The sequence below is a fragment of the Sipha flava genome, unplaced genomic scaffold (assembly GCF_003268045.1).
Source record: "Sipha flava isolate LNK unplaced genomic scaffold, YSA_version1 207_pilon_pilon, whole genome shotgun sequence".
NCBI classification, from domain to species: Eukaryota; Metazoa; Arthropoda; class Insecta; order Hemiptera; family Aphididae; genus Sipha; species Sipha flava.
In genome coordinates this window covers 934188-1006276 of record NW_020272813.1, presented here as the reverse complement: position 1 = coordinate 1006276, position 72089 = coordinate 934188, and the positions used below count along the sequence as shown (strand labels likewise).

The window sequence follows — 72089 nt, the reverse complement described above, 5'->3', positions numbered from 1 at the left end:
ATGTGCAAAATAAAAAGAAACAACTTCGACCTTGCGAACATATGGCTGCTGCTTATCAGATATCGCATACATATTACCATGGAATAAAACAGTTTTTTACTACTCTACAGCATGTTTATTAACACTGATACTCGATAAAACTTCATTCTTGAGACTAAACCATAGACATAATATAATGTAATATAATATTATGTCTATGGACTACACCGACTCAACTTCACAATCTACAGCCTTCGCATTATATAGGTGCACAATTCCGTTCATAGACCTACAAAAAATGTTATAGTTATTTGATTTCATTCAATTACTGTCGTGATACGTACACAACGATAAAGATAACCATAATGCCAACTGCAGTTTTCAATGTTTACTGTTTTTTGGTCATCATTTATTCATGTTGTGTGTAATCTGAAATTCCAGAGTTAAACAGTTTATTGTTTTTAATATTTTTATCTATCAATTTTTAGTCATCTTAAATGAATAATTTCGTTAAACATATTTCAGTTGAACACATTTGAAAAAATTGTTTGATAAATATTAAACGCATAATTCTTATGAACTATTATTTGTATGCTATATAAAATGTTATTATCAATGTGAATTACAAATAGGTACCAAAAATACTTATGTTTCTATGATAATTTGATGATGTCATCGTTCTAAAATAATAATATACATCGTAAAAATGTACAAAAATTCAATTTTACTATATATATATATATATTAAGTATGTGAGTGACTAAGTAATGATGTCATAGTAAAATTGATTACATTTTAAAATACAAATATTAAGTAAATTCTTGAAATCGCTTTTGGTTTTGACAAATAATAATGCATTAAGAACTATAAATATTAAAATATTTTTTGATGAACACAATCCAATGTAATACCTCAATAATGAGGAATTATACTTAAATTTAAATAGTATCAGTGTACCTACAAATGTATCTAATTATATAGGTACCTAATAGTAATACCTTATAATAAATATTTTAAACTCACGTTTCGTTATAATAAAAAAACGCATGTGCATATTCTAATTAATTCAGTTTTCAAAATATGAACTCGTTATGTTTAATTAACATTGTTAATATTATAAATATTAATACATTTATGAAATATAATAATTATTAACATTTATATATATATATATATATATATATATATATATATATATATATTTATTAACTACTACATACATTTTTACTTTAAAGCCAAGATACAATTTTAATTTTTTTTTTTCGTAGAATAAAATAATTAAAAAGAACTCAATTGATGCTTGAAAAATAGGGTTCTTAATTAAAATAAATGAGTATTATTATTTTTAATTGCCTGCAGTCAATATTCTATTAACCTTATGAATGTATTCAGTTATAGAGTTAAAGAATATTTAGTTATGTATAACATATGTATATCGTTTTTATTTTTTACTTATCAATAGGTAATCTAGGTACATGATATATAAAACAGTCTATAATTAAATATATGTATTTTTTATTTTTATTTTTTTATAAATATATGTATTATAAAAAATTTTAATTCTTGTTTGTATAGTTCTTCATTGTATTGGTACAGTGCCGGTGAGAACCTTTGAGGGTCCCAGGGCTTATCGGTTTCGGCCCCCTTTACTTAGGTGCACTTGTTTGACCAAGACAGATATAGGTATCTACTACTTGTACATACTGTAGTGAAATAAAAATATTGAAATATGCACCTTATGCTATGGCAAATGAGATTAGGTACCAAATAATTTTGTTTAAATTTGTATAAAAGGCTGAGACGACGGGCCCTCTGGTATGTACGGTCCCCGGGGCTCTAGATCCTCTTTGCCCCATTCTCTCGTCGGCTCTAATTGTATACCATTTAAGGTAATTTAATATTAATTCAAACTGTTGTAAAAATATAAACTATTAACAGAACAAAATATTGAATTAATAATACAAAATAATTAGTTATTTTTCAATGTATCAATTTGATGAATTAAAATAAACTAAAAACTCAAACATTTCCAGACAAATTGTATATTTGTTTATTTCAACTACTTATATATTGTTTGGAAACTATAAATGATGTATAGACAAGTCCCGATTAATATTTTGGCAAAAAATTGTCTACCCCTTTTTCTTCAATATTAAAATAAAATTGTATTATTAAAAACATAATTATTTAATATACATACCTACAAAAACACTATACTTTTTCAGTAAGTTTAATGATATTGATAGTTCAGTATAGATACAAATTAAAAAGTAGGCATTTTTTAAAAAAACTAATTGTATTTTTGAAATTTATAATAATTATTTAAAACTAAACGTTTTCAATTCAAATTTAATTCAAATATTTTATCGTTTTTTGCTCTGAAAATTTCAATAGTAATATTAAATAAAAATAAAAATAATAATAATCAATAATCAATGCTCGACTTGAGGGGGGACGCAAGGGGACGGAGTACCCCAACTAATTTTCAGAAATTTTAGCATCCCCCTACTATTATTATGTTATAATTATAACGGTTAACAAGTTTTGGGGACGCTCTTTTTTTTTAAAGTAAATAGAATCCCCCTTTAATTTTCCAAGTCGAGCATTGTCAATAATATTGTCAAACTCAGGTGAGATGTGTATCGCTTTGATAAATAATATCTCCGGATAGTTTATTTTAATTAGTTATATTGTTAGCCAGATGTAGAACGTACTCTATTTTATATTATTTTCAATGATAAAAATGATTTTTCACTTGATCAGTTTGTAATAGGCTTTGCACGAAATGTGTAGACACGTTTCCACTTTTTTTAATGCATGTGATATTCGTATATTATTATTGGATTTATGTTAGCGAAATTTGTTGATATATGATGAAAAGATCTTAAACTATGAAATTGAAATTATTCGTTTGGCAAATTATCGGGATCCATAACTAGATACATGACTAGCAAGTTTTTTTGCAAATATCTATAGTAAATTTTTAATTAGGTTAAACATATTATTTTTCTTTAAACAAAAATCCAAATTTTTTTCTTGCTTCAATTTATCTATTAGTATGTCAATTTTGTTTATTTAGGTAATTTAGGCGTAAATCTATCACACATTACACAATTAATATCACTTAAAAACATTGCTTCTGTCTTTTTAAATTAAATGAGCATTTCCCAATTAAGCATTATAGCTGTATTGAACCATCCAAGTATCTACTTTTTCGATTAACTCAGTCATATGTATTTGCTTTTTTAAAATCATTAAAATATTATCAAACATGAAGCATTAAATTTATTAAAGAGTTATAAAATTGTACAAGAGCACTATTGAAAATAAGTTTTTTTGTTAAACTCAGAAGATTTTTAGAAGTATTAGTTATTTGTTGTAATGCAACATCCCATATAATAGTTAGAATAAAAGAAAATAAATTTCCTTTTTATTACGAGATATTAAAGAAAAGTATATAAAATACAAGTATAATTTTGTCGTAATGTTTTAATTTCATTAACATTTGATAATCACCATGTAAAAATAATTTATTTATTGTACTTTTGCTATATTTAGTTTTACTAATACTTACTTTTATATATTATTTATTTTTTTTTTTGTTATTATTTTATAACACTTTAGATACAAATATAAGAATGTAAAATATTAAAAACTACATTAACATAACAATACTCTAAAAATATAAGTTCTACATTTACTTAATTTGTAAAATATTTATATACTATTTTTTTTTTAGTTTTCATGCTGTGGATTATATGGAAGAGATAGTTATAGAGCAAAAAAATTGCCATTACCAGAATTATGCAGTCTAAATCAATATAATAATGATGAAGATTATAATTGGGAAACGCATTTTTATGGGGGTTGTTTTAATGTAGTTAAAAAATTAGAGGAACAATTTTTAAATCCAGTCATCACTCTTACATTGATTTGTTCATATTTACAAGTATTTATAGAAATAAATATATTAATGTACTAATTATTTGTCTTTTTATCATAATAAATATATTTTAATATAGATGTCAAATGCGATTTTGATTTTGAATTTGTTAAGACCTAAACCAAAACCAAGAAGATATCACATTGCACATATAAAAATATAATTTGGAAAATATTGAAAAATTAAACTAGGATATTGTTTACCAGAAATGAATAAATAAAAATGTGTTTGGTATATAATTAAATAAAAAAAAAATATTAACATTAGTCTCCTCCAATTCATAAATCAATAAAATTAATAAACTACAAAAATCAATATATTATAGTTTTATTAAGTAATTTTATTAACTTTTAATTTTTGTATGTTTATTTTAGATGTATCTATCTGACAATTAAATATATTAATAAAATAGTGCAAAAGTAAGTAACTAAAAAATAAAATAAAGTAATAAAAACTGTTTGATAGCTATTAATAGTCTCAATTAAAATATTAATAGCTTTATCAGATAAAAAATGAGTTTAATCAAGTTGTTTTTTTTAGACATGTAATCTTTTGAGTAACCTAATAACAAACAAGTTTAAAAAAACAAAATACATTAAGTATTTAATGAATAGCAAAGTCAATGAGGAATCAATAGCTAATATAATATGTCATAGATATTAAAAAGTTAAAATAGATTTTACACAATCTAAATTTCTTAAATATTTTATTAAGTAAAAATTATAATACTAAAAACATATTTTCAATTGATATCAACTAAATGTTTATAGCAACATAAAATTGAAAATCGATCAAATAAATTTTATATATAAAACATTAGAATTCAGCCTTTTGATTTTAATCCTTAATTTGAATTCTCACTCCTTACAATATCTATACACCGTCTAGCAAATTCTTCAAACATAGGTTCAATCATAGCTTTTTCTAATTCTTCATTAGGATTAGTACTGTTGTCTATTTTTTCCATTATTTTTTGTAAATAAGAATTAGAAACTAATTCTTTTAAATGTGTGTCATAACCTAAAAAAAAAAAAGTGATAAATTTAATTTAAAATTTTTGGGAAGTATTTTTTTGAAAAGTAATTTGGTTTAGCCTAATATAACAATGAATTAACAATTTGCATGATAAATTATAAAATATTGATATTTTTAAAAAAACAATCTACTTCAAATTATGAAATTGAAAATATTTTGTAATTTAAAATTAAAATGAATAAATAAATTTAAAAATTATTGTTTAATATTAACTTCAAGGTATAAAGTAAATTATAAATATTTTAACACTTTTTTCAGGTAATAATTTTAGTAATTTATTTTAGTATATCTCTAGATTTCTTAACATTTTAAACAACAACCAAAAATTCAGTTGCTAATAAAAATAACTGAAAATGGATTTTTAGTTCAGTTATTGTTAATTTGGAATATTGCCTAATAAATACCAACAAACATCATTCAATACATTTTTACAAATTTAATAAACTAACAAATAATGATTTATAATTGTTTTAAAATTTATAATAATAATATAAAATGTATTAGTACTACAATTATCAATGTAGTATACATCATATTTTTATTGTTTGATTAAACTTCAATAGCAATAATTTTAATCTTATACATAGAGTAAGTCAATATTTGAATATACATTAGCCAGTATTGACATAATTATCATCGATAAAAACTGTTCAAGTGGAAGAGATTGAATTTTAGTAGTATAAGGTGAAACCAATTCATTATTAGTTCTACTTAAAATTAAATAAGAATAACCTTGAAATAACTTTTACGTATAAATTTAGACTATGGTGTAATTCTTAAGTAGTCATGTTACCAGTAAAAAACCAATGAAATTATAAGTTTATCAATAACCTGAAAAACTAGATTTAGTACATCACATGTAATAACAAGGTATATACATACAAAGTAAATTCAATTTTTCTGGAGGGATAGTATCTTCAGTTGGATACAACTGTGTATTCTGTACCATTTCAACTGATGCATTTTGGCTGTCTGATGTACAATTATCTAATGAATGATTTTTGTAACACGCAACTGAACAACTGAAAAAAATAGGTAATTTTAAGATTGATTTTAATTTTTTTTATATAATGCTTACTATTTTATACTTCTGCATTTAGGACATTTATATTTGGTTTCGTTAGTTTTACAAATATCACACTTCATTACAATTTTTTCCTATAAAATACTTATTGTAGTTATTGAAAATTTTAAATTTAATTAGTACAAAAAATGTGTAGTAAGTACTTAAATATTAATGAACAAATTACCGTTGATGATTATTATTATTTACATCAAATTGTTGATAAATGTGTATAATCAATATTTTCGTTTAGATAAGTAGATAACACACGTTATAGGATAATTATATGTTTCATCTTTGATAATACCAATTATTATCGAAATTTGAAAACATGATGTCATAACATAAACACAGTGCAGTACCTATCCTATGTGGCTATGTTAAATATGGGTCTAAAATCGACGAGTACCTTTTTTTGATTTTATCGTTTTATATAGTTTGAAAAACTTAATATAATTTTGATTAGCCAAGAAAATATTTGATGAAACATACTGAATATGTTAAATATTTCCATGAATTAAGATAACTATCTTAAGCCCACTGTACACGACGCTTTTTTTTGCTGCTGGCTCCCGTATGGGGAGTTGTGATGGCAACATTGTTGGTTTTGGTGTTTGAAAATTCATTAATTCCTTGATGTTATACATACATCATGTTATAACGGATACCTATTATAATTACTTTATTCAATAATCATATTACTTGTGAGTTTTTTGATTATTATAAAACTTTACATATTTTGTAAGTATTCTAAATTAATAGGGCAATTGTAATGAAGTATTTATCGTTTGAAATCAGTTGAGTGGCAACTAGCAAGTGGGTTTGTAACTATTACGCATTCGGAAATTTTAACTATGGGTTGAAAAAAAGAAATGTGGGAAGTTCTACCAAAATGAGAATTATTAATCAAATTGGATTTGTGAAACTACATACATTTCTTAAAACTATTTGACCAAATTTATCTATTTTTATATGTATAGTGACCACGGGGGTGGCTTGACTTAACAGGCAACCAGAGGCCTGTTCCACCAATACACTTTGCAACTTTTCACTTTGCTTTTTTCAATTTCTGAAAAATGCAAAATGCAAAGTCTTTTCATTCCACATACGAGAATTGTATACTTTTCAAATGTGGTAACGTTTTGAAAATTACGTTACCACTTTTCAATTTCTTATCATATTATTTAACAGCTGTTATCGTTTTTTATCATTATGTTGTGTTTTATATTTTTATTATATTTTCATCATCGTTCGATATTCCGATTTTAATTTTTAAACTTGCTCGTCAATCGTCAAGCATTATTATACCTACTCAGCTTTAAATTTTATGTGTTGCTAAAATGACAAAATAACTAAAAAATCAGAATAAATTGTCATTATTAAATGCAATCCGAAAAAAAGAAAGACGTGTTCGGCAGTTTCAACTCAACAAACAATGGTTTAAACATGGAAATCTTTCTTTAAGAATTCCATAACTATATTCTATTAATCGACGTGTAAATTTGTATTTGCGGTTGAATCGTCGTTCGGTTTTATCATTCGAGTTTTGATGACGTGGCGAAATAAGCCATTCTTTCATTGGATATGTATTATCTCCTAATAGGACTGCCTCAGGAAATGGTCACCAACCACTCTCCAAAGCATCAAATATATTCGTGTTTCTTAATACTCTGGCATCATGTACGCTTCCAGGCCAGTTTGCATCTACTGCATAAAATACATGGTTTGGACCACAAACCATTGTCACATTGATTGAATGGTTGCCATGTTTATCTATAACTTGTTCTTCGTTTATACTTGGTGCATTAATATTTATTAACGTGCCATCAATTCAGCTAGCTATACACGAAAAACCATATTTGTCAAGGAACATCGTAGGTATATTAACGGGATTATTAGGCCACTTAATAATATTTGAAAACATTTCGGTAAAAACTGCATTAACAACCCTTTGAACACATCTACTGACAGATGAAGTTGGTATTCCATGTATATCTCCTATACCATGTTGTTGTGTTTCCAAGCCAGTCAATATCGTTAATAGTTGATGTTCTGCGGTGATTTCTTTATTTCGTTTTTCTCGTATGAGTTAGAATAGGTCCAATCTTACTCAAAATAAACGCTATTTGATTTTTTTGTTGGTCTGAAACATTGACGGTACTGACGGTCACATAATTCGAAGTATACTCGATCTCTATATACACGCTAAGATCGCCTTTCATCATAAATATCATCATCTAAGAGCCATTCTAATTGTAACATAATTGACAATACTACTTAATCTTAGTTAAGATTAAGTACTACAAAAGACTCAAGTGAATCTTGATAAATTTAATTATTAAAAAAAAAAAAAATTATAACTTTGCAAATTTTTATAGAGTAAAATTTCTGTCTGTATTTTTTATCAATGTTTAATGAAAAGTCTTAAAGCTTTTCATCAAAAAATATAATTGTGGAATGAAAACATAGAAAACATAATGAAAAGTGGTAAAAATTTCATTTTTCAGTTTGCATTTTTCATTTTTCATTTTCATATTTTGGTGAAACAAAAATACAAATGAAAAGTGCAAAGTGTTAAGTGAAAAGTTGCAAAGTGTATTGGTGGAACAGGCCCCATGACAAAGGACAATGCCTGGTGGCCTGGCTTGTTTATATAGGAAGTGGCTTGTAGTGTGTTAAAAATAATTAATATTTTATTATTTTTAATTGAACATAATTTGTGATATTATTGTGCATATATGGCAAGTCCAATCCACACTAAAAATTTACTTTTAATATCTAATATTTTAACATACCTATTTATTCTATACAAAAAAATAGAAATCTAAGCGTTAGTTTTGAATAAAATTGTTTATATTAGGTATTAATATTTTATTCGTTTTTATCTTTATGTTTTGAATTACTTATTAATAACTATTGAAAATATAGTAATCATGCCTATCAGTTTTTTAAAATGTCTAATATTTGCTGCCAAATATTTTCTCCTAAGAATTTGGGTTTTATAATAGGTAGTTATCGAACAAAAAATTAATGATTTAGATCCTGACAGAGGCGCAATTGCTAGTTTTCACTAGTTGGATTTATAATTGGGTAATATAAAAGTATTCAATATCCATTTATGAAAAAAAAAAATTGGTCGCTGCACTCCCACAATAAAAATTATTTAAAATATGTGTACTGATGTATAGTCATTGCTCGAAATGGACCGGATCACAGTTTTGGTTCATGACAACATTTATTTTAGCGTTCCGGTTCGTAAAAAAAATATGTTTACCGTTCCGGATCAAACAAATGTTTACTGTATCTACTATATTTTGGTAAAATTTAAGCATTTTGCAGAATTGTTCATTGTAAAATATTTAATAAACGTTAAACGACCGCGATGCTTAAGTATATCTATTGCTTATCTACACGATAATCGCCTTCCGCCAATAGTGTAATTTAGCTTTATTTACACAATAGGTATGTGCATTTTAAAAGTTAAAAATAAAGCATTAGGTTGTTTGATTTGTGAAAATATAAAAAATTTAGGATTATCTGTTGTTGACATAAATCTTCGCTTTTCTAAACCTTGTTCTATAATTTTGAATCGAAAGTCAAAAGAAACCTAAATGTCTATCTAGTTTGAGAAAAAGAAATATTTGAATACAAAAAATCTGACGCTCATCTTAAAGCATTAAAATTACATAAACAATTGAAAGAAAAACAAATAGAAAAAAGTTTTGAAATCAAATTATTGAAAGTATTGAAATCAAAGTTCACTACTACTGAAAAAGTTTTAAGAATTATTTATAAAATTGTAAAAACTCAAAGGTCTATTGTTGATTTACCAAATGAAATAGATACCTAATAGACTAACAAATTTTCTAATGGTATGAATAAGAGAAACATTTTACACTCTGATAAAACGTCTGTGGATATAGCACTCCACATAGCATCAAAGATGAAAAAAAATGATTTGCCAAAATATAATTTTAACTAAAACAAAATAAAATAATAGTTACAACTTATGTATTAAAATAGGTAGAACTTCAGGAAAGAGAAATTATAAATTTGGTGAGTTATAGCCCCAAATCTTGTGGTATATACTAAAAAAAAAAAAACAGTTCCGGTTCAGAAAATTTTCCATTTCGAGCATTGTGTATAGTTATTGTCTGATAATTGATCATTGATCTCATCCACCTACCAAATTATGAACTAGTAGTCAGTTATATTAGATATTCAACACTAAATATATAACTAATTTACTAATTTATACTAATATCTACAATTTATTACACTTTACAAATCAATAATAACTAAAATAAACAAAATATTTTTGTAAATATAAAATATTTGTCTACAAATAGGTATTTAACAATATCGGAGATATTATTTCGATTTTCAAGAATTAATATGAACATAATTCAAATTTCGTCAAAACCAGATTATTTATAAATATTCTTCAACACACTATAAATTTACCAATTTTCTAATAAAATAAAAACTGTTTGTACAATAATTGTATGAAAAAATACTCGAACAGTAAAAAAAAAAAGAAAAATCTAAAAAAAAAATTAAGTTGCATTGCCCATGTGAGTAAAAAAATTGAAATATGCCTGGAATTGTATATTTTGGCATACTCTTTCATTCCCTGAAACCCTTATTTCATTATAATACCATCCAACTGAAATAATTAGTGGTACCTCTAACATGAACTGTACATTGATATACTATATATTTATATAATTATAAAATAATACTAATGTTCAATTATGTACTCAGAGGGAATTTTTTGGTTCAAATACTTGATATAATGTTTAATCATCTTTATTGTTGACACTATTTTACAAAAGAAGTTTGGAAGAATATAAAATGTGTATGAAAATAAATTGGTAATATAGCTTGGTAAAATAGCTTTTACCAATAAGTAAGTACAACAAATTATTTTATGCTTCTCTAAACAGAAAAATGGTTAGCACAGAATATGTAATATATATATTATCAACTAATAAGACAATAAATAGTAGAAATTAAATTTGGAAAAGTGACCTGTTTGCTTGGTAAGAATTTTTGAACCACTCCGCCCCTGAGTGACTAAAACACTTTTGATTAACAAAATATTATAGTATGCATTTGGTTATACTGAACTAATAAATAGTACACAATTTTTGAATTCTTTAAACTCAGGTTTATAAAATCAGCAACTAATAAAATAATAAATAACATATTTTATAAGTAATTTTTTTATTTTTAATACCTAAAATACATAATTTATTATACTAGGATACAAGAAAGTAAAATACCTTTTATAAATATTTAAAAAATATAAACAAACTAATACTTAAACATTGAAAGAATATATAACATAAAAGAGAAAGTTTATTGCTTTGAGAATCACATAAAATAACTTTTAAACTAAGAACATGGATTATATGAAATATATATTTTCATATAATCTGTGCTAAGAATACATAAAAATTCTACATACAATTCAAATGATATAATTGAATATTCAATTTAATAACTAAATTATGAATATAAATACAATTTTTTTTAATCAGCATTATCTAATAAGAATAATTAGGTTCTTATTTTTTTAATACATTTAAAATTATATTAAAAAAGGAACAATAAAATATACAATAAAAAGTAATGAAAATATAAAAAAATTATGAGACTCACAATGTAATTATTTAGTATTAAAATTAAATCAAAATATGGTATACCTAATTCAGTTTGATTTAAATTTAATGATTTAAAAGGCACAATAATTTGTCTACTCATATTAAAGTATAAGATAACCAAAATTCACTATTTCTGTATTAGTTGCTACAATACTAAATTAAACACTCATAATATTAAACTTAAGAAATATCTGAATTATAATAGTAAACTAGTATCACAATGATTTTTATGACTAATATTTAAAGATCTAACAGTTTTTGTGAGAAAAATTAAAGAAATTATACTTAATATATCTAACAGTGTTATGATAACAATATAAATAAAAATTTAACTCTGGATATGTTTAAAATCCTAAAATCTAATTTTTTTTTTAAATGTAACATTAACTTTCTTAATTTTTAAACGATTGAATTTGATATCGCTATAATAATAATTATTTATAATTTTTTTTTTAAATAAGATACAATCAAATTATTCGTAAAAAATTATTTAATTAAGGCATACAAGATTTTTCTTTATATTGGTATAAATGTGCTAATAAGAAATATAAAAAAATTAGATAATACTTTCATTAATCGTTATAGTTTGTTGTCAATCTAATTAATTAAGAATACTGTCATTGTAAATAAATTTGAAAAAAAGTTAAATTATTAAAAATAAATTAATATATACACACATGTATTTTTAAATACTTTGTAGAAATTGAAATTAGGATCATTTTTTGTTATCACAATTTCTATGTTTTTATTTTGTTTACATCACTTAACTAAAATTAAAAGAAATATTGCAATAAATTGTTAAACAAATAATGATAAATAGAAGAAGCTATTAATTAATGAAAAACATTAATTTATATAGTTTTTATGGTTCAATTTTTTTAACTATTATTGAATTTCTAAATAATAATTTCATAAATTGTTTTAAATTGACTAGCAATAATTTAATAATAATTTTAAATTCTAAAAAAACATTGTAATGCTAGAAATAATAATTATTTATGGTCAGTTAAAATCTATAATTATTTTGAGTGAACATATTAAATGGTTTTGATTATTATTATTTTTTTAATTCTTACTATACATTTTGTATAAATATATTATACAAAAATACAAAGAATATGTGTGGTTTTTAATTAGTATGTAAGAAAATATATTTATATAAGATTTACAATGACAGTTCTATTAAGTATTTTATACTTGAAATAATGTATTACTATTATTACATGGAAAACAAAGATAAAATAACACCAATAACTTAAACTTCATACCTTACATTTTTTTTCTTCCTAAGGTTTTATGATGGAAAATATTTATTATAATAAAATGTATTACATATTATAATTACACAACAAGTATAAATTTGTTATAAATATTTTTTAAACATATTCGAATAAAATAGTTTTGGTAAATACATGTTTCATTAATCTAATTAAATATCTTTGATTGAGTATATTTATTGAACTATGTTATTAAGACATTAATAATAAAGCATTAAAAAAATATGAACACAATATTACATTTTATAACATAATATGTTTTAAAATAGAATGAATAAAGTTTAATACAAAACCAAATAAATTTAAATCAGAATTTATGAGCTCATATAGAAGTTAAAATTTAGTCAAATTGTAGTTTGAATTAAATATAATATGACCCTCTTGTGTTTATACTATAGTTTCTGGATCATTCCAGTCATATGGATGAACTAATAAACTAACATCGCTATCAAATGATACTCTTCTAGATCCAGATTGAATAGTATTAATACTATGTAAAAGATCTATATCTTCATCAAATGAACAACCTCCCCCTTCTGATCTCAATTGCAATGATTCAGTACTTTTTGAAGATAACTGAGAAGTCAATGAATGTTGGGAATTTTCTTTATAGTACATGCCATTGAATGTATACACCTTGTCTGATCTAAAAAAAATTAAAGTCAATACTTAAAAATATTTTTAAATAAAATACTTTATTTTTACCGGTCAGTATTTGATTGTAAATGGTCAGATTGTGGTGAAGACATATCTGATACTAAAGGAGTACTTTCATCATCACTACTTGCTGTTGCACATACTGCTGAAGAATGATTTGTATCTTGAGGTGGACTTGTTGGTAATTTTTCATTGCTGCAAACTGGTGATATAGTAACAGCTGGGGGTGTTATCCAACTTGAACTTGCTACTAAGCAGCTTAACATACCAACTGAGCCTGCGATACCTTGTTTTACAATTCCGCCCACCTTTTTAAAAACATTTATAATTAAAAATCAAAATTAACATTTATAATGTATAAACATACCTGTACAGGATTTTTTGTTTCAGGTACTGAATCAGAATCATCAAGTCTGTTCATAACTAAAGATGCTGGTCTTTTGATGGATTTAAGTAAAAATGGTTTTCCACCCTTTTCACTAGTTGTAGTTACAATGCATGTCTAAAATGCAAATCAATTTTTAAGACAAAAATGTATTTTATTGTTTTATAAGAACATTGATAATTAGCAAACCTTGTAGTCTATAAGATTTTTTCTTGAAGCAATTGGAGTATTATTCAATGAATTTGCTGAAATAGAATTGTTTCCATCATATTGAAAGTTTGGATATTGAACTATACTATGATGTGGTGAATTCTGATAAAAGAATAACAAAATAAATAATACTAATAGTTAAATAATTAAAAGATAAAAATAACTTTTTACTTGAACTAAAAATACATCAATATCTCCTCCATTATCAGTACTTGAAGTTGTACTACATACAGATCCATCACCTACAAAATTAAATATATATATATATATATATATATAAATAAGGGTAAATATAATGGTGGGATTAAGTTTATTTTCTAATGAATCAGTTACATGTATAGAGTACCCCCCCCCAAAGTCACAATACACAAGTTACAATTTACTTGTAAGTACATCAATATTAAAATTAATGGGTACAAACAAAATAATATTATAATATAATAATTGTAATAATAATATATGTCAAATGTGTAATTATATATTAATTTTTTCTCCCACACAACACCATCTATCCACCCCATTTTAGTCATAAAGCAACTGTTTCAATAAAACCACCGTCATGCCGTCACTGGGTACATATTACAGGTTTAGGCAATTGTCTTGCTATGTTTACTAATTTATTTAGATATATATAATTATATTTTAAAGCTAAAATATATAATAAGCTTTTATTAATTACATTCAAAAATTTATTTGGGACGGACCATAGTTTTTTATTTGTTATTTTTCAAATACTAAATTTTAAATGCTTATAATAACTTTTGTATATTTTGAATAAAACAATTAAAAATTTTAATATCTAAAACATCAAATTGTATACATTCATGTCGATTTTTTTTTAGTCTTGATTTAATATCTTAAATATTTAGTAAATAAGTATATTTTATTATTAATTATTAATTTAATTATAAAATAATTGAAAATTTTTAGAAACTTGCCAAATTAATTGATTAATTATTGACTATCATCCAGTAAATATTTCAAATAAATATAAAATAGTTTAAATCATATTTTCATTCAATCATATATCATTCTATATACAATTAAAACATTCATTCAAATCTTATAAGAACTATTTATTCTAAAACATTAATTATAATAAACATAAAAAAATCATAATTTTGATACTGCTCAGAACCAAAACAAATTTTAAACAATTTTGTAAAATATTGGTAAATTCAAAATTAATAAAATTATTTAATGTGTAAAATTATTGAATTAACAACTATTGTATCCATTTAAAAATAGAAATAGGATTTTTAAAATGACTAAGAAGTACATTAGTTCTGTTATTCATTATTTAATTTTAAGTGATCAATTATTTTTAACAATACCACCATTAAAGCACTATTACTTAGTATATGCATAAAGAATATGTCAGTCAGCAATTAAAATCAGTTGCAACAATCAACAATAAATAAAAAATTATTAAATATATAAACAACCAAGGCACAATTTAGATTTTTTTTTAAAACTTATTTTACAGAAAAGAGTTTAATTTTACTTATTTCAATTGGGACAAAAATTAGAATAACATTTTTATTTAAAAATAGTACACTGGTATAAAAAATACATTTTACCAATAATGGTAAAAGTGGAAAAAGTAAGTAAAATACATTGATTATCTGTAAAAATAAAACTTAATTGTCATAAAAATGTTGTAGAAATTAATTTCTAGGGAAGATCTATATGTACAATATTCTACTTCTGTTTATTCAAAATGATATAAGTAATTTATAAATATAATAAAAATAAAAATATAAGGCATTTAAAACTTTAAAAAAAATTTTTATTTTTAAATTATTAATAAAAAAAATTAAATTTTTACAAAGTTTTATTTTGTTATTTTAAGGTGTATTTTATTTTATTAATAAAATATGATATCAAAATAAATTTTATAATAATTGATTATTCAACCATTAAAGAAGGAAATATTTTAAATAGCTACAGGGTATTCTATATATATATATATATATATTGAAAATATCCTAAATACACATTTAAATAAATAAATAAATTACACTAAAAATATTAATATATAATTTTTATAATTTGATACTTTTCATATAGCTTGTACAATATGCATACAAACTATAAATTAAAATTCATATAATAATTAAAAAAAATTGTTTTAGAACAATTTAAGTATAAATATAGTTTAATATTTATAAAAGTTTTTAAAAATGTAGATTTCTAGAGTTAAATTTACTTTATTACAGTAAATAAAAACAATTCAAAATTATCAGCAACAAATAAAAAAAATGTGAAACCATCATGAAAAAATAGATTCATATGGGTTTAAACCATTTATTACAAACTTATTTTGAGTGACATGTGGGTTATCTAATTTTAACATTTAACAAAAACTTTTTTAGGGCAACAAAATAATATCATTCATCTTCTTATTAATCATTTTATATAGTACATAGAACAAAAATTAAATTAAAATAAATAATAATATAATACATCAATAATTTAGAAAAATAAAATATGTAGATATTATAAATATAAATTATATAACTAATTTTATATTGATTTAATCTTTCCATAAATATAAAAATAAAGGTTTTAAAACATCAAAAGAATTCAGTTAAATCAAAAATGCAAAAATGCATTAGTCCCAAAAGATTACCATTAATAATAAATCTATTTATAACTTCAGAAAAATTGACAGAGCTTCATAATTTGAACGAATTAAAATATTTATTTTTAATCTTTCGACCAAAAATTTGAAAATCTACAATATTCTAACTTAAATATTATAATATTTATATTTTATTTTTTAGATTGAAGATTTATATGAACATATTTAAATATTATTATATTGCAATTTGAAAACGACTGAATTATGGAAATAACCACCATGTATCATAAGTTTAAAATCAACATTATAGAACTGAATAGTTTGTATTTTCATTACTAAAAAGTTCAAATTGTAATAGGTACTATTAAAAATTTAAATTTTAATACCTATTAGTGTCATTATTGTCTCCAGCAAAAATTATTTACTTTAATAACATAAAATTTAGTATTTATTTGGTAAAATGGATTTAATAATAAACCATTTTATAGCATGAATAAGATTTACCAATTGGATATTTTTAACATGAAAATATCTCTCTATATATATACATAATATATAAATAATGTTAAATTGCAAATCTTTTCAACTTTTGATCAATTAGTATGCATTTATGCAGTGTGTATCAAACTAATACATACACATTAATACATATAAACAATTGTGTATGTCTGAGAATCACTCACCTACTCACCTAATGTATAAAAATAACTACATTGTTATAAAAATTTGAACTTGAAAATATAACTATCAGTACTAATCTGTTCATTATCAACATAAGAACATACAAAATTAGATATTATTTTAATAAAACTATAAACAAAAAAAATGTAAGTAAACTAATTACAAAACATTACTTAAATGAATATTATGATATAATAGTTTTTAAAAAATTAAATTTTGAGAAAGATGAGAAGATGAAAGAAAATAGACAGAGGTGGTTTGGGCATATGGTGAAGCGAGAGGAAACAAAAGCAGTAAGAGTGATTATGAAAATGAATGTTGAAGAGAAAAGAGAAAGAAGAATTCCTTCCATATTTAGAGTAATTTGTGTGATTCATAGTGGACAAGATGAGAGAAAATAGATTGAGATGGTTTGAACATGTGATGAAGCAAGAGGAAACAAAAAAAGCAGGAGTGGTTATGAAAATGAATATTGAAGAGAAAAGGGAAGATCAAAAAAGAGATAGTTGGATATGATTGATAATTATATGAGGGCTGTTGGTATGTGCATAGGGGATGTAGAAAATCGAGACAAGTGGAGGTTTAGGACAAGGTAGGCCAACCCCAAATAGTAGAGAGAAAGGAAAAGAAGAAGAAGAATAGTTTTGAACAAAATTCACAATGTAAAAAAAAAAAAAAAATAATAATACACTTATATATTTAAGAATTAGCAGTTCTTGAATTAAAAATTTTGTCTTAAATGTATGAGTATATTATGATTAAATAATAAGGCAGAACAATGGCGAGACATTGATATTATTTATGAATTATAACATTTTAAATAAATATATACAATTTATAATAGGAATATTATTCAAAATTTGTTGACTTTTTTTATTAATATAGCACAACATTTGCATGATAGCGCTAATTGTAGATCTTCATTATATACTGAGGTAAAATGTGTTGATTTTAAGTTAAATTAAAGAGAAATAAAATTATTGTTTATAAATTAGATAGAAATTTTAAATTTTAGAAAAATTGCAAAGTTTTGTATAGTCATTAAAAACTCAGATTTAAATTATACTTTAACTTATAAATTATACTCCAGTCAAATGTTTAATGTTAATAAAAGTTTTATGGTATTTTTTAAATAGGTTTGTTTTGTGAACTTCTAAATTATAACGATTAGTGTTTTAATTTACAAAATATAGACAAATATTTTATGTATTATATTATTTTAAAACAGAAAATAAATAGAATGTATTATTTATTAATTTATTAATCAAGATATTTAATAAATAGGTATAATTATATTAACAACATAATTAAAATGTATGTTTCAGTCTTCTATACTTTTTCCTTAAACTAGAATTATAAATTAGTGCACTAATTTATATACTTTAATTTATATATATCATTATATATTATTTATATACATAATTTATATGTAAACAAAATTATAAATATTGAGATATGATTTTTTTTTATTACAGATATCATTACACCAATAAAATTTAAAAATTTGATTTTTTAGTAAATAGCAATGAAATAATTTAAATATTTTTAAATTTTAATATAATCAATATATATTTTATATGGATACATTATAATTAAGCAAAAATAATAAAATTCAATTTTATAAGTAATCGGATTATTTAAAATCGTTAGTGTATGCATCAACAAAAGAGAAAAGAATCATAATAGTTTATGAATATGTTAATAGACCCTTTCAAGTTTACTTTAAAATCAATTTTTCAATTAAATATTAAATAATTTGGTATGTTGTAAGAACATAAATTACTAATTTTTATCTAGTATAATCACTATATTCTTAAAGTAGAAAACATGGAAAAAATATGATAATTATAAAATATATACACAACATAAATAATATCAAGATTAAAAGAGTTAATTAATAATTAAATTTAATTTGTGTAATAAAAAAAAAATTGGAAAAAATGATATAATCTATCTATATCTAACAAAAATATTGATGAAAATATAAACTGTAAATCAATATATAGTATATATATATATACTGTAAAGTTTTTTGTAATTTTTTTCAATTTGTTCCAATTTTTCAGAAAACTATCCCGAAATTTAAAAACAACCTCTATCCCATTGACCCCAAATGACATAATTTCCTAACAATAACCTTCCATAATGGTGATGATCAGAGCAATGTTTTTGGTCAAAATTATGTACATAGACACAAAATATAAAAAACACACGTCATGATAAAACCAATACATTAATCATTTAAATCACAATCTAAAATTGATCTATCTTACACAATTTTATTTTTTAATATTTTAATACATTTTTATTTTAAATTAATAAAAATGGTTACACATTTTTTTTGTTTACTTAGTAATTTATTTTAGGTTGTTTTGAAGGTATATTGGAGTATAAAAATATGATATATTATTAAACACAAAATCAACAAATACACAATACTTAAACAATAGTTAAAAACATTATAATGGTTTTGAAGTGCAACATTATTTTTCAACCAACTGGTATTATTTTATATAATGTGAAATTTACATTTGTAAGTCGATTAAGTAGAGGAAAATAATACACCACAAATCAATTAAAATATTCTAAATATAATTATGAATAAAAATAAATGTTAATTAATTCAGTTTATAAGTTAAGAAATACCTATTTGCCACACAATATGATTGATAATTATTTTATTCTTAAAAAAGTACATTTAGCCCTGGATAATTTGAATAAAGAATGAGTTATTAACTTGTATTATCAAATTATCATTGTAATCAAAATTAAAATTTTAATCTTCTAAAAATAAAAATTAAATTGATTTACACATTATTAAACGTTAATATTAGGCAGTTAAATAAAGAATATTTTTATAGATATTTACAATATTGTTAATAAAAATATTAATTAATATGTTTGAAAATTATTATAATTTGAACTAATTTAACAATGTACAAATAAATAGAATAACATAAATTATAAAATAAATTATTTTATTTAAAATGTAGAAGCTAAAATACTTGTCATGAATATTTTTATTAGTTTTTGAACAGAAACAAATGCATGCCTATGTGCATAAATGTATAGTCAGACTTGGGTAAAATACTTTTTAAAAATATTTAGAATAAATACTCGAATACTTACAAAAATAGTATTCCGAATATGTATTCAAATACCTTACATAAATTTTATTCCGAATACATTATTTAGAATACTTCAAAAGTATTCCGAATACTTTTAAAATACTTCTAGTTTTCATACTATAAAAATAATAGATGTCCACTCAATAGAAATATTTGAAATTGTAGGCTAAATATATGTTATTTTATTGTATTTTTATATTACATAACTGTTATAGTTTATGGTTTACAACAATAATAAATACCTGATATTAGCTTATACAAGATATGATGGAGAAGTAATAAAATCATTTAAAAAGGAGATGATTTAACGGTATTCGAAATACAGTATTCAGAATACTTGTTATAAGTATTCAAAATACTTTATTGAATACTTTCAAAAAAAGTATTTAAAAAGTATTCGAAATACTTAAAAAGTGTTCTGAATACAGAATTCAAAATATTGTATTCGGAATACTACTCAAGTCTGTGTATAGTCAATAAATTAAAATAAATTACTCAATTTATTTTAAATTTAAATATCAAATAATTCACTATTTCAGCATTCAGTAAAATATTTTACAAAAATATATTCATAATTATTTAAACTACCAACAACATCTATGGAAAACCCAAAACTAAAGCGCTAATCTTAAATTCTACATAATAAAGTACATACATCTATTCATTTGTTCCTGTTATGCCTTTTAAGAAGATATATCTATCCATTGCTAATTGCTACAATAAAATATTTAATATATGAAATTGGATTTAAATTGTGCAAATTATAAATAAATAACTATAGAAAAAGTGGTTATTAATTATTATTATTATTAGTTATTATTCCATCCGATAAAATAATATATAAACAATAAATAGAGTTAATTTAGGTTATTAAAAAGAGAAAGTCCATTTTAAGTCCTAAATAACAATTTCAATAATTTTGAATCAAAAGCAAAAAATTGTGATAAACAAAAGTAATAAAATAAAATCATGCACTAGCTCAAAATTCTTCACCATGCACTCCATCAACAATAATTAGAATCTATGACTTTTAAAGTCATAAAATGAATTTAATTTATATCTATGATTACATTAGAATTACATTCTCCTAATTTATAATTATTAATGTTGTGTTCATTTTGACTCTGATGTATCTGCTCACCTGTAATTATGTCAATAGGCTGCTGTGGAACTTGTAAATAAGTAGCTGCTGCTATAGTACCCTGTTCTTCAGATTCCTCCAGAACATCTTCACATGCTTCTTCATTAAGAGTTTGCAATGCACCACATATCATTTGTTCTTCCAATGTTACCTTTATTTAAAATATTTATTTAATATTTTATGTGATAAATAAAAATAAATACTATACAAAGTTTTTTTTTTTAACTGTCAATAAGGAGGATTGAAATATGTGTAATATCACCAAAGACTAATACTATTTTTTAATTTTCCATAATGTAGAAAAAAATTGCTAGTTTGACAATCTGTTTCATTTTTCTTAATCCTTTATTTTCTCATTCTCTTTCTTATTTACGATAAATTACATCTGTGAACTAATTTTTATTTTATATAACCATGGATTATAAATAGTATTTATAATTAATGATATAATATACTTGATTTTGTTTTTATGAAATATAATACATATTTTTACTTTATCTGAAAATTTGGTTATATGTGCTTACATATTATTAATTTACATTCTAATTTGTTACAAAAGTAAATAGGGGGTATATATAAATGTTTTTTCTTTACTTGTTTTTCAACTGATGACACTTTTGATGCTTTCTGGTCCTTATCATTCAAAGTTCCTTGAACATTATTACTATTATTGGATGATCCTAAATATTTAAAATTATTTATTGATGTAAATACATATTTTTTTTTTTAAAATAAATAAATATTTTAATAATATTGATAGTAAAGTTTTATCATCTAAAATAGAATAATTGCAATACCTCTTCTTTCATGAGAATGATTTTTTGAACTACCAGATCTAGTATGTTTAAAACTATTATTGCTGTTCATTTCATTACTTATAAGGTATTCTTTATCTCGTAATGCTAATAAAACTATGCGGAAAAGTTCCCAATCGCCAAAATTCATTTTTAATACCTGAAATAAAACCAATTTGCAAAATATAATTATAGTGTATAACATTTTTTATAAATACTATATAATTACATTTTTTAGATCATTTAAATTGCAATGTAAAAGTACGCAACCAGTGAGATTGTTATCTTTAATTATTTGAGTGTATTTTGGAATGTTTGATTCTTGCAAATCTTTAATTCTTATTAATAACTTACAAACATCATCTACACTTGAAGTTGATAGTTTAATATTATTAAATTCATCCTAAAAAATTTTAATTAATAATATTTATAGAAATATATATTGGTTATTCAATTTTACTGATAATGATGAAATGGAAAAATTTTGAAGTTGGCTCGGTAATTCATCATAAGATGTTTGCCATCGATTTTGAATTTGTTGATTCCACAGTACAGCAGATTGTGGTTCATTTAACATCAACGTGGCTGGTAAAGTTTCTTGTTGAAGTGATAATTTAGCTCCCATTTTCTTAAATTAAATTACAATTGATCATTAAAAAAAGAATGAAGTAATATATACAACAAATTAAGTTAATTTTAGTGTACAAATACTTTAGTTTTGATAAGTATTGTATAGATAAATATTTAGATATATTAATGGTTCTTATCAATATTGAAAACATTTTTACTAAAAATGTTAAGTTATAATTTTTTCAGAATTATATATTTTGTAAGTAAATAGTGAAAAGAAGCCAAAAATGATTCAATCAAATGAAAAAAAGTTTTTAGCTTTCACAAAAAGTGTTTAGTAACTATTTTTTTACTAAACAATATTTTTGACTAGTGATTAGGCTATAGCAAAAACAATAATATTGTAAATATTATAAAAGTATAACAATTGTATATTTTATGTTTTAAAATATTAACTAACTTGTCTTCTTAAAAGTTGATTATGTACTCTTCGTGTTTGAAGTTCATTATGTGAAATTGTTGGCCTAAAAAGATTGGAATCTTCGGAGTTTTGCATTTCATCTTTAATAACTTTTCTCAAGTATGGATCCAAATTAATAGTAAATGGTAAGAATATCCTTAGATCGCTCACCAGTAGTGTTGTTCGATGAAAAGTAAGAAATATTTCAAATTTTTTTTCATCTTTATCCATTTCCATTAATGGATCTATGTCTTTTGAAAATTGTATTTGACGACGTACTCTGTAAATTTTAATACAATATAATTCAATTTATTATTCAAATAATTACATGATAAAATAAACACAACTTTTCATATAAAGTTTTTAGTGACATAGAATCATCAATAGTATCCTCATTAGTATCATGGAAAATTATCATCCAAGATATGCGATAAGGCCATTGTTCTGTGATATTTATCCAACTAGCCAAATGATACCAATTAAATTCTAATTGAAATGCTTTTAATAAACGACCTAAAACAACATTTGAATTTAATATTATTCATAAATATACATATTTTTAATTTCTATATACCTGTGACATAAACAATATTCATTAAACGTCTCATACTTCTAGGATTTACATCACTAAAATAATCATCAGTTAATAATATTTTAGAAAGATCTTGAGGACCGCCTAATCTGTGTATATTGCTGGCTATGCTACTTGCAATACTCTCACTAGATTTTAATTTACTCCTAGTAGAATTAATGTTACCCTTGCTTCGACTAAGTCCACCTGAGGAACCCATTGTGGGTTTTAAAGTAGTAGATTCATTAGATAATCGTCTTGTTGAAGCCTGTATTAGCAAAATATATTTCATAAATAGAATTTTTAAAGAAAAATCACAATAGTTTACCGAATGTACTAATCCACTTTCATCCATTTGATTTGTAACACTTTTTCTGTGAGATTGGGAAGACTTTTGGGCTAATTTTACTTTACGTAAACCAGAATTTTGAAGGAAAAATGGCAAATGAACCATATTTTTAAGATAATCGTGACCAGAAAAATTCATATCATTCAACAATCGTCGACTATTTAGTTCAATCACCTAAAAATATAAATATTTAAATTTAGTCAAGAATTGTTTAAATACCTGTGATAATAAAACAATTTTTGAACCTGAGATATTGCATGTGGGTCAATAGCTAGAACTACAATAAATGGAGTATTCTGTTCAGAAAATAACATTCGTACAGCATCCAAAAGTAATAATATTTTGTCCTGTTCACAAGAATCCAGACCATCAATAATTATCACCAATCTAGTCTGTTGTTGAGTAAATGCATCCAAACAACGGACCTTTTAATGAATTTATATAATTAGTATAAAAAGATTTGAAGCATAAACAGTAAAAGAAGTACCATCTCTGTCATTAAATTAACTTCAGTTCTTAATGCTTGTATAAATCCTTCAGACTTCAATGTATCTAATCTAGATGTAGCTCTTCTCAGTTGTTTACGTTGTGAAAATACTAATGATTGTAATAATTGACTGAATGTATATAAATTTCCAATCAATAGGAATAGTATAAATACTCCACAACAAAATAATATAACATTTCCAATAGATTTGTCAAATGAAAAATCACTGAATGAAAAATCAAATCAAATTTAATAAAATGTATTATATGATAGAACCAAAACTTACTTTATAAAAATCAATGTACCATTATGCATAGCAATAATAAGAATAGCTAATAAAGCACACATAAATGACATTTCAAATAGTATTATGTTTGGCATGCAACATAACTTGCGCCATTTCCAAGGCGAAGTAAGTTTTACTAAAAAATATACAAATTAATATTAGACAACTTTTTATTAATAATAAGTAATATATTAAATTAATTAACCTGGTTTTGGACGAAAAGCTCTAAATAAACGAGTGGAAATGGACCCAAAATCTTTTTCTATTGAATCATATAATGAGCCAATCATTTGAATAATGGTACTCTCTCCAGGTGTTGTACTACTTACTCGTGTTTGATCAGTAAAATAAAACCTAAATTTAAATATTCAAGATACAATTATAGACAAGATAAAAATATAATTTATGTATAAATGTTTGAATTTTAAAACAAAATAGGATTTAATTACATTAAAATATTGGATACCTTATAGGTTGAGCAGTAACTGATGTGCCCCAACTTGAACCAGGTGGATGACAAAATATTATTTGTAGAATTATTCGGGCAGTAACCGCTTTTTGACTTAAATAACTAATACAGTTATAAGCCCAATCAAGTCTGAAAAATTATATAATGATATAATTTACTATAAAATGAATGCAGTATTATATAATAATTAAAAAAATTATATATCATTCAAAAAAATTAAGACTAACCTATGACTGCAATAGTATATCATAATGAGAAAGAAAAATACACCAGCTAATAAACTAAATGTTGTCATAATTGCTATAAGTGATGATGATGTTAAGACCACAACCACAGTACCCGTAATGAAGCAAAAATGAAGAGCTACACCCAATATTAGCCAAGGAAATTGGAAAAATGGATCTGTCCATTGATGAGCAAAATTTTTCATTTCCTCTAAAAAGGTAATCATATGATTTAACATAATAAATAATTAATATAGTTAAAATATTTCAAAAATATACTTATAAAGGAATAATAAAATATTTACACTTCTCACCTCTCAATTTATTAAGTAAAAATGATTTGCCACTACCCCATTTAGCATATAATCCAACTGTAATAGGCATAGATAAAGTAGGTTCACTTAACATGTCAGCCAATGCACTGCTGTAAAGATCATATCCCAATAGATTTTCATTATCTTCATTAGTATTAAGACGCCTTGAACCAAATATTTGACTAAGAATAGGTTTTTGAGCATTTACATCCATATTGTAAGGAGTTTCACCAGCTCGATTTGGTCTGTATAATAGCTGGCTATTTTTTGGATTTCGCAACAAAATCTCAACAATTCCCCTAGCTCTAGCTCTCATAGCTATGTGCAATGCAGTATCTCCTCGTTTATCTGTAGCTGATACACGAGCCCTCTTTTCAATTAATAGTTGAACAGCTTCAGAATTTCGATTTCTGACAGCTCGCATTAAAGGTGTATCACCATCCTTATTAATAAAAAATGTGAAATAATTTAATATACATCAAATGTTAAATCTATGTATGTATCCATTACTTTTGTTGAGATTTCTAAATCAGGGTTTGCACCAAGTAATAATTTAATTATTGCTGTATTTCCTTTTTCTACAGCAATATATAATGCAGTTTTCCGCTCCTAAAATATAAACAATAATTTAGATATAATAATTTTTCAAATTTAAACATATAAGATTGCAGCTTTTCAAAATATTATTAGAACATGATTTAAAACCAATAACTTTATCCTAATTAATTAGAAAATAAAACTCAAGTAGTTATGTAATATTGTTAATAACATAATTCATTAAGTCAAAAACTATTTTGTACTCAAGCTACCATAGACTAGTAGTAACCTATGGATGTAAGAATTGATCCACGACAAAAGACAACAATAGAAAACTTGTTTAATGGGAAAAAAAAGTACTAAGAAATATGTATGGAACTGTATATAATGACAACCTAGGAATTTATAATAAAAGACTTAATGAAGAGCCAAATATACTCAAATACATAAGATGTAAACGACTGGGTTGTAAACGAGTGGCTGGGATATGAGTTGAGATCTGATGGAAATTTATTAAAAAATGTTCTTATAGGTAAAATAAATAAAAAACGTCCACTTGGAAGACCAATAACAATTTGGAAAGACACGGTAGAAAAGAATATGAAACTGATAGAAGAGAATGCAATGTTAGACTGGATTTTGGTCAGAGCAAAAATGGAGATGCTTACTAGTGGCAGTACAGGTCCTTAATAGATCGTTAAGCTGTTGATGATGATGACATAATTCATTAAATTATTTTATTTTATTGCACTTTTATAAAATTAAAAATTCATAATTTAAATATTTATATACCTTTCCCATAACATCAACATCAGCATATTTTTTAAGCAAAGCTTCCACAATATTTCGATGGCCTCCTTTAACAGCATGTATGAGATTAGTATCAGAACTTCGATCCTAAAAATTATAGTTGATTAAGTAATTGATTAAATTGCATATACAGTACCTATATTTATTTACTTGTATATTAATGTAAGCTCCAGAATTTAAAAGAGAATTGGCAATATCATAATATCCTTCTTTACATGCAATTGTTAAAGCAGTACAGCCATCTTGGTCTAAAGCATTGACATTTGGTTTTCGCTCCAGGAGAAGATTTACAACTTCAGTATGGTTTCCCATAGATGATACTAATAATGGAGTCCATGAATACTAAAATAAATCAACAATTTCATACATTTCTGACAGTATCATTTTACTAAACAGCTTACCATTCCAGCAGTATCAACATTAGCTCCAGCTCTTAATAATGTATCAACTAATTCAACATCACCTTTACGACATGCCCATACTAAAGCAGATGTCCCATACTAAAACATTTCAACATTTACAATTATTTAAAAAGAATATTGTTCACATCATTTTGATACATGCCTTATCACCAACATTAACTTTAGCACCACGTGCTATTAAATTACAAGCAAGTTTTGTGTGTCCTCTGCCAGCAGCCCATACTAATGCAGTAATATGAAAATTTCCATGTGCATTTATGTCAGCCCCTCGGTCCAGTAGCAAATTGGCCAAATTAGTAAAACCACAGTAACTTGACCAAATAAGTGGTGTCCATCCACCCTAAATAATAAACACTTACAAATAACTTTATCAAAAAAATAAATAAATAGATAATATGTACCATATCTCTGTGTTCAATATCAGCTCCATGGTCTAATAACTCAGCACATATATCAGAATGACCTTCTTTAGCAGCACAAATCAATGCTGTCCAATTATCCTGATAAATTAATTTATAATATTTAGCAATAGAAATATATATTATGTAACTAAATATAATTATTAAGACAAGATTTCTTAAATTTACTTTTAAAAACAATTTATAGACCTTAACTCTGGACTTGGGTAATATTCCGAATACAATATTCGGAATATTGTATTCAAAATACTTTTTAAATACTTTTTTTGAAAGTATTCAATAAAGTATTTTGAATACTGTCAAATTGTCACTTTTTTAAATGATCTTATTACTTCTCCGTCGTATCTTGTATAAACTAATATCAGGTATTTATTATTGTTGTAAACCATAAACAATAACAGTTATGTAATATAAAAGTACAATAAAATAACATATATTTTGTCTACAATTTCAAATATTTCTGTTGAGTGGACATCTATTATTTTTATAGTATGAAAACTAGAAGTATTTTAAAAGTATTTGGAATACTTTTAAAGTATTCTAAATAATGTATTCGGAATACTATTTTTGTAAGTATTCGAGTATTTATTCTAAATATTTTTAAAAAGTATTTTACTCAAGTCTGCTTAACTCAAATATAAATTATAATATATTTAATCTAATGAAAAAAACAGTTTGTTCCTCAGTCTGGAAAAATGCATAGAAGTTGTGTTCAGCTACAATTAAGAAATTCTTTCAACATTAAAATTCAGGTAACAAAAAAAAAAAATTTAAATATTTTCCCAAGAAATGTCTTATATACATATATGATAATTATTACTTTGATGTTTCTAAATAGAACCTTTACAATTTTCAATATTTTATTTTTTTTTACTTGGAAATACAACGCTAACAACATTTAGTACTTTACATTTTCAAATTATGATTTGTTTTAAATGAGAACACCCAAGTTAAGTTTTGTTTTTCATATTTTATAAATAAAATAATCATAAAGCTAATATTTAAAATGTAAATATTGCTGAATTCAACAAATCTAGTTATAAAATATTTAAATTGACTATATAGTTATAACTCCTAAAATTAAAAATACTTACATTATCTTCAATATTTACATCGGACCCATGATTAATAAGCTCTCTCAAAAATAGTAATTTTCCTTTTGAAGCAGCATAGTGTAAAGCAGTAGCTCCATTCTAAATAATCAGTATTAATATAATAATGGATGAATTTAAATAAAACAAATTTATTATATCGTACATCGTCACGATCATCAACAAGAACTCTGCGGTTTTCAAGAAATCCTTGAAGACCCTCTAAATTATTTTCTGAGATGTAATTATGTAAAGCTCGGTAGCACAGCGAAACCATTGAATCACTATTGTGCAAATTCTACACAAAATAAGAAAATAATTAATTAGTATGAATAAAATTCCATTATTTTTAGCTTATTTTGAAAATGTTAAGATTAAAAAAAAAAAATTGAAAAAAATCTTAGTAACAATTAATTTGTAAAACATGATTATTATAGCATAAAACAAGCAACAATTTTAGCTTAAATTAACTATAACTAAACAAAACAAATAATGCAGTTAAAAATAAATAAGAAACATTTAAAATTAAAAATACATCACATCATTTTTTATTATAAATAAACAATGTGGGTTATAACAAATGGAAATATACAAAAATAGATACCAAAATTATTAAGTTGAAATATTTCAAGCTATTTAATACTTCACTAATATTAAATTATAAGCGTAAAACAAAAATGAAAATTTACTTGATCACGATCAACAATTTTATTTTGGTTTTATATATTTGTCAATTATAAAAAGAGCAATTATTAGATATGAATAAAATAATAAAATATTTTGAAGATGTACAAGATATATTTTTGTGTTCAACTAGTAAATATGATACTTACAAGATACTTAGCCCCCGGACCAAAATTTAGCTCCCCCATAAATATTTCATGTCATACATAGCATACCGCATAAGCATACTTAACTCACAAGTGTCACATACAAAAAAAGACACATTGCGGTAAATACAATTTGGCTCAGAATCTAAAATTAACTTGTATATAAGAGTAATCTACAAGTTATTTTAAGTTTTGGTAGGAGGGCTGTAGTCCCCCCAGATTTTTCACCCTAGTTGCGCCTATGATATTATTACAAAAATGTGATTGATATTTAAAAATAATAGGATAAATAATAATTTAAAATGTACTGATGTAGTTGTAAAATAGGATAAACATTCAAAACAGTGATAAATAGCATAGCATTAATCTGATAAAATAGAACTATTTTTCAAAAATAATACAAAGCTTGTTGTATTGAATATACATTAAGCTTTCTATTATTTTAATTTTCTACTAAAAAGTAAAAATTTAAGAAAATTAATTTTTAGATTATGACAAATAAATATTTATTAAACTGCAATATATTGCTGAGTGCTGTGTTGGAACATGAATGTTACTGTAATTTATTTAACTACATACAGGATAAAAAATGAAGCTTGAACAGTTTAATCACTCAATATTAGGTGTTAAACAGCAGAAAATCAGTGTTTTAGTAAGGCTTGTGTTAAAAAAAAAAATTCTAATCCTACTGACCGCCGATGAAATTTTTCTGAAATTTGCAAAACTGAATCTTTTGTTTGTATTATCGGAAGGCGGTATTGGACTATCATCATATAATGGACCAGTAATAGAAAATGATGGTAAACGATTTGACAATCCAGTAAGAAAACCTTGACTATGTGATCTTTGTGGTCGTCTTAAATCACTAAATTCATTAGTCGTTGGAAGTTGTAAACGCAAAAATGAAAAACCTTTAGTGTATCGAATGTTTCCTGGTACACTTTGACGATCTTCGTTGTCTGACATAATAACTTACTATGATCTATAGTACAAATGTTGGCATTTAATGTTTTACCATAATATTAGGAATCACAAATTTTTTAATATTTTATCATTAAATACTTATTGGTGAACTAAAAACATATTTTAAAACGGTTTAATTAAAATAAACTAATTATAAATATTGCTTTTTTACAATTATAATTTGTTATTTGTAAAAATTATTTGTATATATATGAATATAATTATTAAATTATTATAAAAAATACCACGACAACTGATACATATTATTTCATCTCAAATTTTTTTTTTTCTAAACTAAGTTGATTGTTGAACAGTAAAAATATTACTAAATTAATACAATTTGTAGAATAAACATTCTATATAGTTTTATTATTTATTACTCTCAACCAAAATTAATAAATGAGTTTTTTTTTTTTAATTTGCCTTTGTTCGCACATTATAGCAAATAAATGAGTTATTTGTTAAATCTTTCACTCAATTCTTTAGTTATGTATCTAAAGGATAAGAAAATGTGTTTTTTATAACTTAATTTTATATACAATGTAAACACAAGTTTCTCAATTTAGATATACAAATTGATAAACAAAAGTTCAAAAATGTCTTTAATTAATTACATTATTACATAATTAACTAAAATTTATTTAGAATTGCTTGAAATTAAAATGTTGTCCAACTCTATTTAATGTTACTAATCCTTATATCTCAAATTTAATAAAAAAACTAATATTTAAAAATAAGGTACTTACTTATTTTAAATATAAATAATTAATTATAACTCATTTACAACTATTTATAAAGTTTATAAAATAACAAATTGTTGAAAATATTTTCACCAATTATAAAAACAACTTCAAAGTTTATTCTATTTGTTGAATTAAGATTTTTTTTTTAAATATGTACTTAACATTATTCAGATTACTATATAAGGTGTATAGAATTTCAATGAAAGTACTTGTTATTCATTATTAAAGTTGCAAAATTACATAATCCTAAAACAAACTTAAAATTTTTTATCAGTTAACCACTTAATAACTAATTTACTTTTAGTTTAATTTATTTTTAAGTTTTTATAATCTAATTACTAAGTAATTAGTATTATATATGATGCCATGTTACCTGGGTATCGCCATTGATTCTTTTCAAAAAATGGAAATAACTCAAAATGCTTCCATAACTTCTGCTTACATTATAGCTCAGAGATAATGGTAATAATTCTACAGAACTATGATTTGATTTAAATTTCCACTGAAGTCTAGGCATAATTAACTTAAATACATGACATAGAAACTAATTTTATAAATAAAAAAAATAGAACTTATTGTTTCATTAACATAGAATATAATATTAAATATATATTTCTCGGATTAGATAATATTAACAATAAGGATTTTTTACTAGGAAATAATATTATGAAATTGCATTACATATTTGTTGTAACAGGTGTATGAAGCACTTACAGGCTGAAAACTAATCGATTGATCATCGGAATGCCCCCACTGATGTTTTTTAATATATTACAATCAAATTGCTTTATCATACTCTTGAAAAGTTAATCTTTATATTTATTAAAACCAAACTAAATATACATTGTGTATATTTGATTATTTAATCTAGTTGATAAATTTAAATAGTGTAAATTAAACATATAAACATCATTAAAAAGATAATTTTATCATATACTAATAAAAGATGAATACCTAACACATCTTAAACAATTTTAAGTATAGCATTTAAGCAATTAAAATTATCATTGTACTATCAAAAGTTGTAAATAACCATATCATAATGAATAGGTAAATAATTAGTATACTTTTCATTAGGATTGTCATGGAAAATTTATTACCATTTAATGTGTAAAAATATAACTATAATGAATAATATTTAATATTAAAACAAAAAATATTAAGAAGATAAACTAACGCATTTCTAGAAAATTTACTAATTAATTATTATAATAATATAATCTCCTTATTCATCTATTAAAAAAAAAAGATTATAAAGCATTTATATAACAGAATACTTTTGGGATATAATTACTATTGCATGTTAACATAATTTTCATGAGTATTTTAAAATGTTTTAGTAAAACTATTTTATAATTACAATCATAAGTAAACATATTTTACAACAAATCATTGGATGTAAGTTGAAGATATTTTAATTTATTAAATAAATTTATAACAGTATAAAAATATAATTCACAAAAATCACTAAACAGTTTGTTTACTCCTAACAAGGAAAATTAATTATTATTTAGTCTTAGTTATTAATTTAATCATAATAATGAATTTAATTTCTAAGAATTTCTATAAATTTACATAATAGTTACTATTAATCGATGAATATTATCCCGTAAAGTCATCATCTCTTTTTTTCGCCTCCGGTTCGGCCACAACCGCCTCTCAGCCCACTCATTTCATTTATCCCTTAATGATTCTCCTCTATGTACTCAACACGTTGATCCTGCTATATGCAATGCTTCCCAACTCCTCTTTAATTGTCCGGACTTTCTCACTAAACGCCAGCTTCTCTCCAATATCTGTTCTTCTTATAATATTCCCTTTACCCTCCCACATATTTTTCAATTTCTTAATGCATTCCTTATTACTTCCATCGTTAACTTCTTCCTCTCAGAAGGCTTTTTGATTTAATTATGTTTATTATCTAATATTGCTTTTCTAGTTGTTTTATGTAGCTAAATTGTATTGTTATTTATAATTGCTGAGGCAAATATTTTGATGCGCCTCTTAAAAAAAAAAAAAAAAAAATGATGAATACAAAATAATAATACTAATACTGTACTAAATCAGATAAGCTTTTAATAATATTACAATATTATAATAAATCTTAACAACTAATAGCAATATAAATCCATTTATTATAACAGTTAAAAAACTAAATTTAAATATTATAAATAATTAATAAAAAAAATAAACAAGTATTATTATTTCCTACACAAAAATACTATTTATGTTTGTAAACAGACATTATAGAATGTAAAAAATTAGTTTAATTGTTCAACAATTATAATTGTAAATATATAATGATTTTACAAAAACACACATTAAGTAATAATATTAAAAATAATAACTCAATTTTTTTTTTTAAATTTGTTATATTTGTTTTTAATCAAATTTTTTAAAAAACTAAAATCTTTCTTTGTGTTTCAAACTAAATTTAAAAAGTATGCATAGATGTACTCTTTTATATTTCTATAAATGGATACTAAACATAAATACTATATTTAATTATTTTTATACATTTAAAATTATTTAGAGAAAAAAATAGTTTAAACATTTTAATTTTACATTAATTATTTTTTTATACACACCATGATCTAAAAAACATTCTGATATAAACTATATTTGGAAAGTTATTTTTTTTCTTCAGATAACCAATTATCATTAATCTTTGTAATTACAAAATATTTTAGTGTACCTAAATGACAGATACTACTGACATTGCAGATTTATATAATTATATTAATTATTATGGTTAACTAATTGCCTAGATATTATTTATGCATAAATGAGTAAAAATATAAAATGTTATTAATAAAAACCATATACTTATATATTAATAGTTATTTAATTGTATAATAATAATATATTTTTAATCACAATATAAACAAATATTTAAAAAAATTATAATTATATTATAACTAAAAATAAAGTTTTAGCTTTAATTTAATACTTACTTTATTTGTATAATTTAAAAAACTTGATCCATTATATTAGTTACAGAGGGATACAGTATCTTCGTATTTTAAAATGCTTAATAAATAAAATTGTCGATAGAGAAATATGGAGCAACTTTCTTCTAAATGAAATAATAAATATGAATTTGAAATATATTTTATAATTGTTGCTATAATAACTATACAGTACACAACAAATTAGAATGTATCTACTATAATATAGATATTAGATAGTAATAAAACAAATAATAGTTTGTCAAGTAATTTTCCTGGAAAGTAGAAACAGTTGTAGAAACAGTAATGCAAGATAGTATTTTAGGGAAAAACAGCTGGCCGTTATCATAATTTTGTAACAACGATAAGAGTAATATCGTTTTTTATTTATTGTTTCTCGTAAAGTACAATTAAGTAATGTTACACTAATGCCAATAAAAACTTTAATTAGGCATTAATATTATTATTTTAGAATTACAATAACTTTAAATTTTTTAAAAATTAAGGTAATTTTGGATTTCTCCAATATATTAGACTTGAAATTAAGAAAATGGACCAGTGCCAAATAGATAATATTGATGAACTCAAGATTTCTCATGATGTTCATCAGGAGTCTAATATAAAGTAAGTACTGATCAATTACAAACATTTTATTATTATGAATGTACTACTTAAATTTGTTTTCAGATCGATCAAACCTATTAATATCAAAAAGGTACATTTCAAATAATATAAAATGTGATGTATTATATTTGACTTTATTGTTGTTTAGTTAATTATTTATTAAATATAATTTGGTTATATTTTTAAGAACACTTCTGAATCTGATCATCGAACTCCTAAACGAAAGAGTGATATATCTAATTCAAATATTTTAAAGAAGAAAAAAAAATATGAAACAGCACTGGCAGCTATTTTTCCTGAAAATGATCAATCTTACTCACAATACGCTCAAGGTATTATATTTCAGAATACATTAAATAATTATGTTATAATCATTGCCTTATTGATATTTCACTTTAACTTATATCTGTGTATAGATATAAGAATTGTATTTTTAGTTTATTTCTTATATATATATATATATATATATTAAATTTAATCCATTTCAAATACAGCGCATTTATTTTAAATAATAAACAAATTAAAATTTAATTTGATTAAAAGTATAATATTAAAATTAACAATGAAATAATTATAATAATATTAACAATTACAATTATTATGTTAACAAATTAAATAAAAAATGATGTGTCCTCACTAACTTAATCATTTTGTACAAATGATTATTTTTTAATTAATGTGTAAAAGTTCTGAAGTGGGACATGAAAATTGATATTGCTTTAATATTGGAGTAAATATTTTAATAATTCAAACTATGAAGTTTAACATTGTATATTTTTATAGATTATGCTGAAGGATATATAAAAAAAATGCGAGAAAGACTAGATTCAGAATCATTTGATCTAGCTATAAAACTCTTAGCTTCTTTTAGTGAAGCTGATGATAGCAATATTAATGAGTTGTATCAACATATAACAGAAGTACTTTCTGATAAAAATGAAGATTTAATATATGAATTTTTAGGATTTTTACTTCCAGGACAAGCTTTATCTATTGGAAAGTTTACAGATTATTTAGAACTAACTAGAATAAAAGAATTTATTAGAAAATTACAAGTGTGTTGCTTCAATAATCTAGAATATTCTTATATTTATCTATTTTTAAATTTGATTAGGTTTGTATGAAAAAACAACCGACTCAAGTTCGTAAAATATTAGATAATTTGTTTCATTTATCCCAAACTGAAAATATTACTCCATTAGATGTACATACGGCTATGCTTCCTTTACTCAAAAGTAATCCAATATTAGTTGATTGTTTCTTTCAATTAATACCAACAGAACATCCTCCTGAAAGGTATTGTATCATATTTTGTTGAATTTTTATTTTTAACCTTATCAAATAATAAAATGAAACTTTAGCTTCTTTTCTGATGATAATTGGGAAGATTTAGACATTGATCAAAGTATTAACTGTGGAATAGATTATGAAGAAATAATACCTTCTGATTCAGAAGATCAAACACTGTTGAATATATGTCACTGTTTGTGTCATAAAACTGGAGATAATATACATTGTAGATCCTGTGGTCTCAAGGTTACAACTTACTATTTTTTATATTTAATGGATTATTTGGATATATTTCAGTCAGCTATTAAAATAAATATCATTTGTAAGATTAAAACATATATATTTAATTTCATAACTCTCAAAAAATATTTACAATAGATTCTAAATTTTTTTTTCAGAAGATTTCTATTTTCAATAAATAAAGATTTAACTATAGATTTTTAGTTTTGTAATAATTAATTTAATATCATAATATGAAAAAAAATTAAATTTATATTTAATTAAATTTAGGTTTAAAAAATATTATTTTTTAAAACTAATTATTAAAATAGGCAAGAAAAAATTTAATATTTCAACTATGGGGCTTATGAGTCATACTTATACCTTGGTTTGATTTAAAATAGAGACTCAGAAAAAAATATGCAAATCCTATAACTTCTCTGCCCTAATAATAAGTAATTCTATATTTCATTAAATTTAAATTTGAAAATGTTTTAGTTTTTTAAAGGTCGTATTTATTTTGATACTCCAGAAGGATTAAAATTAGCGAAAATTAATTTTGAAGGAGCAGATCCATTTGTCGTACAATCAAAAATTGATAAAACTGAAGAAAATGTTGCAGTAAAGAAAAAAAATAGAAAAAATTTAATTAAAAATAGTTCTCCTGGCTCAGCAGAAGATATTAAAGGAAGTACAGGAACAGGTATATACCCGTAAGAACTAAAACTAATAACTGTGAATAATTTGTTTAAAATTTATATAATATAGAGTCTGAAGAAGATTTAATTGATATAAAACCAAAAAAACGTCAAAAATCAAAAGTAGTACAGTCTTTAAAGCTTAAATTTAAAAAGGAAGAAAACCCCAAGTGTAAAGATGACCAAGAAATTAATGACACAGGAAAGTCTATTGTCCATGTTACTAATGAAGAGTTGAATACCAGTGAAATGGTATTTTTTTGCATTCCTAAAGCAGAATCAAGTGTAAAAATGTTGCCTAAAAAGAAATTGAAAGGCGATATTAATGAAAGTATTATACCAAAAGAATGTGTAGTCGTTAATCAATTAAGTTCTGAAAATACAAATTTTGATAGTTTCAATTCTAATATGAAAAACAATGAAATTGACAATGAAGGATCTTTAAATATTTTTCATTTAAATAGTGTTAATAATTTATCAAAAGAAAGAAAAGCAGGATTTAATCTAATACCTTCTACTCTATCTATTGATAGTGTATCTGAAATATCAAATAAAATCAAAAAAGAATTATCTAGTCAATCTTCAAATAGTGATTTTTCTGAAAATTATAATCAACTACAACCATCTTCTACTAGTCTTATGGTCCATGAAAATTCTGATGAAACTAGTAAACAAATCAAAACTGAGTTTATTGAAGATTTGGATACTAATATTGTCAGTAATAAGCAATGTGATAACCAAAATATTTCAACTAAATTACAAACTGAATTTTACTTATCTTCCAATACTGCAAATGATATCAATATCTCATTAAATGAACATATTACTAGTAAAACTGGAGTAATTGAAAAATTACCTAAGTGTTATGTAGATGTACAGAAACAAGATAATGAGTTAGAAAAACAATCAATAAACAAATGGACAATAGATGAAGACAAAATCATATTACAGACTTGTAAAAGAGTTGAAGATATTGAAGTTTTATTAGAGACTATTAACAGACGAATTCCTCAAAGATCTGTTTCAGAGGTTAAACTTACTTGTACACATATTTTTACAGATAAAATAATCTTATTTAATTTTTCAGATTCAAGAAAGATTTACAACTTTAATGACTTTACTGGAGCAAATGATTGATGTTAAACAAAATTAAATATTTTAATTGTGTACATATTTTATTTGTTATTTATTGAAATAAAATAACATCTTACTATATTTAACTAAAAAAAATATATATACATAAATATTCAATCTTCATATCCTGGTGGTCTTTGAATTCTCTTATTTTGATAGTCATCTAAGTTAACTTGTTCAATAAGCTTCTTATACTCAGTTTCTATTGTAATACTCCCTCGTGGTTTCATTTCAATACCTTGTTTCTTTAATTCATCTGGACTAATAAACTTAGTTTTTCGATGATCATAACGAATTTGAGAAAATTCTTTCAGTACAAATGATCCTCCGACGACTAACAATGCAAATGGTACGCCAAAACGTAAAAATTTATTATTCAACAAGTTATTCATTGATAATGATCAATAATTACACATTTTTAATATAATAATTGAATCCACTTAAATTGTTATTAAAATGTTTAACACTTAATACAATTATAAACTTTCAATACGAATTAAAATAAGTTTGAATTTTAAAATTTATCTTAAAAAATTAAGAGACTGTATTTTAAGATGAATAATAGTTGGTTAGGTGAAACATTAGGCACAGGTTCGATTTCCTTTGCCGGTTACAAACTATATTTTACTATCTATATCAGCGGTCAATAGATAAGCGACAGATGTTAAAAATAATAATATCAATATTTATTATATACAAGCATGAACACTAGATAAAAGACGCCTAACTATCAATTAAAACAACGATTTAAGGTAAATTAGTAAAAAATATTTAAAAAATCAAAAATTGTCATATATATATTTATATATATCTGTGACTTTGATACTGATATTTATATTGTCCATGAAAAATTATACATAGATTGATAACGTTGTAGATAAGATTCTTAGAATAACCATGAATGTGCTATTGCTATTCAGTGTTTAATATATGAATATTAAGACTGAATAGTCTAAATATTTAGTACTAATTATCGCTTTAGTAATTTTAATTTAAAATATAATGTAAAAAATTGAATTAACTTTGATATTAAATAATTGTAGATTATTTATTGATTTTATATCAATATTCATATATCTATTTTTTCATTCTTTCAATTTTCTCAAGAGTATAAATTAATACAATTTACAGTGAGTAGCCGTTTATTACCTTGAATTGTTTAATTTACGTTTATATCTATGGCTTTTATGTTTGTTTTTAGTTTATTTTTAAAACAATGGGAGATCTTCCTCAAGAGTTTTCCAAAACATTCAGAGAGCAATACATTCATCCAACTATAAATGATATTGACTATGTGAAGTTTTTACCGTTTAACCTTGATAAAGGTCCTTATAAATCTGAAGATCACTATTTAGATACACAATTTCATCTTTTGCGTGAAGATTTCATTCATCCTTTAAGAAAATCTATACAATATTATCGTAAAAATAAAATTACAGAAGGCACTAATTTAGTGTGTCATAATGTATTATTTGATGGGTCTAGAGAATTTCTTGGAAACAAATTAGGTTTTATATTTATATTTGACCCAAATTTATATAATATAAATTTATTTATAAATGGGTTTCTATTACTATTTTCTAATGATAATTTTAACACATTTTTTGCTGGGCTCGTGTTAAGAGATGACATAGAATACTTAAATAAAGGCATACTTCTAGTAGAAATGCTTGGTGGTATAGATATAAGACCAAACACAAATTTATTAATGGCACAATGCGAACAATTTTATGTTCCCTACAATTGGACACTTAAAGCTCTACAACAAATGAACCCTTTAACATTTCCATTGAAAGAATATATAGTCTTTGCTTCTAACAAACCTTCATCACCTGAATATTTAAATGACATAAATACTCAAAAATATGATATTGATGATTATAAATTTAATATTTTAAAAGATGATGAATGGCCAACAGAAATATACCTACAACAAGAGAGTAGTCAGTATAAAGCATTTAAAGCAGCACTGACAAAAAAATATGTTTTGATTCAAGGAGCTCCAGGTACAGGCAAGACTTTTATTGGTCAACGAGTAATAAAAGCAATGATTGAAAATTTATATACAACAGGACGGTTAAAAAACCCTATAGCTATAATTTGTAATAACAACCATACCCTAGATCATTTTTTAGAAGGTGTTCTAAAAATAACTGATAAACTTGTCAGAATTGGTAGTCAATCAAAATGTGAAGTTTTAAAAAAACATAGTTTAAAAGAGATAGTAAGGCTTAACAAATTTAAAATAAATAATATTTTAGAACAAAATTTAAAAACTAAAGAGCAAGTTATTTTAGACTGTTATAAAAAATGTGATAAGTTGTATAAGGGTATTTTGGATTGGAATATTTTGAAATCTGTAGTACCAGAAATGTCATTCAATACTTTTGTTGATTCTTGGGATTTTCTTAACTGGTTGTTTCATCCATATCCTGTGGACAAGATGTTAAAAACTTTTAAATTTGATAAAGTACAATCCACTCAACATTGTTTAATATTAGATGATATAAAACAATGTGTTATAGAATTAACTGAACAAGTTACTGAGGGCAGTGAATATCAATCATTAAAAATAAAACAACAATTAACAATACTGAAGAAATTTTATGAATACTTTGAGTACATGTTGACTTTTGATAGCCCAAAAGTAAATCCGATCATTATTGATGACATACATTTAATACCAGCAGAACAAAGATGGATATTATACTATAATTGGGTACAAAGGATTGTCAGCGGTTATAAAAATATTTTAACTCCTATATGGTATGAGTATAATGAGTTATGTAAAAAACTTGATGAAAATAGATTGACCCAAACAATCCATTTATTAGATGGAATTTATGTAATTGGACTTACCACCACTGGAGCAGTAAAAAACAAAGATTTATTAGAACATTTAAAACCACCAATTGGTAAGTTTATTAAAGTATTTTTACTTATAATTAACCGAATGAAAGGTAAATGCAATCAAATTGGTCATATATCAATAAAAAAAAAAAAAATGAACGTATTTAGTAAGCTACTAAGCAAAATTAAATTATAAACTAAAATTTCTTCTTTATTTTGAGTAATTTGTATGATTCATAATGGACAAGATGAGAGAAAATAGATTGAGATGGTTTGAGCATGTGATGAGGCAAGAGGAAACAAAACAATAGGAGTGGTTATGAAAATGAATATTGAAGAGAAAAGAAGAAGAGGAAGACCAAAAAAAGATGATTGGATACTATTGATAATGATATGAGAGCTGTTGATATGTGAACAAGAGATGTAGAAAATCGAGATGATTGGAAGTTTAGGACAAGAATGGTCAACCCTAAATAATTGAGAGAAAGGCCAAGGAAAAGAAGAAGATACTATATTCAAATTTAAATGATTTACGAATTATTAATTTTTTTTTTTTTTTATAGTTATTTTTGAAGAAGGAACTGAAACATTAGAACCATATATAGTTGCTTCATTAACTGAACATGTTCAACATTTGATTTTAATTGGTAATGTTAAAATACTAAAGAATGTTTTATTTTGAATATTGCATTTAGAATTTTCTGTATAAATAGTATTATATTACATAAAATGAGCTTTGTTTTATCAATTTTCTGTCTAAAATTATATTTTAGATGAGTTATTGATAGCAATTTATTGGGTAGTACCTTTAGAAATATTACATTAAATCTTAATTCGACAATAGAGAAAAACATTGGTATTTAATAAATAATAGATACTTTATTCATTGAAATATTATCAACCCATTAGTGTTGAAGTTTTTTTTTTTTAATTTTTAACAAAAATGTTTTTGAAAACATATATTAGACCTTAAAACTACTTGTAAAAAAATAAAGAAAAATAAAATAGTGTTAGCATTAATTTTTGAAGACAAAAGCTGTTCAAGACAACAAGACTAGAAGTTTATAATATCTTATATCATTAAAATTCAATTAAGTCGTTTTATAATATTGTTTATGTTGTTTCTTGGCAACGCAAGGCGCTAATGGGTTAATTAGAAATTTATTGCAGTAAACAAAAAAATAAATATTTATTAACTTTGTACATTTTTACCCTTACATATGGTTATTTTAAATTATTGCTATATAAATTCTAGAATTATTAATTTTATAATTAAATTGTATATTATTAAATCAATGTTTGATTGAATTAAATAGAGCAGCGGTCTGAAAGTGGTGACTTGTAGACTATAATCAGCCTAAATGTTTCTTTTATACGATTTGCATTAAATTCCAAAACTAGGAAATTTTATTGAATATCATATCAATCTGGCCCGTTAATCCTTTTTAATTAGTGAATTTGGCCTAGGATCCAAAAAGATTGCCGACCACTGAAATTGAGGATTCTTAATATATAAATAATTAATATCAGACAGTATACCATTTTTTTGTGTACAATTTATTATTTTAAAATTTACTATACATTTTATTTCAAATTATTCTATGCAATTAGTATATTATTAAATGAATATGTTAAACATTTTTAGAAAGCAAATTTCTGTAAATTAATAATCAAATTGTTTTTAACGTTTATTTTTGACTGATTGTAATTTCTGTTTAGATGATCCATATTATATTTAACTCAGTGGCGTAGTTATGGGGAGGGTGTAAGGGGTTTCCACCCTCCCCCCCAGGTTTTTTTAATGATATTTGATTATTATTTATTAAAATTTACATATTATTAGTAAAATATTTTGATTTTACTGTGATTAGTTATGTATTAAAATTGAGTAACAAAATAATTTTCATTTAATACGGGACATAATAATACCATTTTAAATGCAATATTATAACATATCACCTCATTTTAAGATATACTAAAAACACTTAAAAAATTTACTTTTAAACACCCCCCCCCCCCCCAGAAAAAAATTGTATCTACGCCACTGATTTAACTAATCATTATATCAAATAACTTTTATTATTAATTTTAGGTGATCAAAAAGTAGAACGTCCAAAAACATCATCATATAATTTGGCCAAAAATTATAACTTCAATCAAACACTTATGGAGCGAACAATAAATAATGGTTTACCTTTATATCAACTTACAAAACAATTCAGAATGCGACCAGAAATAATGTCATTAGTGTTACCATTCATTACTAATCATTTGGAAAGTAGTGAACATACATATAATCTACCAAATGTTATTGGAATATCCAAAAATGTGTATTTCATTGATCATAATATTATAGAGGTAAATTATTATGTAATAAATCAAAATGTTTGTTTAATTAAAATGTTTAAACCAACTAGGAATGCCATGGTAAAATTCATATCAATTTACATGAAGTAAAGTTTATGATTGGGCTTGCTCGGTATCTTTGTTTACAAAATTATAAACCTGAAGACATAATGATTCTAACAACTCATAAAGATCAAGTTAATGAACTGAACAAAGTACAGTTAATAATTAATTTTAAAATAGCATTTCAAATAAACTATTATAATACTATAAAAATATTATTCTTAGCTTAAAGAAGAATCTTTACTCATCAAAAACATAAATGTATCAACTGTCGATAGTTGTTCAATGACTGAATGTGAAATTGTGTTGTTATCCACTGTACATAATACTAAAGAAGATGCTAGTTTTTGGAAACATGAAAATCGAATCTGTGTTGCCTTAACAAGAGCAAAAATTGGTTTATATATTATTGGAAATATAAATAACCTAATAAGTCAATGTGATCTATGGAACAATGTTAAAAGTTCTCTTCAAAACTTAAATGCTTTAGGTTTGAATTCAATATTTTTATTTTAATAGTAAAATTGAATTTAATAATTTCTTTTAGGAAATGAATTAACTTTGGAGTGTTTTGTACATAAAGGAACATTATCAAAAGTATCGAAAGCTGAAGATTTTATGAATCGAAAATGTCCCCGACCATGTCTACAACAATTAAAATGCAATCATTATTGCCAGAGTATTTGTCATACTCGTGATCGTGAGCATATGTTTATGTTTAAATGTAGACATATAAACTGTAGGTTTGTATTTTGAACTTATATTTATTAAATGTTCACTGTTATTATTTAGTGCTTTACAATTTATAACCTGAAATATAATGTATATTCAAAAAGTTCCTGCACTGATTTAAAAAAAATTATAACAAACGAGTTAAAATAAACAATATTATTTAATTTTCAAAATAATCCCTTGTCCTTTCTATACACATAGTTTAATGCTCATGCAGTTGTTGGAGGGCTCTGGAAAAATTGTTTTCTGTAATGCTTTGCAGGTCTTGTCATATTTTATTGGATAATCTTTATATTGTCAAAATGATCATCTTTCATAGCAATTTTGAGCTTAGGAAATAAAAAATAATCGGCTCGAGCCACATTTGGCCAATATGGTGGATGGTTGATAACAGTAACAGATTTTTTAGCCAAAAATTGTGTACCAATATCGAAGAATGTGCTGGAACATTGTCATACAGCAGAAACCTTGTCTTTCTGTGCTACATTAGTGAGTGTAGAACAAACTTTGCAAACACTTTTCTTTTACCATCTTACTTCTTACACAAAAGAACTTTGTGTAAAATAGTATGGATGTTTCATTAATTGAATTACTATTCTGATAATATTTTATTATATATTTGCCGATTATAAAACAGAGCAGAGCGTACTAGTTCCATATTTTTATCATTATTAGAAGTTGGGAAATGCCATTCTCTTCGATTGTATTCCAGTGAGTCACAACCATATTTAAACCGCATATACGATTTAAAATCTTGCTATGACTTCAACAAACATTACCATATATATTTTTCATCATTCAAAATGTTTGAGTAGCATTTTTGTTTAATTTAAAACAAAATTTAATTACAACTCTTTGTTCCATTGTAAATATTGTGACACAATTTTACACAATTTTATAAATTCTTACACTTCAAATCAATGCAGGTGATTACTGAACCAATTTATTGTTATTGAACTTTTACAGTCCCTATCGATGTGTATTATACAATGTAGTGCCATCAATGGAATATAGATAATGAAAAATTAACAGTCCCAGAACTTTTTAAATATACTGTGTAAACTAATGTTAAAAATTCACCAATAAATATACGAATTAACCTCTAATACAACATCAGAAAAAAAAAAACATTACAAATATATTTGAACTAGAATTACCAATTTCTTTCACTAAAATTAAATTGTTTTAACATAAAATAAACCCTTTTTGTTATTATCTGGGTTAAATTGTGTACTAAAACTCAGATAATTATTTCTAGGTCCTTCTAATCCTTGAGTATACATTGTATACAGCTTTATTAACTACGAGTACATTTACATTTTATCCTTCCAAGTTATCATGTTAAGTATTTACACTTTAATTGATATCGATTTCTTGCATAACAAAGCAATTTTTAGTCGGTAGTAACTTATTAGTGTTTTATTTTTGTTATTAATTAAATTAAAAAATAAAAAAGTTGTGCATTTAAGGGTTAAATGCAAATTATAATTTTGTTTTGTTTTTTTATTTTCAGATCTTCTAAATCACTAATCCGCTATCCACTTAAAGATATATTTTTACTCTTTTGGGAATACAGTAAAAATATTATATATGAAATAATTAATCAACCTATTTGAAATGTTATAACTTTTTCGTATTAATTTAAATTAGATAGTTTAGTATATTTAATCTAATCTATGTAAAAAACAATATTGATATTGAGATACCTAATCAATACAACCTAGTCATGTCATACATTAGATACCAAATGTATTAATAAAATGTTCCTGCAATTACTACTTTATTTTTAGTTGTTTTTATACTTATATTTTCAAAATGTGAATATTTTTCTTGATCTTCCCACATTTATTCTTATTCATTATTTAAGACTGGATGTAATCCAATTTGAACTCTGGCGTACAAAAAGAAAAAAAAGAAAAATTTAATGATTGTTCCTTATAAATCCTATAATTTCCTTTCCACAAAACCAAAAGAAAAACAGCCTAACTTCTAGATCATTGGTCTTATGACTTATGATCGTTTGGTTGTTGTCTGTTTAAAGTTCTGAATAAGCTAATTACACAACATTTAAGTAGGTAATTTATCAACTTAATTGGGAAAGTCAGAAGTTTATTTTGGAATGAGTGTTAAATTAAATTGATTAATTATTACAATTTTTATGTTAAATATTATTGTAATTTATAATTATAATTTCTTATTGCAATAAATTATATTTATATAGATTGTTATTAAGTGTGTTTAAAGCATTTATTCGAAAACAGTCTACTCCAATTAGTAAATAAGACTTAATGTTATTTAAGGCATAAGAATATCGTAAGTAAATACAGTACATAGTTATAATATTAAACATAATTTTTTTTTTCTATACCTTATAAAGTAATAACAATTTATAGATTTACTTCATTTACTATATAAATCATCATAATGTTGGAACAAATAAGCCATTCGTACTTTATTATTATTATTGTTTTAATATTTTGATTTTAAGAACTATGATTATTCAAGTATAGTTTTACCTCGGTGTTATACATTTGCTGGCTACACATGTCCATTCAACTTTATCTTCCATCTGCTCGTAATGTTCATCTAGGCGAACAGATATGAAAGTAATATTTTCTTTTAGGTAATATTTTCCGATATATGTTATAATAAAATAATTTAAAATACATAATAATTAATGGTTATGATTTCCATTGTTTTAAATAATATTATTTTTATTTTATTTTATATATTTATGGGACTAGACCTATGAGAAATAAAATATTAGATATGCACAGTTTTACAATTAAATTATAGTTACAAACAGAGGTGTTCCCATTCATTTTTTTGAGAGTATACTAAAGGGGTGACCAAACCGCGGCCATACTATGACCTTTTTTTTTTTTACATTTTGGCTCTTCCATATTTCTTAATATATTTTGTAGCTCGCGAGTCTCTTCTCGCTGATCACCCCTGGTATACTATACTTGTATCATCAAATATAAACATTTAATATTATAAAAATATTTTTTTTATGGTTTATAGGAGTAAAGCCGATAAATAGCGTGTCAATAATATGGAAAACATTTTAAACCAGATTTTTTATATATCCTCTTTATATTACGTATATTATTTCGTCAATCTTTACAAATATTAAAAAGATTACGAAAATACATTGGTAAAAAACATTTTCTGCAACTTATTTTCATCGTTTGATTCTTGTCGTTCCTTACCTTGTAGAGCTGAAACTGCTAAACGGTGATCTTTCAACCAAATCTTCACATAAGGTCGTGGATTGAAATCTGCAACTGAAGGGCTATTAGTAGAGATGAACATCAAATCTGACACATTTTCGATGTTTAAACTAGTCCTCAAATCAGTTATTGTCAAGTTCATATCTGAAAATCCTCGTTCGCAATCAGCTGTTGAAGTCGGGAGTACGGTTAACGCCTTCATGAAACTTGATAAAGCATTTCTTAAACGGAAGTCAACTACACTTTCAAATTTGGATAAACCTAATTTCCGTGATACTATTTTAACTTCATCTTCTCCCTTGGCGTCATTAGTTGCCGTTTTGAACACTTCATCAAACACCTAAAAAAACATTTAATTTAAATGCCATTTATGCTGTTTAAATAATTATAAAATTTAAATTTAATATTATTATAATTTGCAATTTTCATTACCTGAAGATCTTCTAGCATTGTGCTATCTTTTGAGTCATCAAATAAGCGTTGCCGCATTCTGTCAACTAGATTCTGCATAAATTGTAGCCTGTTGATTCCTCCTGATTTTTTTATTATAATATTGACATCTTCATGAATCCCTTTTCAAATAGCTTCTATAATTTCCTTTTATTTTTGTCCAGGTTCAGGTCGTGGAATCCATTTCTGTTTCAGATATACGTTCGAACATCTTATCTCATACTTTGTTTGAGCTTTTCATTAATATGTTTTCTGCTAACACATGAGCTTTGCTTTCTAAATGTTGTTTAATTTTATTTCTCAATTAAGTCAATTGATTTTTTCTACTATTCCCAGTAGCTACTATTTCAAAGCCTACCCACTCAGATGAAATTCGAACTTTATTATCAGAGTTAGATTTTTGAAACTGAATACCATTTTTAGCTTGAATACAAGTATTATATCCTAGTTTCCCATTTTTACTATTTAACCATTGATTTTTTCCATGAAACTCTATCGCCTGTTCTTTTGTCCAAATTTTGGCCAAATGTTGGATACTTTCAATACATCTTGAATTTGACTATCGACAGAAAAATCAAAACTATCTTCATTGGGCGTTACTAAAAATGAACTAGTACCAGAAATATCAATATTGGTAGTGCTTTTAGTTTCTTTTTCTCGTAGTATAAAAAACTTATCAAGTGTGCCGCCTGCGCGTTTAGAATTTGAAGTCATATTTTAATAAAAAGAACATTACAAGATAACCGTGGAAAACATTTAAATAGATCTCATGTTATTGATGCCCCTGTAAGAGATTTAATTAGACAACACATAAATAGTTTACCTTGTCAACCATTACAGCCGTATTGCTACAGATAACCTGCAATGTTTAAGTTCAGACTTAAATTTGTGTAAGCTTTATCGATCTTTTAAAAATAAATATCCCGATATAAATGTCAGTAAACGTATCTATAGAAATATTTTTCGGTTAGACTTTAAATTACGTTTCGGCTATCCGCGTACAAAAAAAAGCAAACGGTGTGATTTGTTTTATAATAAATTAGTGGCAGCTGATACAGAGGAGGATAGAAAAAAAAAATAGAAATTGATAGTAAGTTGCATCATTCTAAAGCTGAGCAATCGTATGATGCCCTTAAAAAAGATACAGACATTGGTAGACTCAATAGCTCTATTGTAGTGCTTTGCGTTGATCTACAGCAAGTATTATTTTTCCCAACTCTTACACATTCTAACATGTTTTATCAAAGACAACTTTCCAACTATAATTTAGCAATTCATAATGTAGGTAATAATGAAGTTTCTATGCATTTGTGGTATGAATGTATCGCTAAAAGAGGATCATTAGAAATAGCTTAGTGTATTTTAAATTATATCGAGAATAATTACGATATTCTTGGACATGGTGAAGAGAGGAAATTAATATGGATAAATAATATGGTCTGATAGATGTGTCCATCAAAATAATAACTGGCGAAGATTAAATATGTACTCCTATCTAATATTTTGCAAGTACTTTACAGAAATTAATCAAAACATTTTTTTGACTGGCCATAGTTTTTTACCATGTGACCGAGATTTCGCTTAATTGAAAAACAAAAAAAAAAAAAAGCTAAAGTATTTGTATCGTCACAATGGAAATATGTTATAGCTAATGCAAGATTAGAAAAACCATTTCGTATTATAGAAATATCTCAAAATGATTTTAAAGATTTTTCTACAATAGAGCAAGATACTACAAAAAAAAATCTAAAAATAACACAAGCAATGTGGTTGAAATTGACAGCTGATGATCCTAAGCATGTAAATATTCGTGAAAGTCACAATACACTGATACACTGAGACCATGAACATTACATTAAATACGTAAAAACAACTTTAAAGATATCACTTTATCTATTAAAGATTTACCACCAGCCTACGAATCCCCAGTGGCTTAACAAAAGAAAAGAAAAAAAATCTTTTAGACATGTGCAAGTATATGCCTCAACAATACAGTGACTTTTATACATCATTACCAGGATAATATATTATATTAATTTTAAAATATGTAAAAATAATAATGTGGTTTTTTAAAGATTAATAAAATACCAGGATAATATTATATTCATAGGCGGAAATTCTCCATAATTTTAGAGGGGGCTAATATTTAAAAATACTTTATTGCATATCAAAGCTAAAAAAAAAAAAAAAATTATATTACCCTATAAATATCATGCAAAACCTAAGCGTGATTTATTTTAGATAGATATACTACTATACTATGCATATACTGATATACTCATACATATACTTGAATTTTAACAATAAAAACTCTTTATAATGAAACTAAAAAATATTTATTTTAAAATAATGTATCTATTTTTTTTTGCAAATAAATTTAGTATGGCTTCTTTATCAATTTTTTTTAGAAATATCTTTCTCAATACTAATTATAGCTAAATTTTTTAATCTATTCTGTACCATGGATGACCTCAGCCATGTTTTAATCCTTCTCATTGCAGAAAAATTACGTTCACACGTTGACGAACTTATAGGAAAAGTAAGTGCAACTTGTATAAGCTTAGACATGTTAGGGTATATATTTTTGGAAAGTACTGAAGTCAAAGCTTCTAAATTAATACTGCTTTTGCCATTTGATAAGTGTAAGTAGTTCTTCACAACATGCATTTCTGATTGAACACTTATACTTTTTACATCCAATAAATCCTAGAAAAAAAAACAATTATCTTTAATTAGAAATAGAATAAGAATAATTTACAATAAATAAAATTTTGATCCTACATGTCATTTCATTTATTAATTCAATAATATTAAATTTTGATAGCAAGTTTTTATAATGAAATTACCTTATAATGATTAATAAATAGTTCACTCTTTTTAAAATCTAATTTTATAAAATTGTCTATAGCTTCAGCCATTTGAAGACTTTCAGTTGAAAACATTTTCTTCAAATTTACAACTATACAATCTAATATTTTAAAATAGCCATTTACACAATTTGTTTCAGTACTATTAAATGATTCTGCAGCAGTAGTAGTTGTTAGAATGAAATCTTCAAAAACATTGGGTTCACGCAGAGGCGGATTTCCCATTAGGCACTGTAGGCAGCTGCCTAGGGCGGCAAAATTTGGGGATGGCTAATTCTGTAGTGTTTTATTAGAAAACATCGTATGCGAAAAAAAATTGGAAAATTATTTACTTTATATTTACGAAAAATAATTGTATAATAATGGTTGCATTTTATTAATATGTTATCGTTGGAATTTTGGGGAAAGATAAATACCCCCACTGCCACACTATATTACTAATTCGACTGTATATTAATAATCCTATGCTGCTATTATGAAAATCTGTTTTTAATAAAATTTGGTGGACGTCCATTGATATTTTTTCAAAGTAGACTAATTAATAAAAGCGAAAAAAATAGTCTAAACATTCAAATGGATATAGGTACATATATTTATATATTTAATATTTAGATTAGGTATTTCGGAAGACTATAAAACTTCTTCGCCTAATATAGAGGCGGTAAATTGTTGGTGCCTATAGCCGTAAAAAAGATAAATCCGCCTCTGGGTTCACGTCTCATTCGCTTAGATGTTAATAATAAACATATTAAATAAGCTTAAAAATAATATTAATTTAAATAAATAAATATTTTTTATTAGGTACACAATACTGACCTTGAGTTTGAAAAGGTAGGATCACTTTAACATCATTTTCATCACAAAAAGTTTTTATGTCTAACCACAAGTCACTAAAGCCAATGGTAGATCTAGCATTCTTAAAACTTAGTATTACGCTGTTTATTAGATTACCTGCATTACCCAATGTAGTAGTTTTATCTTGAAACATGTTGCTAAGTATATTTATGGAAGATAATACATGTTGCAAAATGAATAGAAAAATAACAAATGATCCTTTTTGCATTATTGAAAGTATACCTATAAAAAAATATTCAAAACATATTAAATTAATCCGGTGCTTATAATTAGACAATAGTATTAATATTTAATTAAAAATGATATGAGTATACCTATAGCTTTATTTACATTTCGGTCCAGTTGGTTATCTATTTCTTCTTGCAAAACTGCAATAATTGCTTAATAATTGTATACAACTGACTCACAGTTTTTCCATCTACAATTCCACCTTGTATCACTCAAAGAATTTATTTTTGATATTTTAACTCCTAATTTTCTTTGCATAGTAACTAGAGTTTTATTTTTAGTAGGATGAGAAAAGTGCTTATACAATGATTCTATTGTATTAAAAACAATTCTAGATTCCTAAAAAATAAAAATGATTTAGAAAAAATAAAAACATTTTAACAAAAAAATATTTTTAAACATTTTAGGATCAAGTTTGTGACCAGAGTTCATGTCCTTGGCAAGGTTGTTTATTTAAATTAATTTTAATTTAATTAAAATTAATTAAATTTAAGTTAAATTTATATCGGGATATTTATTTTTAAAAGATCGATAAAGCTTACACAAATTTAAGTCTGAACTTAAACATTGCAGGTTATCTGTAGCAATACGGCTGTAATGGTTGACAAGGTAAACTATTTATGTGTTGTCTAATTAAATCTCTTACAGGGGCATTAATAACATGAGATCTATTTAAATGTTTTCCACGGTTATCCCTAGGTGTCACAATACCTAGTTTAATTTTATCTTGTAACGTCATAACACGTCTTTTTGTAATACAAAACGTATTTAAAAGCGTATTTTTGCATATCTGTAAATCATCAATGTAATATTTAAATGAACAAAATCATCGTGATGTAGCATCTGTTTTTCCTGGTCGTCTTCTCATAGGAGCATTTACTTTTATACACTTATACAGAAAAGCTGATTGTTCATCATACGTTAACTTATAAAATTCGTCAAATTTTTAACGTCAAATTTTCGTCAAATTAAAAAACGTCAAGTTTTCTTGCTAAAGTCATTGTTGCACAACCTTGCCAAGGACATGAACTCTGGTCACAAACTTGATCCTAAAATGTTTAAAAATATTTTTCAATATTATCTATATTTTACTACATTCATAACATTTTTACTAACCACGGTTGGAGGTGTTTTAGCTGGTACAAGTTTTTTACTCTGAGAAATATATTCTTTCCCACTATTTCGAAGAGTTGTTTTTTTACATTTTTCCAATCTGTCATATTGATTTTTCGTTTTCGTCCATCACTTAGACGGTTAACATCACTACTAGATAAGTTATTTAGACTTGTTATAGTTAAATAGGTAACACAATCATGACATACGCACGTCTTGTGTCGCGTTGACTTACTGTGAATAGCAAACGCATGGCACGTTTTAATAGTCAACTAATCGCCGGTTTCTAAGTTTATACACGATGATTGTGTACGATAAAAACATTCTGGGAATATATATATTCTGGGAAAATGCTAGAAGTCCCTAAGCCTAATTATTACCAAAGACATATCTTAATATGTCTATGGTTTATTATTTTAAAATTTATAATATTGTACACTGTATCAAGTAACCTTTTAATAAATTAAGATTTTTTTTTTTAAGTATAAATATTTATCACGTTTTATTTGTGTCCGGAATTTTGTTTAGAGTTCACAAAATAGTCTATAACAGCTATACAGAAGGAGGTGAATTAAGTAATTCTAGGATCTCTTTGAACATTGAAACTCACTCCACACGTACATAAATATTTTATAACTCTAATTTGACTGCGCCACAAATTTAAAAAATAATTAGGTAAAGTAATTTGAAACCTTAAATAAAGTAAAACAAATAGTCTTATAATCTTGTCATATTATGTTGCCTTGATAATATTTGTTTTTCAAATCAAGTATAAATGTTAATAAAATATGAGTTGAATATAATCAATAATGCATCAACATTTGAAGAATCTTCTATGACAAAGATTACAAAGTCCTCTATTAGATATGTACTAAATATATATAATAATCAGGGGCGGATTGGCAATTATTTTCGGCCTAGGAAATATGAAACAAACCATGAATCGCAAATTAAACTATTTCACCCCTCCCCCCTCCCAAAAAACGCTTTATTTTGCATCAATTTTAAAATTTGTTTAGTTTCACCCCTAAATTAGTAAAATCTACAATAACTTTACTATAATTGTTGTTATAATAGTTTTGGATTAGTCACATGATTAATCAGTTCCAACTTGAACTTGAAGTTTGATCTTAATGCATCTTTAAATATATATATATATATTTATTTAATAATTTTTATTTATTTTATAAAATAAAATTTTTTTTTGGTAATTATATAATAATATAGAGCGGCCCATTGAGAAGATTCTCGATTTCCCGATAGGCCAATCCACCCCTGATAATAATAACTATATAACTTTTATAAAATAATAACTAAATATATTTTATTCATAACAAACATGTCATCATTTGTTTAAATTGTGTACATGCAATGGTAGCACAGATTGTTTGCTCTCTGTTTTTGTAAGATTATTTTTTATTGTTGACCGTTTTAGCTATTATAAACTCAGTGGCGTATACAAGGGGGGTGTTTGGTAGATATGACACCCCCCTTGAGTCGTATCATATATTACATTATTATAGGAATATAGGTAAATCGATAATACAATATGAAATATAAAATAATGCGCAATACTAATTACATATATACAGGTTAACATTATCGCGATTGCGACAATACTTGACGAAAATTATTCGTTTACGTTTTCGTGCAACACAAAACGTTTAATAATAATAGGTATTGTAGCATCGAATACTGATATTCGAATATACATTACATCTCTATTACACACATTATGTATACATATTAATTAATTAAAATAAAAGTTTTAGTTCGTACGTATTATATATATAATATTTAATAATTATAATTAACACCCCCCTTCAGAAAATCCTAGCTACGCCACTGTATAAACTAATAGTGATTATGATATATAATGCTATACATAATGAGGTAATGAAAAATATCTGTGTCAGTTAAATAGATAATAAAATTAATCTGTTTCTATTATAATTTAAAGTTTGCAATAAGATTTATTAATCATAAATTGTCATAAATAAATATTAAAATTATACAAAGTAAAAATATTCTACTCATTAAAAATTAATTTGTTAAAAATTTGTATAAAAATATTTATAATTATGGTTTTACTATGTAAAGTTCGTTCTGATATATTAGAATAGGAGGACTATACAAAACTTTGAGCTATCACATTGGAGGAACAGCGATCACGTTCAATAAGTTCTTTCATAACCAGGTTAGTAATTGCAGATCGGTTAGTTGAAGAGGTGTTTTCTTCAAGACTATTAATTTTCAGCTTTAAGGTGGTTTTAGCTCGTTATAAATACATGAATAAAAGACAAATATGTCTGACAAAATTGTGGGACTTTGGCTGAGCCGAATTTAATTCTGTAAAAGTCCAATAATTCTATATTATCTTTTTTAGAGAACGTTCGGAGCATTTTTCGAAATTTCAACTTTTTATGACATTTACATACAACGCAATTTTTTCTTTTTCAACATTTTCAATAATTAATATAATTTGTTAAAAAATATACTTAGAAAAAAAAGCTTCGACCATAATCTAGAAGAGACGTTTAGAAATTACTGAATATTTACATAATTAAAATCGTCGCGACTCAAGTCTCACAAAATTGTTATAGATGAGGCATGTTTGTATTCAAAAAGTATACCAAGATTTTTTCATAATTGATTTCTCCAGCATGTAATTGTGAGTGCGAAAACGTACCCCCGACCTCACTTCGGGTGTGTCAAGCGATAGAGATGTTCCGACCGACCGTCCGTCACCGGCGCCACCACCATCTCACATATTACCTACCAGTTACATACTTGTATATATATATATATATATAAATTATAACCGTAATTAGTAAGTCAGATAATATGTAATACCATTGATTATAAATATTACATATTATACATAATATAAGTATTTATAATCAATGGTAATAACTACAACTCTATAAATACAATTTAGTCTGAAATTCAAATGGAAAAAGTAATAACTTTATATTTTTAAATTATTCACCGTACACATTATATGACCATACCAGTATATTCACGATACCTACACAACTATTTCCTTTCAGCATAGATTAAATATACATAGATAGACCATGGGTATAGGCTATATGGAAACCAACTTATTTAGTTTAACGATGTCTCAACAGATAGCGATGACCGTAGCGTTAATCGTTTAATATCGTTTGTAAAATATTTATAATAAAATAGGTGGTTTATTTATTTCGACATTAGATAGCGAATAGAGGTGATCTTGATGCATGCAGGCTTGTTTGACGTTTTTGGTATACAAAAATAGAACGCAAACATTGTTTATTATTTTGATATCTGTTCATTAGTTTAATTCGAAAATAAATACTTGTCCGTCGAATTTTCGATATGAGTACTTTATGGTTCAAGTTTTCTTATCTACGAGTATATAGGTATTTTGATTGCTTTTATCCGAGTCCAACACTAAACTTGTAACTTGCATCAGCGTCAGCGTTAAGAGTAACTATTTTTTTTTTAATCTCTGTCATGAGAAAAAGCTGCCACACATGTGTTCGACGCGAATACGATGTCGTTCCGGAAAACAATGTTTACCACATATCTAGTCTTGTAAAACCGTAATTACCGGACCACTTTGTAATATAATCACACGTACGCCACGAAACGGGGTCATCGACCGTCCGGTGAACTGTCAATATTATTATTACCAATATTATTGTTACGACGTTGTGTAGAATTTTACACGGCGATACTATGGCACGTGTTATTTATACGCATACCCTAGTATATACACGATGATGTTATAATATTTTACTTGCGTACGCTTTAAAATAATATAAGAAGGTGCTAAATCCTGTGCGTGGATGAAAATTATCAACTCGCACACGAGGCGATAAAGACTATCGCCTAACGATAACGATTAACGATTCACAGATTCAGGGAAACTGATTTATCTGAAAATGAATTAAAACTCTTTTCACTCCTACCATGCACGTTCCCAATATCCCTTAAGATCATAGGCATAGCAAATAAACCGTTAACGATATTATAAATAATAATACTTGCACACGTCACAAGATTTACGACGCGCACATACATCTTCTGAAAATGTATAAAAAACCATAATAATGGATTGCCACTAGAAAATCCATGATCCGACATTGAATAATTGATAAGTGATTTGAAAACACGTTTCTCCGAATTTGTACACGTAATCATTTTTCCTAGATGAAATACGGACCTGTTTTCGAAATTTAAATACAAATTAACGCATAAGGGCTAAATACGTGAAACCACTGTCCACAACGGTTCGTCTATAGATCTTGTATACAATATTTTATTGTGTGTGAATTACCGTATTTTCATTTATATCATAATATCATATTATAATTCGTTATTTATTTTAAAAATCAACCACATTATTTTTCCTTCTCACGCGTTCGTACTGATTGAAAATAGTCATTAAAAAAATTAAAAAATAAATTATATTAATTACAATAATATTAATAGTACCCGTTTTCGCATTAACGCACTATATTTCTATACTTTAATTATATATTAAAGATATAAGTGTGGTCGAAAAAATGTTCTATGACTTCCTTTCAAATTGCATTCGTACAAACTCTACTTATGTAGGTATAAAATAATTATAATACTCGTACATTAATTTAATAATAGCTAGAACTATTGACGCATACATCTTTATTACACTGTACACACGAACTATAGTGCGTGTATATACATTGTATTCGTGATATGTAGAAATCATTGATTGTATTAAAAAAGCAATTATCTACACGCTGAATCCATCCACACAAACAAAATTTTTACTATAACTATGTCACTCCTTGCTCAACTTCTCAACTGTCAGCAAGTCCACCAAATGTAACATCTCATGAATAGTCAACATTACGGTTAACTCAAAAAATACCATGGAGTTTCTGTGGGTCACTTCGCTATTACCGTAATGAAAAAAAAAAACCATCATAAGCTCGTTCCGACAATCATCGCTATTCTGACGCGTATTTGGATTATTCTATCACTCGTCAGTCATCAGTCATACGAAGCATAGATTTGTTCTCGTATATATATATATAATATACGAAAGACATACTGGACTATATCAATCGTGTATTTATTAATTATAATACGTGTCGTTACCATGTGACAATGAATTGTCAAAAGCTCGATATGTTGTCACGGTGAATCACACAGCCCGTCCGTTTAGTAGGTAATTTGTGAAAATTTCCCGAAGTCAACCACTAACTGCAATCGTGTGAAAAAAATTTAGTACCGGAAAATTAGAAGGAAATAAAATGGAATCGGCTACAGGCATGAAGATTTTCCCGCAGGCAAATTTAACAGATTTCGCTCGCGGCGACGAACGCGCACTAAAAACACATCGTTTCAGGTTAAGAAATCATCGACCGTCCGGTACAACAAGGCGGCAACGCTGGCCAAGATGGCGGTGGAGGCCAAGACGACGGCCCTGGCGGATGTGGCTGTGCAGCAGGCGCTGTTCAAGGCCAGGAGAGCTCCCCGAGCCACAGACGTGGCCATCCGCTACAATAACGCGGCGAAAGTGGCCCGGGTCGCGGTGGCGGCCAAGGCGGTGGCCAGTACAGCGGCCTTCGGCAACGGTGGCCGGTACGGGTTGATGGTGGCCACCGGGATACTGACGCCTAGACTTCGGCCTGCAGAGATCCGCTCGACCATTCCCCGAGCACTGGTCACCGGTTCGGCTCGTCCGCGTGAGTCCTGTGTCGCGCCCAAGACGTACGCGGGTCGACCGCCGTTCAGATGATCGTGGAGGACATGAAGTCAGATCCTCACGACCTACGTGCCCCTGGTACTTTTCCCGTCCCCGTCCGTGAAATTGAGAGCCAGCGGTCACCTCACAGTTAGTAGTACGTACAGGTGAACGAAACGTTTTCGTCCATTTTTTTTCCGATTTTATTTGTTTTCCTGTGATATCACGCAAAACGAATGAAACGAAAATAATATACACGAAAATATTTCTACGCCACCTGTACGTATTTCGTAACACACACGAATCAGCACCCGCAGTTATTTATAATGTCACCGTCATATACTATGAGTACATATACTCCGTCCGGCACACGTACAACACAGCGAATTTGCATTCAGTCATTCAAACGTAGTGATGTTAGCTTTAATATTACAGTAAACTGACGTATAGTAATACTTTGAAGAATGACCGTTGTATGTGTTTTGTTAGTTGGTCTTTCTGATATTTTAATTTTTAAGCAAGTTATGAGTGTGTAAAATATTAAAATTAAAAAAAAAAAACTCATAACTCGTTTGAAAATTAAAAAACTGGAAAACTTACTAACAAAACGTAGACAATGTTTTTGCATAAAGTAATATTACACGTCGGTTTACTCTAAAATTAATGCTAAACATTACTACATCTGAATTACTGAACGCGAATTTGCTGTGTTGTACATTTGTCAGACGGGGACAACACTTGCTGATGTGGCTTCTATTTAACTCTGTGAAATTGGTGACTTTAACGTTCTAATAAAAAGTTTTATCTTATTATTTATTTAAAATTAATAATAAAATATAATTTTTAAAAGTATCATATAAATTGTGTTTCGGTATTTTAAGAAAATTTAGGCATTTGTCTTTTAAAGCTACTTTACAAATAAACGTGCGTATAATGTACACCGAAAATAATCAATTATTAAGTTATTGGTTTAAAAAAAAAAAAAACTATTTTACCGTTAAATCAAAGATCATTTTGCATTGCATACGAACGAGATAACCTACGCGTATTTTATTACGTTCGAAAGTACTGACGGTCTGAGGCACGGCACGCCAGGGGCGGATATTTGGGGGATCGACATGACGATCGCCCCCCCCCTTGCCTTTTTTTTTTGAATCCGAGTATTTTCCACTGAAGCTACTTACATTATTAATACGTCAAGTACGACTATAACTATGTATCATAGTCTTATAATATAGAGTAAATTATAATTTAATAATATAAGTTATAATTTAATAGGCTACATTTTATTTCAACATTTCTCCGATTTCAATTTATTTTACAATTTGTATTCGAAATACTAAAATATATTTATTTTTTGACGATTTCTGGTTGTTACAATACATGGACAACTTAGGGACAAAATATCTAAAAACAAACTTATATAAAAACTGATAAATGAAAAAAATAATACGTAACACAAAAAACAGCATACCTACGAGAGAAGCCGGATTATTCAGCTAGTTGTAAATATGGAAGAAGTCATTAATGGGTTTGCAAATGAAAAAAAAAACGTTTAAATTATTATTGTAATTAATATTTTTGAAAAATTAATTTTTATAGGTAATTAAATAAAGATACCTAGTTAATTTTTTGTTTTAAGCGTTGTACTTATTTTTCAATAAATTGGTTAAATAACAGCCAAGTATTCATTGCACCCTATATATCACTCATAAATATTCCTATTCGCTTCCCCCCCCCCTCTTAACTAGGCGTCAGATCCACCCCTGCGGCAAGCTGATAGTCCTCGTCAGTATAGCGGTAAGTGTCCAAGCTCGTCACGTCGGAGAACCGATTATTATTATTATTATTATTATTAATCCGACTGATTGTGGCGAAAGTACGGTGTCCAATGCACGACCGATCGTAGCTACTCGGTTCTAAATGTCCGCCCATGCCCGTTGAGTCATTGAGTGTCTATCGTCTAATGAGTCGCTGTGTGGTTTATATAATAATTAATTGATTCTAAACTTTCTAGATGATACTATTATGAACTATTATTATCATTTTTGATGCATAAATAAAGGAAACCAATTGATTCCATATTTTTAAAACACGGTGCTAAAGGCTTATTTTTAAACCACGATGTGCTGTGCAATTTTTCGAAAATTCTCGACAAAATTATAAAAATCTGACTAATAGTATACTTAATCTATGCTTTCAGACACTGACGTATCGACTACGTCGATTGTTTAGTTCAATTCTGGTTTTTTATGTAATTTTAAATTACAGTTTTCTTTTTTCTTTATATTTCCATCGAACATGATTTAGTTTATAAATTTACAAAAGTACTGTTGTTTTATAAATAATAAGAGTATTGTTTTTTTTTTTTTTTTTTTTTTTTTTTAAATATTTGTTGTAGCTTCTTTTATAATATCTACATACTAAAAATATTTTTTGCTATTTTAGAGGTTTAATTATTATTATTCTTAAATTTTATAACAGCGGTTCCCGAACTTTTTTTTTAGTGGTACCTTTTTTTTGGACCCAATTAAGCCGCGGTGCCCTGCTGTGAACTACATTACAGAACAAAAAAAAACCTATTGATAACCAATTTTATTAATTTTCTTGAAATTTAACTTAATTATAAATTATTGCATTTTTTAAACTTAAAAAATAAATAAGTTCCGACAGTGCGCACGCTTTTCGATGTTTCTCTCGGATTACGTTCCATTGTACCTGTTACGCATCAAAAAAATCTTACTTTGCTCCATACGATTCTTCTCTTTCTACACTTGCCAACGATCAATCCACACACTACGGGTAAAGATACATCCCCAAGTACCTACAGTAATAAACTTATTTACTAGTCCTACTTAGTTGTAAGTATCAAAACAAATAATTTTCGTAAAACCACCATACGATTACATAACTATTACGCAAAGCCACGGTCGTCGTATCGCGTAGCGACCTTTGGACCTCGGATAGCAACAAATCTGCGATATGCCTAAGCCAACCGTATCCCCAATTAAGTTTGTGAAAAATTAAATTGTCACTAGTAACAATGAAAATAAACGTTCCCTTTCATCATCATTCTCCTCACCATCTCAATCGCCGTACGTCTTATCATCTAAGAAAACAAAACTTTTTTTCAAACCAAACCGGTTTGCGTCACTCTCCACTAACGACAACGATACCGCCGCCGCCGATACCAAATCTTCAAAACCAACCACCTAGATGGCACGGCACACGGTGGAGCCGCTATCATAGTTAGATCATCACTAATCTACTACCCTCTTCCCAGTAACCAATCACCTCATATTCAAGCCTCATATCTCTAGCATTTAATAGCATACATATTAACATTTAAGCAGCTTACAGCCCTCCTCGCCATACAATAATCCATGTCCAACTTAATGATTTCTTCACCACCCTTGGACAAAAATTTATAATAGGGGGCGACATAAACGCAAAACACATGTAATGGGGTTGCCGTATAAACAATAATCGTGGTAATACCCTCAAAGCGCTAGTTTACATAAAAAAAATATAAAATACACGCCCCTCCCTCTCCGACCTACTGACCCTCCTCACCCAGAAAAAGTCCGGACATCCTTGACATTTTCATAACAAAAATACCAAACGGTCTATATTCTACGGTAACCAACCTAGATGACCTATGTTCTGACCACTCTTCTATAATTTTCACAATTGATACAGCTCCTCTTCACAAACAAGATAGACCTAGTCTTATCCAAGGCCAAATGGATTGGGGTAAATTCAAATCAACCATTGACACCCAAATCAACCTTAAAATTAGTTTGAAATCCATTATCGACATTGATGATGCCGTAAACCATCTCACCAAAACGATACATGATGCAGCCTGGTCTTCCTCTTCTCCACTTCCTCCTAAAGACCATGCTAGGAACCTACCCCTCCATATAAGAGCCCTAATCTCAGAAAAACGAAAAGCCCACACCACTTGGCAAAGAACAAAATATCCCTCTGATAAACGTAAATTCAACAATCTAACGAATAAACTAAAAAGAACTTTGGGCTCAATTAGGTCAGAAAACTTTACTAGGAATCTTGTTTCTTTATCCACTACTGACAATTCACTGTGGCAAACCACAAGAAAAATACTTCGCTCCCAACCTCATCTTTCTCCTCTGAAAAAAGCTGATGGATCATGGATCATCACTGATCTGGAAAAAGCAAATATATTCTCCCACCACCTCCCCTCTACCTTTCAACCACACAGCATATGTCCAACCCAAATTGAAACAGTAAGACTCTCACTATCCTGCGCATTTCCTATGACCCTTCCACCTCAACATATTCGTCCGAGCGAAGTTGAACATGCAATACACCACTCTCCTCGTCGCAAAACCCCAGGTTATGACTTAATCACATCTGAAGTAGCTGTAAAACTGCCCAAAAAAGCCTTACTGATGCTCACGTATATATATAACTCCATGTTGAGGCTCTCGTATTTCCCAGTCCTATGGAAGTTTTCTGTAATCATCATGGTTCTCAAACCAGGAAAACCACCAGACTCACATAAATCATACAGACCAATTAGTCTTCTTCCACTGTTCTCAAAAATCTTTGAAAAAATTATTCTTAAGAGCATCCTGCCCATCATTGAATCTAATCTACCCAACAACCAATTTGGATTTCGACATAACTATTCAACTATTCATCAGATCCATCGCCTTGTTGATAACATCTCTTACGCTTTGGGAAAAAAGCTATTATGTACAGGTGTATTTCTTGACTTGGCACAAGCCTTTGACACAGTCTAGCATAAAGGTCTCATCCTTAAGCTTAAAACTATTCTCCCCCCATATTACTATTTAATGTTTAAATCTTACCTTCTAAACAGACACTTCTCTGTCCGTTCAGGATCTGCCATATCCAAAATATTTCCGATCTGTGCTGGCGTCCCCCAAGGAGCCGTCGTAGCTCCACTACTGTTCAACCTATTCATCTCTGACCAACCTACCACTATCCATACAACTACTGGGGACTTTGCCGATGACAAGGCACTCCTGGCTCTCCATTCAAACCCTGAAACGGTATCAAACTTTATCCAAAACCATCTTAATATCTTATCAATATGGTATAAAGATTGGGGGATAAAAATTTATGAAACCAAATCCGTCCGCTGCACGTTCATGCTTCGACAAGCTGTTTGCCCTCCTGTGTACTTAAATCACCTCCCAATCCCACCTACCCAAAATGTTCGCTACCTAGGTCTTTACCTAGACCGCCGGCTAACCTTGCACCACATATCCACACCAAACGGCTTGCTCTAAATAATCATTCTCGACAATTACGTTTTCTCTTAACATCTAAACATGTTAACCTTAAAAATAAACTACTCTTATACAAGTTACTCCTCAAACCAATATGGAAATATGGCATCCAATTATGGGTGCCGCCAAACCCTCCAATATTACTAAAATTCAATCTTTCCAATCCAAATACCTACGACAAATAACTAAAGCTCCATTTTATATCTCTAATGATACTCTCTATAAAGATTTATACATCCAAACAGTAAAAAACATTGCCAAAACTTTTTACAAACGCATGCACTCCAATCTAAAGAATCATCGTAACCCCTTGATTTCGAAACTATCTTCTCTCACTATTCCTGGTGACCCCAGAAGGCGTTTAAAACGAATATGGTGTCGTGATCTACTTTTAGACTAACCCCCACCACAACATGTCATGAAGTCCCATCAATGGATGATCTCTTCACTCAAGCCCCTTGTCTGAATCGATGTAAATAGTAGTAATTATTCGACTTGTCTGTTAATTTACCCACTATTTGTCTTTTCTATACTAACTCCCTTATCACTTGTGCTTATTGTAAACCGTAATTTTACAGATTGTACAATTCTCTAGCTTAAAAAATAAATAAATAAATAAATAAAAATTATTGTTATTATGATTATAATTATTATATAAAATAATTATAAGGTTAAAATGAGAATATCCGAACATACAATAGAAAATATTACATTATTTGCTATAAAGTTTTTACGAAAACCGTAAGGAAAAACAATTTTATATGTTTTAAAATATTTGTTATGAACCGTACGTAGACCAGGTGCCCTTAGAAAATGGTCGTGGTGCCCCTAGGGTACCGCGGTGCACAGTTTGGGAATCGCTGTTTTATAATTATAATAAATAATATACTTATATACTAATTAATAAATGTAAATATAAGTATAAACAATTAGATATTTTATTTATGATGTATTTTTAAAAATTAATAAAATGCATGTTGTTAATATAAATTTTGTATCCGAATGGTGAATTGAACAATTTGTGCATTAATTTCCAATCTTTTCGATCGACGTAAATAATGTGTACGTAATAAACAGGGCTCGGAAGTTCTAGCAAATGCATATTTTTATTGATTCGTCCTAGAACATCCAAAGTAAGATACAAATGTGTTTCACACTTCTCTGATGTCATACACGAAATTTTATTTTGCTATTTTTTGCATATTTACAGTTTTTACTGCTATTTTGCTCATTTTAGGTTTTTAGTGTTATTTTTGGGTATATTTTCACATAAATACATATTATAGGGGAGGTATTTTGCTAATTTGGAGTTATAAATGCTGTTAATGGACATATTTAAGGAAATAAACACATATTTTTGAAAAACTAAATTACCTACCAAACAGCCGCCTACGAATATGTGAACTATCGTATTTATTATGTTTAAAAATACCTAAAGTGAAACAAAATTTGTCAAATCGGCTCCAAACCTTTGTTAATTTATATGGTCCTAATATTTTTTTAATTGATAAAAGTGTATTATTTTATAAAATTTGTGAAGTCAAAGTTAATTCTGACAAAAAGTTTAACGTATCACAACATATAAAAAGTGACAAACATATCAAAGGCCTTGCCCGATATGAAAATCAAATAAATCGGAAACAACAGCAGTTATTGATAGCGACAAGTAATATTAGTAAAAAATCGTCATTTAACAAAGATTTGTGTGAGGCTTTTATTTCTGCTAACATTCCTTTGAACATGTTAGAAAAATCAAAATTCAAAACATTTTTGGAAGTATATAAAAAAATGATATTCCGAGTGAATCAACGTTGCGAAAAGGATATGTGGATGATATTTACAATGAGACCATGGATAAAATTAGGAAAATAATTTCTGACAAAAAATTTGGGTCAGTATCGACGAGACCACTGATGTACAGGGTCGTTACATTGCAAATGTAATAGTAGGCACTCTTGAGGAAAATAATGCAGGCAATATGTTTTTACGGAGGAAATAAAAAAAGCTAACCACTCCACAATCAGCAAACATTTTAATAGATCAATGAGCATATTATGGCCGGCTTGTATCCAACATAACAATATACTTTTATTTTTATCCGATGCCGCACCCTACATGGTTAAATCAGGAGAAATAATAAAAAGCTTTTACTCAAAAATGATTCATGTAACATGTGTTGTGCATGGACTGCACAGAGTCGCAGATGAAGTTTGAAATCAATTTCACATAGTAGATAAAGTTATTTCAAGTGTAAAAAAAATCTTTAGAAAAGCCCCAAGTCGTTTACTTGTATTTAAATCGAAAGTGCCAAACTTACCCTTACCTCCGGAGCCAATTATCACACGTTAGGGAAGTTGGATTAATGCAGCAATTTATTATTGTGAGAATTTCGAGATAATCCATCGTGTTATTTTTATGCTAGACAGAAACGATGCAGTTAGTATTAAAGATGCTCAAGATAACATCATAAAACCTGGATTGGAAAACAACTTAACGTATATTAAGTCGAACTTTGCCAAATTAACTTTAGCTATTGAACAATTACAACGGCAACATATGCTTTTATCGGATTTACTAAAAATAGTTCAAGATATTCAAAAATCATTTGAAACATTAAGTGATCCAAATGGAAAATCTGTTCAAAATAAATTTAATCAGGTACAGGAAAAAAATCTTGGTCTCTTGGCGTTGGTAATAATATCACAAGTTCTAACGGGTGAAGAGACATTCCGAAATTTAGATGGTCTTCCCGAAGACTTAAATTGTAACGACTTAACATTTTTTAAGTACGTACCCGTGACGTTTGTCGATGTAGAGTGGTTATTCTCGGCATACAAAACTCTACTATCAAATAATCGTAGATCATTCAAATTTGAAAATATAAGAAAACTTCTTATTATTCAGTGCAATTCTTAAGGTAAATAAAATTAATACACTATATTATTCATTTATAAATAAATTTTTTTATATGTTTATGTTAACAGAAAATCTTCCAGAGCCGGAAAAGTGCCTACTTCTCAAATATTTACTGTTCATATTTTATAAAAAAAACTTGTATAATTTAAAAAAATTTTAAATAAAACATTTTTGTTAATGAAATTTAATTTTGCATATTTTCCAATTTTTAGTGCTGTTTATAGCGCTTATATTAATGTTTTTATGTGCATATTTAAGCGCTAAAAATTAATTTTTTTAGTGTTATAACTTCCAAGCCCTGGTAATTAATAATAATAATAATAATAATAATATCTATAAGAAATATATAGTAAATTTATTAGAAAATTAAAATAGCGTTGTGTGTGGATAAGTCATTAATGATTACTGATAAATATACGGTCAGCGGCAGTGGAGGCGTGAAATATTTTACTTCATGAGTCCTCTTAGGATTTTGCCCACCCACCCACCCACCCACTTAAAAAGAAATTTAAGGGTAGCTTGTAAAAAGAGCTCCCCCACAATTCGTTCTACATGCTACATACCCATTCGATACCCAATGGTCAACACCCACTGACTTGAATCCAGGGACTCAAAAATCTGCCGTAACGCCACCACTGGTCAGCGGGTTGACGCAGGGGACAGTAGTGTAATCGGTTATTTTGGTAATGCAGGCGGGTCGCATCTGTATAAACGAACACACACACACCAATATTCATTTACTTCGCATACATTCAACTCAAATATTATCGGAATTGATGGGTAGCCTATACAAAACTCTTTAGGAAATTACCGACTGGAACCACCTTAACGTTCCAATTTCCTCTTTTAATATTGCATTTTCTTTTTTAAGATCACTCATCTAATTGGAGATTTTAATTATTTCTGCTTTAAAACTTTTAAATTAGAATGAATGTGAGCTAGAAAATTCTTTATTAAAAGCAAAGATTTCAGATTTGAAAAACAGAATAATATTCATCAAATCCTCGTTAGAAGTAGAACTTGAGAACCTTTTAGTACGTGTAGTGCCAGTTTTTGAACTAACGTTGGGTACGTCTTATTCAAACGGGCAGTACGACCCAAATTGAGTAGTAGGAAAAATTAAAAGGGCAATTGACTTTATGAGTATAGGTACCTTACAAAAATATAATTTTCCTTACAGAATGATTGAATTTCTACTGAGTATTTGAAATTTGTGTAATTTATAAACCCAACCTAGTACCTATAGGTACATATAGGTTATTATAATAAGTAATAATTATTTAAGTTTACAATCTTTGCTACTTTGATTATTGATTAATCTATGAAATTTATATTTAAATAGTGGTATACGTATAACGGAAAATATTCGTATTTTTTTAAATATTTTACCACGTAATGATCAAAATTTTAAAATATCAATATGCAATTTATTTGGGGAGAGGGTAAATAATATAATCCAAATAAATTTCATAAAACTAACTTTTCAGTGTGTATGGGCAGTAGATAAAAATCCTTAGAATAAGCCCTGGCGTCGGGTACTTTTGGCGAAGTCACATCATCAACAAAAAAAGAGACACTTGTACACTATAGGAGAAGGAGATTATTATTATAAAGTAACCAGCGTTAAAGTTTCTAAAGTTTCTAAAAAATCCACCAAAAACAGTCAATGAGAAGTGGAAGAAAACTGAATAATGTTTCTAGCGTGCGTTAAAGTCACTGAAACACAGATGACAGTGTGAATTATAATATATATATATAATACTAGCTGAACCCGTGCACTTCGTAGCCCATATATAGAATTCGCCCGTGTGCAGTTATTGCTTTCTCTAAATGCAATTCTTAAATCAGATGTTTATTATTTACCAAGGCTGGGCAAGTTAACTAATTATTTTAACTCGTTAAGTTAAGTTAATACAGAAAGATGTAAGTTAAGTTTAAAGTTAAAAGTTAGTTTTTTTATTTATTTAATTCGTTAAAAGTTAAAAGTTAATTTGAAAAAAAAGTAACTTAACTTAGTTAAAAATAAGTTAATTTTCTTTTTTTATGTACAATATATTATCATACATTTTTATCAAAGCTTAACAAATAACACAATATAATGGAAGTCTAACTATTTTCAATAAACATATGTAATTGTATTAATTACAGTAGGTACTTAGTAAGTACTACTTACATACTTCAATCAATTATAAAATCTAACAAAACAAATAAATTATTTCAATGTATTATTTTACCTACATGTTTTCTAAAATGATGGCTTAACTTAAAAATTTTTTTTCTTGTTAATACCCATTAAATTTGTAAATTGTAATTATTAAATTTGTTAATAGGATTTAATTAAATAAATTACACATATATATTGGATACAAATAAATTTATAATGTTAATTAATAATTATCATTATTCAATAAAATATTTATTGAACTTTAACAATAATGCCATTTCAAAGTTCTTATCAGACATAGAACCCCTTCTCCTACTATAAAGCTGTCCACCCGCACTAAATAGGCGTTCAACGTGAGCCGATGACGGTACTGCAGTATTGTACTCAATGTATAATGATTTTAATGATGCTGGGAAATCATTTGGAGATTTTATGTTAGGGTTTAATAAATAATCAGATACTATTTTTTGTGAATCATTAATATTCTGAGATTCATGCAGGTCATCTTCAAAAAGCAAAAAATTATCATCCTCCGTGTCAGTTGCATTTTGATGTGACAAATCATTTTGACTCAAAGATTGCGAAGAGAAACTTATGCTATCTGTATCTTCACAACTAGCTCTTAAAGCTTCAACCAACTTTTCTTTAATTCTGGTTTTTTTTCTAAGCTAGCCCAGTTTAACTTAAACTTAGGAACTAAAGCAGATGATATCTGACATTGACTAGAAATCATGTACCTTTGAAACCTATAACACAAAACATAATAATGTTTAATTTGTCCAAATAGTTTTAAATAATATTAAATACCTTTTTTCTATTCCTTTATTAAAAGCATTTACTAGCGGCATACAGTAATTTAAATTAGTCATACTTTTTAATGATTTATTAATGGCAGTCAATGTTGGAAGTAAATACCCAAGACACACATGATTGTCTCCTTGTAATATGTCTAAACCCTTTGCGATTGGCTGCATAACCTAAACATTTTTATACATGGTAATATACTAATATGGTATAATTTTTAATACTAGATATATAAACTACAGTGAAACCTCTATAACTCGTACCTCTTTAAGTAAAATTGTCGATAACTCGAATTTTTTTCACTCCTAACCAATTCGAGTTATCAAGGTTCCATTGTATTTTACTACACATCTATACATATTTGAAACAAAATAAATTTAGAGTTATAAATATCTTATATACTTTGCAATACTCAATTGAAAATGTAGTCTCACGTGGTCTAGATAATGATGACAATGATGTTATGGAAAATACTTCATCTATTTTGTTCAAATTATCTACAATACATTTAATGGCATCATAATATGAATTCCATCTATAACATAATTTAGAATTGAAAATTATATAAAATTTAATAAATTGTATAGATCTAATATTAGTTATCAAAATTGCTAAATATACATAAGGATACACATATATAAATTTACATTAATTACCTAGTAGCATTTGAAGTAATTAAATATTTGCCTATTACATTTTTTATCTGATCAGCATATTGTGATGATTGGTTCTGTTTGTTAAACAAAGCTTGACATTTTCCAAACACACGTCTACTTAATATTTTGTAGACATTATCTTTTTCAGCATCTTGTATGTCTGTAGTTTTTATCAGATTCAAGGTATGCGCAGCACACCTCTGATGTTGAGGTAATGTCATATTAAACAAATCACCCACTCCATTTTCAAGTACATTTGATGTATTAATTGGTCTCAATAAGTCTTCTTCTTCTTCTTCATCTTCTATTTCTTCTTCTGCGTCTTGATTTAAAAAAAATATATAATACTTATGTAGTTATGTATAAAACTAAAAAATTGTAAAATAATGGTGAACTTACTTTTATTATGATTATTACTATTAGTGAAAGGTTGTATGGCAGCATTTTCATCCAATTCTTTTATATTATAGACTCTACAAGTTCAAACATATAATAATGAATAATGATATTCAATATTGTAGTTAGATTCTATTAATTGTGTAAAGAATATAATATAATACTGATATAAAATTAAAAAAAAAAAAGTCCTAAAATTTGAAATTTGAATACTTTACATTAATACTCCTCACAGTTTTGACAAAATGTTTTTACTAAATAGGCTGGTTTTAAAATTAATATTATTGCAGATTGCAATGTGTAGGAATATTTAGCTTGCATTGCTAGTCATTAATAAAATATAATAAATAAACACCTGAAAGCTTTGAAAAAGTTTGCTGCATTATCAGTCACAAT

At 26.1% G+C, this 72089-nt stretch overlaps 8 protein-coding genes and 1 pseudogene across 10 annotated transcripts in view; 2 read left to right on the top strand and 7 right to left on the bottom strand.

Moving 5' to 3' along the window:
• Positions 1-4693: 4693 nt before the first annotated feature.
• Positions 4694-6313, bottom strand: LOC112682570 (zinc finger HIT domain-containing protein 3). 2 transcript variants are annotated; one of them, XM_025553202.1, is made up of 4 exons: positions 6208-6313; positions 6036-6115; positions 5840-5979; positions 4694-4942 (listed from the first exon to the last, which is right to left on the bottom strand). In XM_025553202.1, the coding sequence occupies exons 2-4, from the start codon at positions 6101-6103 to the stop codon at positions 4767-4769; spliced, it is 384 nt and encodes a 127-aa protein (XP_025408987.1). In that variant the 5' UTR covers positions 6104-6115; positions 6208-6313; the 3' UTR covers positions 4694-4766. The 2 variants fall into 2 exon arrangements, with proteins under 2 accessions (XP_025408987.1, XP_025408986.1); XM_025553201.1 differs by lacking the exon at positions 6208-6313 and having other exon boundaries at positions 6036-6175.
• Positions 6314-13236: 6923 nt separating this feature from the next.
• On the bottom strand, positions 13237-35264 carry LOC112682642 (kinase D-interacting substrate of 220 kDa B). Of its 2 annotated transcripts, XM_025553305.1 has the most exons (31): positions 35043-35263; positions 31076-31364; positions 29719-29850; positions 29556-29654; positions 28444-28542; positions 28185-28382; positions 28022-28120; positions 27771-27962; positions 27603-27707; positions 26784-26882; positions 26274-26715; positions 25963-26170; positions 25733-25864; positions 25472-25620; positions 25267-25402; positions 24981-25206; positions 24739-24918; positions 24473-24667; positions 24148-24412; positions 23921-24086; positions 23574-23853; positions 23004-23171; positions 22773-22946; positions 22547-22703; positions 22344-22429; positions 21750-21900; positions 14387-14457; positions 14195-14317; positions 13988-14122; positions 13669-13928; positions 13238-13609 (listed from the first exon to the last, which is right to left on the bottom strand). In XM_025553305.1, the coding sequence occupies exons 2-31, from the start codon at positions 31346-31348 to the stop codon at positions 13351-13353; spliced, it is 5259 nt and encodes a 1752-aa protein (XP_025409090.1). In that variant the 5' UTR covers positions 31349-31364; positions 35043-35263; the 3' UTR covers positions 13238-13350. The 2 variants fall into 2 exon arrangements, with proteins under 2 accessions (XP_025409089.1, XP_025409090.1); XM_025553304.1 differs by having other exon boundaries at positions 13237-13609; positions 24148-24667; positions 35043-35264.
• A 152-nt stretch (positions 35265-35416) lies between these two features.
• Positions 35417-39036, top strand: LOC112682643. Its single transcript, XM_025553306.1, has 9 exons — positions 35417-35660; positions 35724-35751; positions 35848-35992; positions 36444-36715; positions 36775-36956; positions 37022-37196; positions 37668-37872; positions 37938-38896; positions 38955-39036. Exons 1-9 carry the CDS (start codon positions 35587-35589, stop codon positions 39018-39020), a joined length of 2106 nt encoding a protein of 701 aa, XP_025409091.1. The 5' UTR covers positions 35417-35586; the 3' UTR covers positions 39021-39036.
• A 13-nt stretch (positions 39037-39049) lies between these two features.
• On the bottom strand, positions 39050-39758 carry LOC112682644 (cytochrome c oxidase assembly protein COX16 homolog, mitochondrial). Its single transcript, XM_025553307.1, has one exon. The coding sequence runs from the start codon at positions 39391-39393 to the stop codon at positions 39115-39117; it is 279 nt and encodes a 92-aa protein (XP_025409092.1). The 5' UTR covers positions 39394-39758; the 3' UTR covers positions 39050-39114.
• Positions 39759-40097: 339 nt separating this feature from the next.
• Positions 40098-46609, top strand: LOC112682606 (NFX1-type zinc finger-containing protein 1-like). Its single transcript, XM_025553248.1, has 8 exons — positions 40098-40131; positions 40203-41916; positions 42415-42498; positions 43944-44209; positions 44269-44412; positions 44486-44750; positions 44808-45003; positions 46506-46609. Exons 2-8 carry the CDS (start codon positions 40218-40220, stop codon positions 46606-46608), a joined length of 2757 nt encoding a protein of 918 aa, XP_025409033.1. The 5' UTR covers positions 40098-40131; positions 40203-40217; the 3' UTR covers position 46609.
• Positions 46610-47504: 895 nt separating this feature from the next.
• On the bottom strand, positions 47505-48734 carry LOC112682580 (E3 SUMO-protein ligase KIAA1586-like). Its single transcript, XM_025553213.1, has 3 exons — positions 48658-48734; positions 48205-48565; positions 47505-47578 (listed from the first exon to the last, which is right to left on the bottom strand). The coding sequence occupies exons 1-3, from the start codon at positions 48712-48714 to the stop codon at positions 47505-47507; spliced, it is 492 nt and encodes a 163-aa protein (XP_025408998.1). The 5' UTR covers positions 48715-48734.
• Positions 48735-51067: 2333 nt separating this feature from the next.
• Positions 51068-52002, bottom strand: LOC112682620. The gene is made up of 2 exons (XM_025553276.1): positions 51522-52002; positions 51068-51381 (listed from the first exon to the last, which is right to left on the bottom strand). The coding sequence occupies exons 1-2, from the start codon at positions 51765-51767 to the stop codon at positions 51070-51072; spliced, it is 558 nt and encodes a 185-aa protein (XP_025409061.1). The 5' UTR covers positions 51768-52002; the 3' UTR covers positions 51068-51069.
• A 251-nt stretch (positions 52003-52253) lies between these two features.
• LOC112682579 lies at positions 52254-58617 on the bottom strand (annotated as a pseudogene).
• Positions 58618-70073: 11456 nt separating this feature from the next.
• LOC112682578 overlaps positions 70074-72089 on the bottom strand; it is a 3164-nt gene continuing 1148 nt past the window's right edge. The window contains 7 exon segments of the mRNA XM_025553212.1: positions 70074-70492; positions 70495-70583; positions 70645-70814; positions 71044-71176; positions 71298-71607; positions 71697-71719; positions 72043-72089. The exon segment at positions 72043-72089 is cut by the window's right edge and continues 181 nt beyond it. Of these exon segments, the coding sequence (XP_025408997.1) occupies positions 70074-70492; positions 70495-70583; positions 70645-70814; positions 71044-71176; positions 71298-71607; positions 71697-71719; positions 72043-72089 (1191 nt within the window).

Bases quoted from the DNA above. Each gene is read 5' to 3' on its own strand.
- LOC112682606 (XM_025553248.1), top strand. From the start codon at position 40,218: ATGGGAGATCTTCCTCAAGAGTTTTCCAAAACATTCAGAGAGCAATAC. The intron at 44,210-44,268 runs GTAAATTATTAT...TAAACCAACTAG, and splicing joins TTGATCATAATATTATAGAG to GAATGCCATGGTAAAATTCA. The intron at 44,413-44,485 runs GTACAGTTAATA...TATTATTCTTAG, and splicing joins AAGTTAATGAACTGAACAAA to CTTAAAGAAGAATCTTTACT.
- LOC112682642 (XM_025553304.1), bottom strand. From the start codon at position 31,348: ATGTCAGACAACGAAGATCGTCAAAGTGTACCAGGAAACATTCGATAC. The intron at 25,865-25,962 runs GTTAGTCTTAAT...ATAATTTTTCAG, and splicing joins ATATACTATTGCAGTCATAG to ACTTGATTGGGCTTATAACT. The intron at 23,854-23,920 runs GTTGTGTTTATT...TAAAATTTACAG, and splicing joins CTAAAAACTTTATATGAAAA to AGTACGTCGTCAAATACAAT.
- LOC112682644 (XM_025553307.1), bottom strand. From the start codon at position 39,393: ATGAATAACTTGTTGAATAATAAATTTTTACGTTTTGGCGTACCATTT.
- LOC112682580 (XM_025553213.1), bottom strand. From the start codon at position 48,714: ATGCGGCAACGCTTATTTGATGACTCAAAAGATAGCACAATGCTAGAA. The intron at 48,566-48,657 runs GTAATGAAAATT...ATGTTTTTTTAG, and splicing joins CAATGCTAGAAGATCTTCAG to GTGTTTGATGAAGTGTTCAA. The intron at 47,579-48,204 runs GTAAGGAACGAC...CTGTTCGCCTAG, and splicing joins AGCAGTTTCAGCTCTACAAG to ATGAACATTACGAGCAGATG.
- LOC112682620 (XM_025553276.1), bottom strand. From the start codon at position 51,767: ATGGGAAATCCGCCTCTGCGTGAACCCAATGTTTTTGAAGATTTCATT. The intron at 51,382-51,521 runs GTAATTTCATTA...TTTTTTTTCTAG, and splicing joins TATTTATTAATCATTATAAG to GATTTATTGGATGTAAAAAG.
- LOC112682643 (XM_025553306.1), top strand. From the start codon at position 35,587: ATGGACCAGTGCCAAATAGATAATATTGATGAACTCAAGATTTCTCAT. The intron at 35,752-35,847 runs GTACATTTCAAA...TATATTTTTAAG, and splicing joins AACCTATTAATATCAAAAAG to AACACTTCTGAATCTGATCA. The intron at 37,873-37,937 runs GTATATACCCGT...TATATAATATAG, and splicing joins TAAAGGAAGTACAGGAACAG to AGTCTGAAGAAGATTTAATT.
- LOC112682570 (XM_025553202.1), bottom strand. From the start codon at position 6,103: ATGAAGTGTGATATTTGTAAAACTAACGAAACCAAATATAAATGTCCT. The intron at 5,980-6,035 runs GTAAGCATTATA...TATTTTTTTCAG, and splicing joins AAATGCAGAAGTATAAAATA to TTGTTCAGTTGCGTGTTACA. The intron at 4,943-5,839 runs GTATGTATATAC...TTTTTTTTTTAG, and splicing joins AGAAAAATTGAATTTACTTT to GTTATGACACACATTTAAAA.